The sequence below is a fragment of the Somniosus microcephalus genome, chromosome 8, assembly GCF_052327205.1.
Source record: "Somniosus microcephalus isolate GS21.2 chromosome 8, FLI_Smic_1.0, whole genome shotgun sequence".
Taxonomy (NCBI): Eukaryota; Metazoa; Chordata; class Chondrichthyes; order Squaliformes; family Somniosidae; genus Somniosus; species Somniosus microcephalus.
This window is the reverse complement of record NC_140994.1, coordinates 243,702,011-243,772,747: the sequence shown is the minus strand read 5'-3', so window position 1 is coordinate 243,772,747 and position 70,737 is coordinate 243,702,011. Positions and strand designations below refer to the sequence as shown.

At 50.2% G+C, this 70,737-nt stretch overlaps 1 protein-coding gene and 1 long non-coding RNA gene across 5 annotated transcripts; one reads left to right on the top strand and one right to left on the bottom strand.

Moving 5' to 3' along the window:
• Positions 1–17,175: 17,175 nt before the first annotated feature.
• Positions 17,176–69,881, bottom strand: LOC147114228 (E3 ubiquitin/ISG15 ligase TRIM25-like). Of its 4 annotated transcripts, XM_085995899.1 has the most exons (7): positions 68,211–69,881; positions 64,660–64,755; positions 47,083–47,313; positions 46,234–46,256; positions 35,491–35,624; positions 33,214–33,348; positions 17,176–19,230 (listed from the first exon to the last, which is right to left on the bottom strand). In XM_085995899.1, the coding sequence occupies exons 1-7, from the start codon at positions 68,886–68,888 to the stop codon at positions 18,713–18,715; spliced, it is 1,815 nt and encodes a 604-aa protein (XP_085852025.1). In that variant the 5' UTR covers positions 68,889–69,881; the 3' UTR covers positions 17,176–18,712. The 4 variants fall into 4 exon arrangements, with proteins under 4 accessions (XP_085852025.1, XP_085852023.1, XP_085852022.1 ...); XM_085995897.1 differs by lacking the exon at positions 33,214–33,348 and having other exon boundaries at positions 68,211–68,799; XM_085995896.1 differs by lacking the exons at positions 33,214–33,348; positions 68,211–69,881 and adding an exon at positions 67,604–67,958.
• Positions 36,157–51,051, top strand: LOC147114229 (uncharacterized). The gene is made up of 3 exons (XR_015079388.1): positions 36,157–36,358; positions 45,651–45,782; positions 46,178–51,051. It is a non-coding gene; the product is annotated as an uncharacterized LOC147114229 (long non-coding RNA).
• Positions 69,882–70,737: the final 856 nt, after the last annotated feature.

Sequence of the window (70,737 nt, the reverse complement as noted above, 5' to 3'; positions counted from 1 at the left end):
AAGTCACCCATGATAACTGCTGTGCCCTTATTGCACGCTTCTCTAATTTCCCATTTAATGCCATCCCCGACCTCCGCATTACTGTTTGGAGGTCTATATACCACTCCCACTAACGTTTTCTGCCCCTTGGTATTTCTCAGTTCTACCCATACAGATTCCACATCATCAGAGCTAATATCCTTCCTTTCAATTGTGTTAATCCCCTCTTTAACCAGCAATGCTACCCCACCTCCTTTTCCTTTCTGCCTATCTATCCTGAATATTGAATACCCCTGGATGTTGAGTTCCCAGCCTTGGCCACCCTGGAGCCATGTTTCCGTAATCCCAATCATATCATATTCGTCTACCTCTATTTGCACAGCTAATTCATCCACCTTATTACGAATGTTCCTCGCATTAAGACACAAAGCCTTCAGGCTTGTTTTTTTAACACTCTTAGATCTTTTAGAATTATTATTTACTGTGGCCATGTTTGATTTAAACCTTTGATTTATCTGCCTGTCACTTTTGCTTTTCTCCTTCCTGTCTTTTGCTTTTATCCTTGTTTCCCTTTCCTCTGTTTCCCCGCTCAGGTTCCCAAACCCCTGCCATTTTAGTTTAAACCCTCCCCCACAGCACTAGCAAACACTCCCCCTAGGACATCAGTCCCGGCCCTGCCCAGGTGCAAACCGTCCGGTTTGAACTGGTCCCACCTCCCCCAGAACCGGTTCCAATGTCCCAGGAATTTGAATCCCTCCCCCTGGCACCATTCCTCTTGCCACGTATTCATCTGAAATATCCTTCTATTTCTACTCTGACTAGCACGTGGCACTGGTAGCAATCCTGAGATTACTACCTTTGAGGTCCTGTTTTTTAATTTACCTCCTAACTCCCTATATTCAGCTTTTAGGACCTCATCCCATTTTTTACCTATATCGTTGGTACCTATTTGCACCAGTACAACTGGCTGTTCACCCTCCCCCTTCAGAATGCCCCGCAGCCACTCCGAGACATCCTTGACCCTTGCACCAGGGAGGCAACACACCAACCTGGAGTCTCGTTTGCGGCCGCAGAAATGCCTATCTATTCCCCTTACAATAGAATCCCCTATTACTATAGCTCTCCCCCTCTTTTTCCTCCCGTCCTGTGCAGCAGAACCACCCCTGGTGCCAGGAAGTTGGCTGCTGCTGCCTTCCCCTGGTAAGCCATCCCCCCCATCAGTATCCAAAGCGGTATATCTGTTTGAGAGAGGAATGGCCACAGGGGACCCCTGCACTACCTGTCTGTGCCTAGTACTCTGCCTGTTGGTCACCCATTCCCTTTCTGCCTGTGCCACCTTTATCTGAGGTGTGACCAACAGATTAAACTTGCTATTCACGACGTCCTCAGCATTGCGAATGGTCCAGTATGTATCCAATCACTGCTCCAGCACCGCAATGCGGTCTGCCAGTAGCTGCAGCTGGACACACTTCCTGCACATGTAGTTGTCAGGGTCACAGTATATGTCCCTGAGTTCTCACATAGCGCAGGAGGAGCATACCACGGCACCGGGCTGTCCTGACATGAATTACCCTTTAATTAATTGAAATTAAATGAAATCAAATCAATCCCACCAATTACACTACAGATAAATGATATATTTTAGGGCCCTGGTTCACCAACAGTCCCTGCTACACCACAGGGATCCTAGAAACTATAAACCACAGAGTTAGAGTTAAAAAGGAAAGAAATACTAACCAACCAATCACTTAGCTGCTTTCTGGTGACGTCACACTTCCATTACTTTTGACTTCTCTCCCTCTCTGAGATTGGAGATTAGTACGCTATGAGGCCTACCCGGTCTCTGGGGGCCTTTTAAAGCCTCGCCGCTCATGTATCCCACCGCCGCTGCTGCCGCTGACGCTGTGAGGCCTACCTGGTCGCTGGGGGCCTTTTAAAGCCTCGCCGCTCACGTTTCCCGCCGCCGCCGCTGCCGCTGACGCTGTGAGGCCTACCTGGTCTCTGGGGGCCTTTTAAAGCCTCACCGCTCGCGTTTCCCACCGCCGCCACTACTGCTGACGCTAACATCTCTCTCCCAACTCTCTTACAACTGCACTCATGAAATCCCAACTGTCCAGCCTCTGGCCCTCCATTCACCATAACATTTCTGCAACTACCGATCTGTTCAACCACACCCTCACCACTATCTTTGATGCCCTAGTCCCTACTAAAACAATTACCCTCTCTCATCCTGGCCATTCCCCCTGGTACGGCTCTCATCTCTGCTCCCTTTAGTCCAAGGGATGCAGACTCAAATGGATATGGCGGACAACTGGTTTAGCCATTCACCGCCAGATCTGGATGGACCACATGAAGCATTATCGGGTCCTGCTCTCGTCTGCCAAAATTACTCACTATTCCAGAATCATTCTGGATTGCAAAGATAAACCCTGGCTCCTATTCTCTACTGTTAACCGTCTTCTTAAAACCCCTCCCCTGTCTCCTCCACCATCACCTCCAATAACAAGTGCGAGGAGCTCATGGACTTCTCTGTCTCTAAGATTGGGACCAGCCGTTAAGCTGCCTCTGCCACTTCCCTCCCTTCCCCTAGCCCACTTGGCCAAACTTTCTTTAAGGTTCCCCCCTGCCCTAGCCCTGAACTCACATCTTTCTCCAGTTTCTCTTCGATCTCCCCTCATGAACTCTGTGCTCATCTTGTCCATGAGACCCACCTCCTGCTCCCTCGACCCTATTCCCACCAAACTGCTGGCCCCCATGTTAGCTGATATTGTTAACGGTTCGCTCTCCTCAGGTACTGTCCCACTCTCCCTCAAATCTGCCATCATCACCCCTGTCCTCAAAAAAACAAACCTTGATCCCTCCTTCCTTGCAAACTACCGCCCCATCTCCAAACTCCCTTTCCTCTCCAAAGCCCTTCAACGTGTTGTTGCCTCCCAAATCCGTGCCCATCTTTCCCGCAATTCCATGTTTGAATCCCTCCAATCAGGTTTCCGCCTTTCCACAGCACTGAAATGGCTCTCATCAAAGTCACAAATGACATCCTTTGTGACTGTGACAAAGGTAAACTATCCCTCCTCGTCCTTCTTGACTTCTCTGCAGCCTCTGATATGGTTGACCACTCCATCCTTCTCCAATTCCTCTCCACCGTCGCCCAGCTGGGTGGGACTGCACTCACCTGGTTCCATTCTTATCTATCTAATCATAACCAGAGAATCACCGGCAACGGATTCTCTTCCCGCTCCCACATCGTTACCTCTGGTGTCCCCCAAGGATCTATCCTTGGCCCCTCCTATTTCTCATCTACATGTTGCCCCTTGGCAACATCATCAGAAAACACAGCGTCAGTTTCCACATGTACGCTGACGACACCCAGCGCTACCTCACTAACACTTCTCTCGACCCCTCCACAGTGTCTAAATTGTCAGACTGCTTGTCCGACATACAATTCTAGATGAGCAAAATTTTCTCCAATTAAATATTGGGAAAAACAAAGCCATTGTTTTCGGTCCCCACCACAAACTCCGTTTCCTAGCCACTGACTCCATCCCTAACATCTGTCTGAGGCTGAACCACACTGTTTGCAACCTTGGTGTCATATTTGACCCTGAAATGAGCTTCTGACCACATATTTACAGCATAACAAAGAACGCTTATTTCCACCTCCGTAACATTGCCCGTCTCCATCCTTGCCTCAGCTTATCCGCTGCTGAAACCCTCATCCATGCCTTTGTTACCTCAAGACTTGACTATTCCAACGCACTCCTGGCTGGCCTCCCACATTCCACTCTACATAAACTTAAGGACATCCAAAACTCGGCTGCCCATGTCCTAACTCGCACCAAGCCCCGTTCGCCCATCAACCCTGTGCTCGCTGACTTACATTGGCTCCCGGTTAAGCAGCGCCTCGATTTCAAAATTCCCATCCTTGTTTTCAAATCCCTCCATTGCCTCATCGCTTCCTATCTCTGTAATCTCCTTCAGCCCCACAACCCCCGAGAAATCTGCGCTCCTCTAATTCTGGCCTTTTGAGCATCCCTGATTATAATCACGCAACCTTTGGTGGCCGTGCCTTCTGTTGTCTAGGCCCTAAGCTCTAGAATTCCTTGCCTAAACCTGTCCACCTCGCTACCTCTCTTTCCTCCTTTAAGACACTTCTTTAAACCTACCTCTTTGACCAAGCTTTTGGTCACCTGCCCTAATTTATCCTTATGTAGGTCGGTGTCAAATTTTTTTGTCTTAAAATACCTCTGTGCAGCGCCTTGGGACGTTCTACTACTTTAAAGGCGCTATATAAATACAAGTTGTTGTTGTTGTTCTTTTTGTGGTCAGGACATACCTGGGCAGTTTTCCATATTGTCGGATAGATGCCAGTGTTATAGTTGTACTGGAACAGCTTGGCTAGAGTCGCGGCTAATTCTGGAGCGCAAGTCTGCAGCACGATAGCAGGGATGTTGTTGGGGTCCATAGATTTTGCTGTATCCAGTGCGCTCAGCCATTTCTTGATGTCACGTGGAGTGAATCGAATTGGCTGAAGACTGTCTTCTGTGATAGTGGGGACCTCAGGAATAGGCCGACATGGATCATCCACTCGGCACTTCTGGCTGAAGATGGTTGCAAACGCTTCAGCCTTGTCTTTTTACACTCATGTGCTGGGCTCCACCATCATTGAGGATGTGGATATTCATGGAGCCTCCTCCTCCCGTTAGTTGCTTAACAGTCCACCACCATTCACGACTGGATGTGGCAGGACTGCAGAGCTTTGATCTGATCCATTGATTGTGGGAATGCTTAGCCCTGTCTATAGCATGCTGCTTCCGCGCTTTATCCTGCATGTAGTCCTATGTTGCAGCCTCCGCAGGTTGGCACCTCAATTTTAGGTATGCCGGTGCTGCTCCTGGCATGCTTTTCTACACTCCTCGTTGAGCCAGGGTTGGTCCCCTGGCTTGATGGTAATGTTAGAGTGAGGGATATGCCAGGCCATGAGGTTACAGATTGTGGTGGAATACCATTTTGCTTCTGCTGATAGCCCACAGCAACTCATGGATGCCCAGTTTCGAGCTGCTAGATCTGTTCTGAATCTATCATTTAGCATGGTGGAGGTTGTCCTCAGTGTGAAGATGGGACTTAGTCTTCGCAATGACTGTGCGGTGGTTACTGTTACCAGTACTATCCTGTACAGATGAACCTGCGCCAGGTAGATTGGTGAGGATGAGGTCAAGTAGGTTTTTCCCTTGTTATAGTTTTCACACCACCTGTCGCAGGCTCAGACTCGGTCAGCAGTGGTGCTACCAAGCCACTCTTGGACACTGAAGTCCCCCACCCAGAGTACATTCTGTGCCCTTGCTACGCTCAGTGCTTCTTCCAAGTGGTGTTCAACATGGAGGAGTATAGATTCATCAGCTGAGGGAGGGCGGTAGATGGTAATCAGCAGGAGGTTTCCTTGCCCATGCTTGGCCTGAAGCCATGAGACTTCATGGGGTCCGGAGTCAATGTTGAGGACTGTATATATTATATCCGTGTATAATTGAGACACGGACTGCAGGAGTTGGTTATAACAGGTCTTTACTGAATGGAGGCAACCTGGAACTACTATGCAAATGTTACTACACAGGCTTATATACAGGGGTGGTCACTATTGGTACTGCAGTATACAGGGGCTGCAGAATATAGTTCCTTCTGCAAAGTACATACACTACAATTCCTCCCCTTTTAGCTAAACAGTACATAACATTCGATTAACAATGAAATAACATATTTACAATTACAGTTGCTAGATACATTAGTTGAAGTTAAGCAATTATAAGTTCAGTCTTTGAGGAGGCTTCCTGATTCTGTCTGGATAACGCCTCTTTGGGGTATCAGGTTCTTCTGGCAAAGTTGAGTCGGGATCAATGTCGTTGTTTGGTTCGTCTGCTTCCAATATCACCGATTCAGAGGTAGATGCCATTGGTACTTCGGTTTCATCGCCAGGTGTATCAGATCGTGGTGTGGAGTTGACGTTTCCCAGTGACTCTAGAATCTGGTCAGCATGGCGTCTTACAATGCTCTCTCCAACGTCCACGGTATACATTAGAGGTCCTTGCCGTGTACAGATCGTTCCTGGCTGCCATTTCTCTGTGCGGTAGTCCCGGGCCAAAACTGGTTGACCTATCTTAAAACTCCTGGTCGGCCTTTCATTCATATTCTGAAACTGCCTGTTCTCTACATCTCTTCTGATGTTTGGCTTAACCAAATCCAAGCGGCATCGTAGTCTACGATTGAAGAACATCATGGCTGGAGTTTGGTTGGTAACCGCATGTGTCACATTCCGGTAGGCAAACAAGAAGTTATCCACCTTGTGCTGTAGGGGTATATCTTCATTACACATTGCCTTGATAGCCTTCTTGAATGTTTGAACGAACCTCTCGGCCAATCCATTAGTGGCTGGATGATATGGGGCGGATGTGTAATGCTTAACACCATTATTCTTTAAGAACCTCCAGAACTTTTCAGACACATACTGTGGTCCATTGTCGGAGCAAATCTGTTCAGGCAGCCCATTCCTGGCGAATATGGTTCGTAAGACTGTGATAGTTTTTTCTGTGGTGGTTGAGGACATTTTTATTACCTCTGGCCACCTTGAATGTGCATCCACCGCAATTAAAAACATCGAGTCCATAAATGGACCAGCAAAATCAATGTGCACCCTTTGCCATGGAGATGAGGGCCACTCCCATGGATGTGGAGGGGCTTGTGGTGGGGCGTTTTGGACCTTCTGGCATCCTGTACAGCTCTTGGTCATCTCTTCGATTTCTCTATCGATTCCCGGCCACCACACAAACGCTCTGGCTAAGTTCTTCATTTTTACCCCTCCCAGATGACCCTCATGAAGCTCATTGAGCACTCTATCCTTCAATTTGGGTGGAATTACTACTCTGGATCCACACATCAAGGTTCCTCTGCACACTGACAGCTGTTCTCTTCTCGGCGAGAATGCTGGCAGCAGTGGTTCGCCATGTGCTGGCCATCCCTTCACCGTTAAATCATAGACCCAGGAGAGTGTCGGGTCATTTCGTGTTTCCTTTTCTATGTTTGCATTCGTCACAGGGAGACATTCGACTACGGTCGAGTGGAATATCTCCACTGGATCCACTGCAAGTTCTTCTTCCACTGACGGCAATGGTAGGCGCGACAATCCATCAGCATTCCCATGCTGTTTAGTTCCTTTGTACTCGATGTCATATTGGTGTGCCCCTAGGAAAAGGGACCACCTCTGTAGCCGTTGTGCTGTCATTATCGGTACGCCCTTCTGAGGGTTGAAAATGGAGAGAAGAGGTTGATGATCAGTAAGTAGAGTAAATTTCTGACCGTGCAGGTAGTGATTGAACTTCTTCACCCCCCACACCAGGCTGAGGGCCTCTCTGTCAATCTGGGTGTAGTTACGCTCGGCTGAAGTTAACGAGCGTGACGCAAAAGCTATCGGCCTCTCTGAACCATCAAGGAATTTATGTGACAGTACCGCCCCAATGCCGCAGGGAGACGCATCACACGCCAGTCTTACCGGTACTAATGGGTTGAAGTGAGCCAATACTTCTCTTGAAGTGATTAGGTCCTTACTCTTCTGAAAGGCCCGCTTACATTCATCGCTCCATTTCCATGCTATTCCCGTTTGCAGCAGGGCGTTCAGTGGGTGCAGAATTGTGGACAAATTCGGCAAAAACTTATGGTAGTAATTCACCAATCCGAGGAATGACCTCAGTTGCGACACATTTTCAGGCGCTGGAGCATTAACTACCGCTTCAATTTTGTCAGGGGACTTATGTAACCCCTCTTCATCAATCACGTGGCCACAATACGATATCTGTTTCTTAAAAAACTCGCACTTGGGGCGATAGGCCCGTAGCCCATGTTCACGTAGTCTAGTGAGCACCTGCTCTAGGTTGGCAAGGTGTTCACTGTCATCTTCACCTGTCACTAGGATGTTGTTCAAGTAACACTGAGTCCCCGGAATTCCTTGCAGGACTTGTTCCATCGCTCTTTGCCATATCGCCGGAGCTGATGCTACTCCGAATACCAGTCGATTATACTGGTAAAGACCTTTGTGAGTGTTTATTGTGAGGTACTTCCTAGAGGATTCTTCAACCTCCATCTGCAAATATGCTTGTGCAAGGTCAATTTTTGTAAAACGCTTCCCTCCAGATAGTGAGGCAAAAATATCTTCTATTCTTGGAAGAGGATACTGTACTGTGTGAAGGACTGGGTTCACCGTCACCTTGAAGTCCCCACAGATGCGAACCTTCCTTGGCTCCTCAGACTTATTGTTTAACGTTTTCTTCATGACAGGAACGATGGGTGTCGCCCACTCGCTCCAGTCTACCTTAGATAACACGCCTGCATTCTCCAGATTCTCCAGCTCTGCCTCGACGGCTGGGCGAATTGCATATGGTACCAGTCTTGCTTTGAAAAACTTGGGAATTGCATTCTCTTCTATTTTTATCGAGGCGGTTACGCCTTTAAGATTTCCCAGTTCTTGTTGAAATACCTCTTTGGCGTTAGCTAAGATTGTTGACAGTCGTCCAGGAGTGACGTCGTCATCCTTTTTACCAGCCACCGTCAGTGCCTGAAAGGAGGGCCAGTCTAAACTTATCTTTCTGATCCATTCACGTCCCAATAACGGTGGTCCACCATCTTGCAGTATGTACAGATACAATTTCTGTATTTCCTTGCCGTTGTATTCGACAGGCACCCTTATTTTTCCTCTGGGGTATACTTTTTGCCCCGTATACGTCTTCAAGACAATGGATGTCTCTTTCAAGGGTATGTGTGAGAATAGCCACTCGTAGTCTCGTCGATTCATGACGGTTAGAGCTGATCCTGTATCCAATTCCATTTTGACTTGGGACCCTGCTATCGTGAGGGTGACCCAAATGGTTCGGTGATCCTCTTTTGCGATTACGTTGTGAAGTTTGAGGCAGCTTAGTCTCTTGTTCCCGGATTCACTATCGCTCATCTGGTCTTCGGAACTACTGTCCGTCATCTTTTGTACTTTCGTGTACGGTTCCTTCGTAGCCTTTTTGTTGTCGTTGGTCTTCTTCCCAGACCTGCAAACTCGTGCAATGGGTCCCATCTTTCCGCATTGCCTGCATATTTTGTCCTTGGACCAGCAGTCCTTCTGGTCATGGTTTGTTCTGCCGCAGCGATAACATTTTGCAAATCCCCGTGTCATTTCTTGGGTGCCGTATTCCTATGGCTTTTGCTGTATTTCTGCAGCTCCCCTTGCTGCTGCTTCGTATGATACTGCCACGCTGAAAGCCTTATCTAGCGTCAGCTCTTTCTCTGAGAGTAACCTCTTCTGGGTTCCTTCACTCAGGAGTCCACAGACAAATTTGTCCCGTAAGGTATCTGCCAGTCCTGCTCCAAACTGGCAGTGCTTTGATAGCTTGTGTAGTTCTGTAAGGTAATCAGCATTGCTCTCATCTTTATGCTGATTTCTCCTGTGGAATTTAAATCTTTCTGCTATCAGCAGCAGTGTAGGATTTAGGTGTTCCTGTAGGATATCAACAATTTCGTTAAAACTCTTCACCTTCGGTTTGGCTGGAGTAATCAGGTCCTGCAATGGGCCGTACGTTCTTGCGCCCATTATGTTTAGCAGTACCGATGCCTTTTTCTCATCGGCTACTTCGTTTGCCTCGCAATATACCTCGACACTTTCCACATACGTGGTCCAGTCTTCTATTGCATTATTGAAGGCAGTGATATTGCCAGTCTTCGGCATCTTGGAAATCTAAGATGGTGCCTCCCGTGCTTTGCCTTCTTCCCCGATTTAACAAAATGGCGCCTCCCGCGCTTTGCCTTCTTCCCCGCTGGATTAAGATGGCGCCTCCTGCGCTTTCTGTCTTCTCCGCTGTTGCTAGCGCTGTTGCTGGCATTTTATGCATTGATAGCAACGCCCTATGGTCTTCGCGCACTTCCCCCCGCGCTGCTGCTAACGCCGCTCTCCGCGGTTCCCGTGGCAAACTGCAGCTCCTCGCGGCTTTCTGCGCGTTTAATTTTTATTATTTCCCCGTCGTCGGAACAACCCTGCGGGACACTTGCCTCCCTCTTCTCGGGTCTGTACGCTTCCCGGCTTCATAGCACCGGCCGCGCCCTGTGTGCTCCACCCTCTCTCTCTCTCCTCTTCCCGACAACGCTGCTCGGCCCCGTTGCAAAGCCACCCGCTCGAGCGCTAGACCGCCGCAGTCCAGGAAGGATCAGTGTACTACCTGCCACCAGTCCGATTAGCTGAAACACCATCGACAGGATAACCAAGCCCCGCTCTCGACAGCCTCTCCTGCAAATCTTCAACTCCGCTGTCTCAGAGGCGGATGCCCACGGTCGACGTTCGTTTCTTCTGTTTCTTTCTTCCTTCTGGCCTCGACCTCTGATAACTTCGCTTCAGGGATGGATCCCCATGAGGTGGTGCAGACTGTAGGTAAGTTCGTATCTGCTCATCGCCAGTATTATGTCCGTGTATAATTGAGACACGGACTGCAGGAGTTAGTTATAACAGGTCTTTACTGAATGGAGGCAACCTGGAACTACTATGCAAATGTTACTACACAAGCTTATATACAGGGGTGGTCACTACTGGTACTGCAGTATACATGGGCTGCAGAATATAGTTCCTTCTGCAAAGTACATACACTACAGTATACCGCTGTGCCACCACTCCTGTTGGGTCTGACCTCCTGTGATGGAGGATGTTGGGACATTGGCTGAAAGTATGATACTGTGAGGATGACTATGTCAGGCTGTCTGTGCAGCAGCTCTCCCAATTTTTGCACAAGTCCCCGATGTTGGTGAGGAGGACTTTGCAGGGTCGACTTTGCCTTTGCTGTGTTGGTGCCGGGTGGTCTGTACAGTTTCATTGTTATTATTGTGTTTCGTAGCAGTTTGTTACAACTGAGTGGCTTGCTAGGCCATTTAAGAGTCAACCACATTGCTGTGAGTCTGGAGTCACATATAGGCCAGACCAGGTAAGGACGGCAGATTTCCTTCTTTAACGGACATTAGTGAACCACGTGGGTTTTTATAACAATCCAATAGTTCTATTGCTGATACTAGCTTTTTATTCCAGATTTTTTTAATTAACTGAATTTAAATTCCCAGCTGCTGTGGTGGGATTTGAACTAACGTTTCTGGATCATTAGATCCAGGCCTCTGGATTACTAGCCCAGTGACATTACCAGTATGCTACCATTCCCACAGGGAGACTGTAGTGGGAACTGGTCCAAGGCCCAGAGCAGCACAATCCAGGGAAAGGGGCAGAGCCACAGGTTAGTAGGAACCCCATTCAGGGCCAGACAGGGCCGGTTACTGATTGGGGGCCATATTAAAGTATAAATTCAGCCCCACCCTGGGCACTGTTCCTGTGGATATCAATGGTCCCCTGTTCTGTTCCTCTCACAGTGAACGGGCAGCAACAAATCAACAAACTCAGCGACAGATTGTAAAGGGCAGATTATTCATCAATTTACAGCTCCGCTCCCTCACACATTACTGCCAGTAATAACCTTTCACCCCAGCGTGCCTTGCCCTACCCATGAGCCCTGTCTATCCAGACTGGGGTGGCACTGAGTAAAGATCTACAAATTGAATAGTGTGGGGAAACATGCTCGGGGGGGTGGGGCAGGGCGACTACCCACTGCGGTTCACAGCCGTGCAGGCAGCAGGTAAAATCTGCCCATGCTGTTCATTGGCTGCAGGCCTGAAGGTGGGGCCGAGTATTGGGAGTCCAGGACACTATTTAAAGGCAGCCAGCACCTCTTAAATGGGAGGTGCACTGTGGCTGCAATTGCTGTTCTACAAGTACCTGAGAAAGAAATGGCTGAAGCAGGGAGAGAGAGGGCCCCAAGGTTCTCTGATGCTGCACTGGAGGCCTTGGTGCAAGCAGTGAACATGAAGAGGGCCATCCTCCCCGCCCCCCAGCTCCCCACGACTGGCAGGATGCCATCCAGGCAGCTGATGAGGCAGTGGGAGGAGAAGGGACATCCTTTAACCCCTGGGGGCAGGAAGCCCCCCTGGTACCTGAGGCAGAGGCAGTGGGAGGAGATTGCTCACAAAGTCAATGCTAGGTGTATTGTTCCCAGAACGTGGAAGGAGTTCAATGATTTGACTAGAATCATCAAGGTAAGAGCACTGAAGTACTTTCTCATCACAGCTGCACCACTCACAGACCATGAATGACAACACTCACAGCACTCACTACACTCCCCTCCCCCACTACCCTGCACGGTGCTGCAATCACTGCACCACAGTTCACTCAACATCCTTCTCCTCATCCTCACACGCTCAGCACGATTACAAACTTCACTTACCCACAACTCACATCTCACACACACACGGTCAGCTTTTCCACCATGACAGCCACATTCTCCAAACACCTCACAAGACTCTCACTGACACACTTCCCTCTTTATTGCAGGAGAACTATTAGTCGAACGTCTGTTGTGGGGAGGTTATTACAAACTGTTATTAGGGACAGAGTGACTGTCGGATTTTTTAATTTACTCTCTGAGTACTGAGTGCAGTTTAAACAGAGTTCTGCTAGTTGGGTGAGTCAGGGATTCTTAACTGTTTGCTAAAATCAAACTTTTGTTTGTTTTACTTTTACTGTTACTGTTTAAAATCTACATTTCCCAGCTTTAAGCAGGGTTATAAAGGGATATACAAGGCCTACAATTCAGAGGAGCTGAAGGCAGTTAATTAGGGGAACTAGATTAAACTGGTTCTCCTGTAGCAGGGCAGGGCCCAGCAAGCTCCTTGGTTTCAAGGCCTATAAAAGCAGGCTTTGAAGTGTGATTTTGCACTGTGTGCGGTTTGAACAGAGTGCTGCAAGTTGGGTGAGTCAGGGAGTTAGGTGAGGAGTGGAAGGAGGAGCTCCCTTGCTTCGCCTTTGTTTTTCCTAACTTTTCACCCTGTAGGAATTGGTTCTTACTCTACACCAATGAAAGAGTCTGAGAGCGGGACCAGTCAAACAACAACAACTGCGAAACCGCTAAAGTGACGTCACAACCAAGGAAGGAGCTGATTGGTAGGTAGGACCTGGTGAGTATTTCTACAGCCCAGTCGTTAAATGCAAAGTAATGTCTCTAGTTTAGAGCAAGTAATGTTTAAAGGGAAGTGACGTCCCTCGTGTAATTAATATTATTTAATTTAAAGGGAGTAAATTAAGGGTAGGACATGGCAGGGCAGCTCGGCTGCGTGGAGTGCTCCTCCTGTGCTGTGTGAGAAGTCAGGGACACTTTTGGTGTCCAGGGCGAACACATACAGGAAGTGTCTCCAGCTGCAGCTACTCAAAACCCGCGTTTCAGAGCTGGTGCTGCGGCTAGAGTCACTGTGGAGCATCCGCAAAGCTGAGGTCTTCATGGATAGCATGTTTAATGAGGTGGTCACACTGCAGGTAAAGACTGCTCAAGCAGAAAGGGAAGGGGTGACCGCCAGACAGAGTAAAAGAACTAGGAAGGTAGTGCAGGAGTCCCCTGGATCCATCTCCCTTTTGTGGTAGATTTTCCATTTTGGATACTGCTGGGGGAGATGGTTTCTCAGGGGAATGCAGCAAGAGCCAAGTCTGTGGCACTACGAGTGGCTCAGCTGCACAGGAGGGGAGGAAAGAGTGGGAGAGCTATAGTGATAGGGGATTCTATCGTAAGGGGAACAGATAGACGTTTCCATGGCCGCAGACATAACTCCAGGATGGTATATTGCCTCCCTGGTGCCAGGGTCAAAGATGTCCCTGAACGGCTGCAGGGCATTCTGAAGGGGGAGGGCGAACAGTCAGAGGTCATGGTTCACATTGGTACCAACGACATGGTTAGAAAGAGGGATGAGGTCCTGCAACAAGAATTTAGGGAGCTAGGTAGCAGATTAAAAAGCAGGACCTCAAAGGTTGTAAACTCTGGATTACTCCCGGTGCCACGTGCTATTGAGTATAGGAATAGGAGGATAGAGCAGATGAATGCATAGCTAAAGCGTTGGTGCAGGAGGGAGGGCTTTAGTTTCCTGAATCACTGGGTCTGCTTCTGGGAAAGGTGGGACCTGTGCAAGTCGGACAGGTAGCACCTGAACTAGAATGGTACCAACATCCTGGCGGGGAGGTTTGCTAGTACTTTTGGGGGGGGGGTTAAACTAACTTGGCAGGGGGATGGGATACGGAGTGGAGCTATAGTAGAGGGTGATGCACAGCCAAATATAGAGGAAAAAACAAGTCAGCCTGGAAGGCAGAGCAAATATGTAATGGCACAAGGGAGTATGGCAAGGCTGGATGGCATTTATTTTAATGCAAGGCGTCTTGCGAATAAGGCAGATGAATTGAAGGTGTTGATGAACACATGGGAGTATGATATTGTTGCTATCACAGGGACATGGTTGAGGGAGGGGCAGGACTGGCAGCTCAATATTCCGAGGTATAGAATCTTCAGCCGAGACAGAGGGGGGTGTAAAAGAGGAGGGGTTGTCGCAATATTAATCAAGGAGTCAATTACAGCTGTAAGGAGGGATGGTATCTTAGCAGGTTCCTCTAATGAGGACATATGGGTAGAACCTAAAAACAAAAAGGGGGCAAGCACATTGCTGGGAGTGTACTATAGGCCGCCAAACAGTCAGGGGTAGATAGAGGAGCAGATATGTAGGCAAATCTCAAAGAAGTGCAGAAATAATAGGGTAGTAATAGTAGGGGATTTCAACTTCCCCAATATTAACTGGGATAATCAGAGTGTGAAAGGCTTAGAGGGTGCAGAATTCTTAAAGTGCATCCAGGCGAGCTTTTTGAGCCAGCATGTAGAAAGTCCTACAAGGGAGGAGGCAGTACTGGACCTAATTCTAGGGAATGTAGCCGGGCAAGTGGTAGAAGAGTCAGTAGGAGAGCATTTTGGTGACAGTGATCTTAATTCGGTGAGATTTAAGGTAGTCATGGAAAAGGACAAAGAAGGACCGGAAATAAAGGTTCTAAATTGGGGGAAGGCCATTTTAATATGATAAGGCAGGATCTGGCCAAAGTGGACTGGGATCAGCTACTTGTAAGAAAATCCACACCAGAGCAGTGGGAGTCTTTCAGAAAGGAAATAGAGAGAGTACAACGCAAACATGGTCTCGCAAAGGTCAAGGGTGGGTCCAACAAACCCAGGGAACCTAGATGTCAAGGGATATACAAGAATGGATTTGGAAAAAAAGGGAGGCTTTTTGCAGATACAAAGGACTAAAAAGAGTGGAAGCCCTAGAGGAGTATAGAACGTCCAGGGGGGTACTTAAAAAATAAATTAGGAGAGCGAAGAGGGGAATGAAAAAACACTGGTGGGCAAAATAAGGGAAAATCCCAAGATATTTTATAAGTATGCTAAGAGCAAGAGGATAACCAGGGAAAGAGTAGGGCCCATTAGGGACCAAAGTGGCAATCTGTGTGTAGAGTCGGAAGATGTAGGTGAAGTTTTAAATGAATATTTTGCATCTGTGGTCACTATGGAGAAGGACGATGTAGGTATAGAAATCAGGTTAGGGGATTGTGATATACTTGAACAAATTAGTATTGAGAGGGAGGATGTACTAGCAGTTATAGTGGGCTTAATAGTGGATAAATCCCCAGCCCCTGACGAGATGTATCCCAAGCTGCTGTGTTAGGCAAGGGAGGAGATTGCAGGGGCTCTGACACAAATTTTCAGAACCTCTCTGGCCACAGGGGAGGTACCAGAGGACTGGAGGACAGCTAACGTAGTACCATCATTCAAGAAGTGTAGTAGGTATAAACCAGGGAATTACAGGCCAGTGAGCCTATCATCAGTGGTCGGGAATTATTGGAAAAAATTCTGAGGGACAGATTTTGTCTCCACTTGGAGAGGCAAGGATTAATCAAGGATAGTCAGCATGGCTTTGTCAGCGGGAGATCAAGTCTAACCATTTTGATTGAATTTTTTGAGGGGTGACTCGGTGCATGGATGAGGGTAGTGCAGTTGATGTAGTCTACATGGACTTCAGTAAGGCTTTTGACAAAGTCCCACATGGGAGACTGGTCAAGAAGGTAAGAGCCCATGGGATCCAGGGCAATTCGGCACATTGGATCCAAAATTGGCTTAGTGGCAGGAGGCAGAGAGTGATGGTCGAAGGTTGTTTTGGTGACTGGAAGCCTGTGTCCAGTGGTTTACCGCAGAGATCGGTGTTGGGTCCTTTGCTGTTTGTCGTGTACATTAATCATTTAGATACGAATGTAGGAGGTATGATCAGTAAGTTCGCAGATGACACAAAATTGGTGGAGTGGTAAATAACGAGGAGGGAAGCCTCAGGCTACAGGATGTTACAGACGAGTTGGTCAGATGGGCAGAACAGTGGCAAATGGAATTTAACCCGGAAAAGTGTGAGGTGATGCATTTTGGGAGGACTAACAAGGCAAGGGAATACACAATGAATGGTAGGATCCTAGGAAGGACAGAGGATCAGAGGGACCTTGGTGTACATGTACATAGATCCCTGAAGGCAGCAGGACAGGTAGATAAGGTGGTTAAAAAGGCATATGGGATACTTGCCTTCATTAGCCGAGGCATAGAATATAAGAGCAGGGAGGTTATGATGGAGCTGTACAAAACGCTAGTTAGGCCACAGCTGGAATACTGTGTGCAGTTCTGGTCGCCACACGATAGGAGGGATGTGATTGCATTGGAGAGGGTGCAGAGGAGATTCACCAGGATGTTACCTGGGCTGGAGCGCTTCAGCTATGAAGAGAGACTGGACAAGCTGGGATTGTTTTCCTTAGAGCAGAGAAGGCTGAGGGGGGGACCTGATTGAGGTGTACAAAATTATGAGGGGCATAGATAGGGTAGATAGAAAGGAACTTTTCCCCTTAGTAGAGGAGTCAATAACCAGGGGGCAGAGTTTCACGGTAAGGGGCAGCAGGTTTATAGGGGATTTGAAGAAAAACTTTTTCACCCAGACGGTGGTTGGAATCTAGAACTCACTGCCTGAAAGGGTGGTAGAGGTAGGAACCCTCACAACATTCAAGAAGCATTTAGATGAGCACATGAAATGTCACAGCATACAATGCTACGGACCAAGTGCTGGAAAATTGGTTTAGAATAGACAGGGCTTGATGGCCGGCGCGGACACGATGGGCCGAAGGGCCTCATTCTGTGCTGTATGACTCTATGACTCTTTACTGTTTAATCAGTGGTAAGATCAACAAGGCTTTAAACATTTCTAACGAATTGCTTTTATTAACGTTAAAATACAAGTAGTTTTACAGATAGAGATTCATACAAGCTTTAAGTCAGTAGTAGAACTCAACTCAGAATGGTCAATTCTTCTGCTTCGGGAGACTGAGAGGTTAATTCTCCATCGCCATCCTGTGAGGTGATCTTCTGGTCTGTCTCATGGACTGTCTCCTTCCATCTTACTAAAATGGCTGGTTTATACCCTTCTTGCTGGTAAAATCACACAGTTGGTACTTTTCCACTCTCTCTCTTTCCCACGGTTTAAAACAAGTTGATACGACAGCATCTGATGTTTACAGCAGTTTCTCACAGCCCATCAAGGCCACGCGGCTGTCTGACCTTTAACCTTCTGGACAGTCTGCTGAATAAAACTTTCCCAATGTGGCCAACCTTCCCAGCATACCCCTCAACAGGCAGCTTAACAATTCCTTGGTTGAATTCATACTGTTAAACAAACTCAGCTCCTTTAACAGGAAATTAATAACTGGGATTTAGAATTCCAAGATCCATCAGTCCTCCCTCAGTGAGTGTGAGAGATCAAACAACTCCCTTTAAATCATTCATGGAATCTGAATTGTGCTCACCACAATCGGGCCCCGCCCACAGCATCACCAGGGGGAGGGGCCTGAGAACCCAGCCCACAGCATCACCAGGGGGAGGGGCCTGGGAGAGCCCCACCCACAGCATCACCAGGGGGAGGGGCCTGAAATGGCCCCACCCACAGCATCACCGGGGGGAGGGGCCTGAGAGAGCCCCGCCCAGCACATCACCAGGGGCGGGGCCTGAGAGAGCCCTGCCCACAGCATCACCAGGGGGAGGCGTCTGAGAGAGGCCTGCACACAGCCTCACCAGGGGGAGGGGTCTGGGAGAATCCCACCCACAGCATCACCAGGGGGAGGGGCCTGAGAGCCCCACCCACAGGATCAAAAGGGGAGGGGCCTGAGAACCCAGCCCAGAGAATCACCAGGGGGGGGGGCCTGGGAGAGCCCCACCCACAGCATCACCAGGAGGCAGGGCCTGAGAGAGCCCCGCCCACAGCATCACCAGGGGGCAGACAAGGAAGTGACATCATCAGTGCCCCCAGCCGAGAAGTGACATCTTCAATGTGCCAAAACAGGAAGTGACAGCATCATTGACCCCCCAGGCAGGAAGAAACATCACAAACCCGTTTATGAGGACCCGCCCAAAACCGGAAGTGACATCACCCGATTCCCGGAGCCGGAAGTGATGTCGCCCAGTCTCAGTTATGGGGCTTAATTTACCAGGGGGAGGGGTCTGAGAGAGCCCCGCCCACAGCATCACCAGCGGAGGGGCCTGATAGAGAGCCCCGCCCACAGCATCACCAGGGTGCAGACCAGAAAGTGACATCATCATTGACCCCAGCCAGGAAATGACATCATCATTGACCCCAGCCAGTAAGTGACATCACAAACCTGTTTCAGAGGCCCCACCCCAAACCGGAAGTGACATCACCCGATTCCCGGAGCCGGAAGGATGTCGCCGAGTCTCCGATATCGGGATTAATTTAACAGTTTCAGGGATTTGTTCACACAATAAAATGCTGGAAACACGGGTTCAGTGAATGTGGTTTGAAATGTGTGTAAATGTGTCAGTGAGTCAGTGACCTGGTGAAATGACACAGTCCCAGCCTCGCAGTCCAACTGAACTCGGATCCTGATCCCAGACCCGAACCGTCTGAGGTCAGTGAACTGGGAATTGTGACAGGCCCTGAGAGAACCAGAATAATATAAACCCCAGGATTTACTGCTGTTCCCAATGAGAGAGTTTCCCCCCGCCCTCTCGATGCTCCCACACACAATCCCGATTCTCCAGCCATTCCCATCAGTCTCCACATCCCAGGAATGGGATCCTGAGGAGATGCTCTGGGAGCAGAGGACTTGGGGCCACTCTTTAAACCTCTCTGGGTGAGGTGGGTAGGGCTGTTTCTGTTCAGTCCGTGTCACTGATCTCAGATCATCAGACAGAACCAAGTCCCAGTTTGCTGTCTTTGGATCCAGGCTCATCGGTGAGCTTTGCCCTAGAGAGGAGAGAAGAGATTGGTCAGACAGGGTTATTCCACTCAGATCAATGATTGACAGGTGCTGGGTAGGAGTGTCAGTATTTCCCAGACAGTGTCAGCCCCATATTACCGGTTAGAATGGATTCTTCCCATGTTAAATCAATGGCCTTCAATCAGAATCCCTGTTCACTAGCAGTGTGTGGGCCCCAGTGCTGTACACTCAGGGCAAACACTGCAGTGAGACACACAGTAGCAGTCAGTTTAACCACACAAGCCCCTGGCACTGTGCACACGTTCTCCCAGACACAATGGAGGAGATTCACCGGCACACAACACATCCAACAGCCTCACAGTTACAGCCCCACAATCTCAGTACTGGCTGTACTGGGAACGCACAGCTCACAGGAGTGTGCCCGGGGCTCACTCCCTCCTGTTACTGTTTATCCTGACTACAGGAATGTTCCTGGGCTCCCTCCCTAATGTTACTGTTCATCCAGAATAAAGGAGTGTGCTCTGGGCTCTCTCCCTCCTGTTACTGTCCCATCCTGAATATAGGAGTGTGCCCTGGGCTCTCTCCCTCCTGTTACTGTTCATCCTGAATACAGGAGTGTGCTCTGGGCTCTCTCCCTCCTGTTACTGTCCCATCCTGAATACAGGAGTGTGCTCTGGGCTCTCTCCCTCCTGTTACTGTCCCATTCTGAATACAGGAGTGTGCTCTGGGCTCTCTCCCTCCTGTTACTGTCCCATTCTGAATACAGGAGTGTGCCCTGGGCTCTCTCCCTCCTGTTACTGTCCCATTCTGAATACAGGAGTGTGCTCTGGGCTCTCTCCTTCCTGTTACTGTTCATCCTGAATACAGGAGTGTGCTCTGGGCTCTCTCCCTCCTGTTACTGTCCCATTCTGAATACAGGAGTGTGCTCTGGGCTCTCTCCTTCCTGTTACTGTTCATCCTGAATACAGGAGTGTGCTCTGGGCTCTCTCCTTCCTGTTACTGTTCATCCTGAATACAGGAGTGTGCCCTGGGCTCTCTCCCTACTGTTACTGTTCATCCTGAATACAGGAGTGTGCTCTGGGCTCTCTCCCTCCTGTTACTGTCCCATTCTGAATACAGGAGTGTGCTCTGGGCTCTCTCCTTCCTGTTACTGTTCATCCTGAATACAGGAGTGTGCTCTGGGCTCTCTCCTTCCTGTTACTGTTCATCCTGAATACAGGAGTGTGCCCTGGGCTCTCTCCCTCCTGTTACTGTCCCATCCTGAATACAGGAGTGTGCCCTGGGCTCTCTCCCTCCTGTTACTGTTCATCCAGAATACAGGAGTGTGCTCTGGGCTCTCTCCCTCCTGTTACTGTCCCATTCTGAATACAGGAGTGTGCTCTGGGCTCTCTCCCTCCTGTTACTGTTCATCCTGAATACAGGAGTGTGCTCTGGGCTCTCTCCCTCCTGTTACTGTCCCATCCTGAATACAGGAGTGTGCCCGGGGCTCTCTCCCTCCTGTTACTGTTCATCCTGAATATAGGAGTGTGCTCTGGGCTCTCTCCCTCCTGTTACTGTTCATCCTGAATACAGGAGTGTGCCCTGGGCTCTCTCCCTCCTGTTACTGTCCCATCCTGAATACAGGAGTGTGCCCTGGGCTCTCCCTCCTGTTACTGTTCATCCTGAATACAGGAGTGTGCCCTGGGCTCTCTCCCTCCTGTTACTGTCCCATCCTGAATACAGGAGTGTGCCCTGGGCTCTCTCCCTCCTGTTACTGTCCCATCCTGAATACAGGAGTGTGCCCGGGGCTCTCTCCCTCCTGTTACTGTTCATCCTGAATATAGGAGTGTGCCCTGGACTCTCTCCCTCCTGTTACTGTCCCATCCTGAATACAGGAGTGTGCTCTGGGCTCTCTCCCTCCTGTTACTGTCCCATCCTGAATACAGGAGTGTGCTCTGGGCTCTCTCCCTCCTGTTACTGTTCATCCTGAATACAGGAGTGTGCCCTGGGCTCTCTCCCTCCTGTTACTGTCCCATCCTGAATACAGGAGTGTGCCCTGGGCTCTCTCCCTCCTGTTACTGTTCATCCTGAATACAGGAGTGTGCCCTGGGCTCTCTCCCTCCTGTTACTGTTCATCCTGAATACAGGAGTGTGCCCTGGGCTCTCTCCCTCCTGTTACTGTTCATCCTGAATACAGGAGTGTGCTCTGGGCTCTCTCCCTCCTGTTACTGTCCCATCCTCTATACAGGAGTGTGCTCTGGGCTCTCTCCCTCCTGTTACTGTTCATCCTGAATACAGGAGTGTGCCCTGGGCTCTCTCCCTCCTGTTACTGTTCATCCTGAATACAGGAGTGTGCTCTGGGCTCTCTCCCTCCTGTTACTGTTCATCCTGAATACAGGAGTGTGCTCTGGGCTCTCTCCCTCCTGTTACTGTTCATCCTGAATACAGGAGTGTGCCCTGGGCTCTCTCCCTCCTGTTACTGTTCATCCAGAATACAGGAGTGTGCTCTGGGCTCTCTCCCTCCTGTTACTGTTCATCCTGAATACAGGAGTGTGCCCTGGGCTCTCTCCCTCCTGTTACTGTTCATCCAGAATACAGGAGTGTGCTCTGGGCTCTCTCCCTCCTGTTACTGTTCATCCAGAATACAGGAGTGTGCTCTGGGCTCTCTCCCTCCTGTTACTGTTCATCCTGAATACAGGAGTGTGCCCTGGGCTCTCTCCCTCCTGTTACTGTTCATCCAGAATACAGGAGTGTGCTCTGGGCTCTCTCCCTCCTGTTACTGTTCATCCTGAATACAGGAGTGTGCCCTGGGCTCTCTCCCTCCTGTTACTGTTCATCCAGAATACAGGAGTGTGCCCGGGCTCTCTCCCTCCTGTTACTGTTCATTCTGAATACAGGAGTGTGCCCTGGGCCCTCTCCCTCCTGTTACTGTTCATCCTGAATACAGGAGTGTGCCCTGGGCTCTCTCCCTCCTGTTACTGTTCATTCTGAATACAGGAGTGTGCCCTGGGCCCTCTCCCTCCTGTTACTGTTCATCCTGAATACAGGAGTGTGCCCTGGGCTCTCTCCCTCCTGTTACTGTTCATCCTGAATACAGGAGTGTGCCCTGGGCTCTCTCCCTCCTGTTACTGTTCATCCTGAATACAGGAGTGTGCCCTGGGCTCTCTCCCTCCTGTTACTGTTCATCCTGAATACAGGAGTGTGCCCTGGGCTCTCTCCCTCCTGTTACTGTTCATCCTGAATACAGGAGTGTGCCCTGGGCTCTCTCCCTCCTGTTACTGTTCATCCTGAATACAGGAGTGTGCTCTGGGCTCTCTCCCTCCTGTTACTGTCCCATCCTGAATACAGGAGTGTGCCCGGGGCTCTCTCCCTCCTGTTACTGTTCATCCTGAATACAGGAGTGTGCTCTGGGCTCTCTCCCTCCTGTTACTGTTCATCCTGAATACAGGAGTGTGCCCGGGGCTCTCTCCCTCCTGTTACTGTTCATCCTGAATACAGGAGTGTGCTCTGGGCTCTCTCCCTCCTGTTACTGTTCATCCTGAATACAGGAGTGTGCTCTGGGCTCTCTCCCTCCTGTTACTGTTCATCCTGAATACAGGAGTGTGCTCTGGGCTCTCTCCCTCCTGTTACTGTTCATCCTGAATACAGGAGTGTGCTCTGGGCTCTCTCCCTCCTGTTACTGTCCCATCCTGAATACAGGAGTGTGCCCTGGGCTCTCTCCCTCCTGTTACTGTTCATCCTGAATACAGGAGTGTGCTCTGGGCTCTCTCCCTCCTGTTACTGTTCATCCTGAATACAGGAGTGTGCCCTGGGCTCTCTCCCTCCTGTTACTGTTCATCCTGAATACAGGAGTGTGCCCTGGGCTCTCTCCCTCCTGTTACTGTTCATCCTGAATACAGGAGTGTGCCCTGGGCTCTCTCCCTCCTGTTACTGTTCATTCTGAATACAGGAGTGTGCTCTGGGCTCTCTCCCTCCTGTTACTGTTCATCCTGAATACAGGAGTGTGCCCTGGGCTCTCTCCCTCCTGTTACTGTTCATTCTGAATACAGGAGTGTGCTCTGGGCTCTCTCCCTCCTGTTACTGTTCATCCTGAATACAGGAGTGTGCCCTGGGCTCTCTCCCTCCTGTTACTGTTCATCCTGAATACAGGAGTGTGCCCTGGGCTCTCTCCCTCCTGTTACTGTCCCATCCTGAATACAGGAGTGTGCCCGGGGCTCTCTCCCTCCTGTTACTGTTCATCCTGAATACAGGAGTGTGCTCTGGGCTCTCTCCCTCCTGTTACTGTTCATCCTGAATACAGGAGTGTGCTCTGGGCTCTCTCCCTCCTGTTACTGTTCATTCTGAATACAGGAGTGTGCCCGGGGCTCTCTCCCTCCTGTTACTGTCCCATCCTGAATACAGGAGTGTGCTCTGGGCTCTCTCCCTCCTGTTACTGTTCATCCTGAATACAGGAGTGTGCCCGGGGCTCTCTCCCTCCTGTTACTGTTCATTCCTGAATACAGGAGTGTGCTCTGGGCTCTCTCCCTCCTGTTACTGTTCATCCTGAATACAGGAGTGTGCCCTGGGCTCTCTCCCTCCTGTTACTGTTCATTCTGAATACAGGAGTGTGCCCGGGGCTCTCTCCCTCCTGTTACTGTTCATCCTGAATACAGGAGTGTGCTCTGGGCTCTCTCCCTCCTGTTACTGTTCATCCTGAATACAGGAGTGTGCTCTGGGCTCTCTCCCTCCTGTTACTGTTCATCCTGAATACAGGAGTGTGCTCTGGGCTCTCTCCCTCCTGTTACTGTTCATCCTGAATATAGGAGTGTGCCCTGGGCTCTCTCCCTCCTGTTACTGTTCATTCTGAATACAGGAGTGTGCCCGGGGCTCTCTCCCTCCTGTTACTGTTCATCCTGAATACAGGAGTGTGCTCTGGGCTCTCTCCCTCCTGTTACTGTTCATCCTGAATACAGGAGTGTGCTCTGGGCTCTCTCCCTCCTGTTACTGTTCATCCTGAATATAGGAGTGTGCCCTGGGCTCTCTCCCTCCTGTTACTGTTCATCCTGAATACAGGAGTGTGCCCTGGGCTCTCTCCCTCCTGTTACTGTTCATCCTGAATACAGGAGTGTGCCCTGGGCTCTCTCCCTCCTGTTACTGTCCCATCCTGAATACAGGAGTGTGCCCTGGGCTCTCTCCCTCCTGTTACTGTTCATCCTGAATACAGGAGTGTGCCCGGGGCTCTCTCCCTCCTGTTACTGTTCATCCTGAATACAGGAGTGTGCCCGGGGCTCTCTCCCTCCTGTTACTGTTCATCCAGAATACAGGAGTGTGCCCTGGGCTCTCTCCCTCCTGTTACTGTTCATCCTGAATACAGGAGTGTGCCCGGGGCTCTCTCCCTCCTGTTACTGTTCATCCTGAATACAGGAGTGTGCTCTGGGCTCTCTCCCTCCTGTTACTGTTCATCCTGAATACAGGAGTGTGCTCTGGGCTCTCTCCCTCCTGTTACTGTTCATCCTGAATACAGGAGTGTGCCCTGGGCTCTCTCCCTCCTGTTACTGTTCATCCTGAATACAGGAGTGTGCCCTGGGCTCTCTCCCTCCTGTTACTGTCCCATCCTGAATACAGGAGTGTGCCCTGGGCTCTCTCCCTCCTGTTACTGTTCATCCTGAATACAGGAGTGTGCTCTGGGCTCTCTCCCTCCTGTTACTGTCCCATCCTGAATACAGGACTGTGCCCTGGGCTCTCTCCCTCCTGTTACTGTCATCCTGAATACAGGAGTGTGCTCTGGGCTCTCTCCCTCCTGTTACTGTTCATCCTGAATACAGGAGTGTGCTCTGGGCTCTCTCCCTCCTGTTACTGTCCCATCCTGAATACAGGAGTGTGCTCTGGGCTCTCTCCCTCCTGTTACTGTCCCATTCTGAATACAGGAGTGTGCTCTGGGCTCTCTCCCTCCTGTTACTGTCCCATTCTGAATACAGGAGTGTGCCTGGGCTCTCTCCCTCCTGTTACTGTCCCATTCTGAATACAGGAGTGTGCTCTGGGCTCTCTCCTTCCTGTTACTGTTCATCCTGAATACAGGAGTGTGCTCTGGGCTCTCTCCCTCCTGTTACTGTCCCATTCTGAATACAGGAGTGTGCTCTGGGCTCTCTCCTTCCTGTTACTGTTCATCCTGAATACAGGAGTGTGCTCTGGGCTCTCTCCTTCTGTTACTGTTCATCCTGAATACAGGAGTGTGCCTGGGCTCTCTCCCTACTGTTACTGTTCATCCTGAATACAGGAGTGTGCTCTGGGCTCTCTCCCTCCTGTTACTGTCCCATTCTGAATACAGGAGTGTGCTCTGGGCTCTCTCCTTCCTGTTACTGTTCATCCTGAATACAGGAGTGTGCTCTGGGCTCTCTCCTTCCTGTTACTGTTCATCCTGAATACAGGAGTGTGCCCTGGGCTCTCTCCCTCCTGTTACTGTCCCATCCTGAATACAGGAGTGTGCCCTGGGCTCTCTCCCTCCTGTTACTGTTCATCCAGAATACAGGAGTGTGCTCTGGGCTCTCTCCCTCCTGTTACTGTCCCCATTCTGAATACAGGAGTGTGCTCTGGGCTCTCTCCCTCCTGTTACTGTTCATCCTGAATACAGGAGTGTGCTCTGGGCTCTCTCCCTCCTGTTACTGTCCCATCCTGAATACAGGAGTGTGCCCGGGGCTCTCTCCCTCCTGTTACTGTTCATCCTGAATATAGGAGTGTGCTCTGGGCTCTCTCCCTCCTGTTACTGTTCATCCTGAATACAGGAGTGTGCCCTGGGCTCTCTCCCTCCTGTTACTGTCCCATCCTGAATACAGGAGTGTGCCCTGGGCTCTCCCTCCTGTTACTGTTCATCCTGAATACAGGAGTGTGCCCGGGGCTCTCTCCCTCCTGTTACTGTTCATCCTGAATATAGGAGTGTGCCCTGGACTCTCTCCCTCCTGTTACTGTCCCATCCTGAATACAGGAGTGTGCTCTGGGCTCTCTCCCTCCTGTTACTGTCCCATCCTGAATACAGGAGTGTGCTCTGGGCTCTCTCCCTCCTGTTACTGTTCATCCTGAATACAGGAGTGTGCCCTGGGCTCTCTCCCTCCTGTTACTGTCCCATCCTGAATACAGGAGTGTGCCCTGGGCTCTCTCCCTCCTGTTACTGTTCATCCTGAATACAGGAGTGTGCCCTGGGCTCTCTCCCTCCTGTTACTGTTCATCCTGAATACAGGAGTGTGCCCTGGGCTCTCTCCCTCCTGTTACTGTTCATCCTGAATACAGGAGTGTGCCCTGGGCTCTCTCCCTCCTGTTACTGTCCCATCCTGAATACAGGAGTGTGCTCTGGGCTCTCTCCCTCCTGTTACTGTCCCATCCTGAATACAGGAGTGTGCCCTGGGCTCTCTCCCTCCTGTTACTGTTCATCCTGAATACAGGAGTGTGCTCTGGGCTCTCTCCCTCCTGTTACTGTCCCATCTCTATACAGGAGTGTGCTCTGGGCTCTCTCCCTCCTGTTACTGTTCATCCTGAATACAGGAGTGTGCCCTGGGCTCTCTCCCTCCTGTTACTGTTCATCCTGAATACAGGAGTGTGCCCTGGGCTCTCTCCCTCCTGTTACTGTTCATCCTGAATACAGGAGTGTGCCCTGGGCTCTCTCCCTCCTGTTACTGTTCATCCTGAATACAGGAGTGTGCTCTGGGCTCTCTCCCTCCTGTTACTGTCCCATCCTCTATACAGGAGTGTGCTCTGGGCTCTCTCCCTCCTGTTACTGTTCATCCTGAATACAGGAGTGTGCCCTGGGCTCTCTCCCTCCTGTTACTGTTCATCCTGAATACAGGAGTGTGCCCGGGGCTCTCTCCCTCCTGTTACTGTTCATCCTGAATACAGGAGTGTGCTCTGGGCTCTCTCCCTCCTGTTACTGTTCATCCTGAATACAGGAGTGTGCCCTGGGCTCTCTCCCTCCTGTTACTGTTCATCCAGAATACAGGAGTGTGCTCTGGGCTCTCTCCCTCCTGTTACTGTTCATCCTGAATACAGGAGTGTGCCCTGGGCTCTCTCCCTCCTGTTACTGTTCATCCAGAATACAGGAGTGTGCTCTGGGCTCTCTCCCTCCTGTTACTGTTCATCCAGAATACAGGAGTGTGCTCTGGGCTCTCTCCCTCCTGTTACTGTTCATCCTGAATACAGGAGTGTGCCCTGGGCTCTCTCCCTCCTGTTACTGTTCATCCAGAATACAGGAGTGTGCTCTGGGCTCTCTCCCTCCTGTTACTGTTCATCCTGAATACAGGAGTGTGCCCTGGGCTCTCTCCCTCCTGTTACTGTTCATTCCAGAATACAGGAGTGTGCCCGGGGCTCTCTCCCTCCTGTTACTGTTCATTCTGAATACAGGAGTGTGCCCTGGGCCCTCTCCCTCCTGTTACTGTTCATCCTGAATACAGGAGTGTGCCCTGGGCTCTCTCCCTCCTGTTACTGTTCATTCTGAATACAGGAGTGTGCCCTGGGCCCTCTCCCTCCTGTTACTGTTCATCCTGAATACAGGAGTGTGCCCTGGGCTCTCTCCCTCCTGTTACTGTTCATCCTGAATACAGGAGTGTGCCCTGGGCTCTCTCCCTCCTGTTACTGTTCATCCTGAATACAGGAGTGTGCCCTGGGCTCTCTCCCTCCTGTTACTGTTCATCCTGAATACAGGAGTGTGCCCTGGGCTCTCTCCCTCCTGTTACTGTTCATCCTGAATACAGGAGTGTGCCCTGGGCTCTCTCCCTCCTGTTGCTGTTCATCCTGAATACAGGAGTGTGCTCTGGGCTCTCTCCCTCCTGTTACTGTCCCATCCTGAATACAGGAGTGTGCCCGGGGCTCTCTCCCTCCTGTTACTGTTCATCCTGAATACAGGAGTGTGCTCTGGGCTCTCTCCCTCCTGTTACTGTTCATCCTGAATACAGGAGTGTGCCCGGGGCTCTCTCCCTCCTGTTACTGTTCATCCTGAATACAGGAGTGTGCTCTGGGCTCTCTCCCTCCTGTTACTGTTCATCCTGAATACAGGAGTGTGCTCTGGGCTCTCTCCCTCCTGTTACTGTTCATCCTGAATACAGGAGTGTGCTCTGGGCTCTCTCCTCCTGTTACTGTTCATCCTGAATACAGGAGTGTGCTCTGGGCTCTCTCCCTCCTGTTACTGTCCCATCCTGAATACAGGAGTGTGCCCTGGGCTCTCTCCCTCCTGTTACTGTTCATCCTGAATACAGGAGTGTGCTCTGGGCTCTCTCCCTCCTGTTACTGTTCATCCTGAATACAGGAGTGTGCCCTGGGCTCTCTCCCTCCTGTTACTGTTCATCCTGAATACAGGAGTGTGCCCTGGGGCTCTCTCCCTCCTGTTACTGTTCATCCTGAATACAGGAGTGTGCCCTGGGCTCTCTCCCTCCTGTTACTGTTCATTCTGAATACAGGAGTGTGCTCTGGGCTCTCTCCCTCCTGTTACTGTTCATCCTGAATACAGGAGTGTGCCCTGGGCTCTCTCCCTCCTGTTACTGTTCATTCTGAATACAGGAGTGTGCTCTGGGCTCTCTCCCTCCTGTTACTGTTCATCCTGAATACAGGAGTGTGCCCTGGGCTCTCTCCTCCTGTTACTGTTCATACCTGAATACAGGAGTGTGCCCTGGGCTCTCTCCCTCCTGTTACTGTCCCATCCTGAATACAGGAGTGTGCCCGGGGCTCTCTCCCTCCTGTTTACTGTTCATCCTGAATACAGGAGTGTGCTCTGGGCTCTCTCCCTCCTGTTACTGTTCATCCTGAATACAGGAGTGTGCTCTGGGCTCTCTCCCTCCTGTTACTGTTCATTCTGAATACAGGAGTGTGCCCGGGGCTCTCTCCCTCCTGTTACTGTCCCATCCTGAATACAGGAGTGTGCTCTGGGCTCTCTCCCTCCTGTTACTGTTCATCCTGAATACAGGAGTGTGCCCGGGGCTCTCTCCCTCCTGTTACTGTTCATTCTGAATACAGGAGTGTGCTCTGGCTCTCTCCCTCCTGTTACTGTTCATCCTGAATACAGGAGTGTGCCCTGGGCTCTCTCCCTCCTGTTACTGTTCATTCTGAATACAGGAGTGTGCCCGGGGCTCTCTCCCTCCTGTTACTGTTCATCCTGAATACAGGAGTGTGCTCTGGGCTCTCTCCCTCCTGTTACTGTTCATCCTGAATACAGGAGTGTGCTCTGGGCTCTCTCCCTCCTGTTACTGTTCATCCTGAATACAGGAGTGTGCTCTGGGCTCTCTCACTCCTGTTACTGTTCATCCTGAATATAGGAGTGTGCCCTGGGCTCTCTCCCTCCTGTTACTGTTCATTCTGAATACAGGAGTGTGCCCGGGGCTCTCTCCCTCCTGTTACTGTTCATCCTGAATACAGGAGTGTGCTCTGGGCTCTCTCCCTCCTGTTACTGTTCATCCTGAATACAGGAGTGTGCTCTGGGCTCTCTCCCTCCTGTTACTGTTCATCCTGAATATAGGAGTGTGCCCTGGGCTCTCTCCCTCCTGTTACTGTTCATCCTGAATACAGGAGTGTGCCCTGGGCTCTCTCCCTCCTGTTACTGTTCATCCTGAATACAGGAGTGTGCCCTGGGCTCTCTCCCTCCTGTTACTGTCCCATCCTGAATACAGGAGTGTGCCCTGGGCTCTCTCCCTCCTGTTACTGTTCATCCTGAATACAGGAGTGTGCCCGGGGCTCTCTCCCCTCCTGTTACTGTTCATCCTGAATACAGGAGTGTGCCGGGGCTCTCTCCTCCTGTTACTGTTCATCCAGAATACAGGAGTGTGCCCTGGGCTCTCTCCCTCCTGTTACTGTTCATCCTGAATACAGGAGTGTGCCCGGGGCTCTCTCCCTCCTGTTACTGTTCATCCTGAATACAGAGTGTGCTCTGGGCTCTCTCCCTCCTGTTACTGTTCATCCTGAATACAGGAGTGTGCCCTGGGCTCTCTCCCTCCTGTTACTGTCCCATCCTGAATACAGGAGTGTGCCTGGGCTCTCTCCCTCCTGTTACTGTTCATCCTGAATACAGGAGTGTGCTCTGGGCTCTCTCCCTCCTGTTACTGTCCCATCCTGAATACAGGACTGTGCCCTGGGCTCTCTCCTCCTGTTACTGTCCCATCCTGAATACAGGAGTGTGCTCTGGGCTCTCTCCCTCCTGTTACTGTCCCATCCTGAATACAGGAGTGTGCCCTGGGCTCTCTCCCTCCTGTTACTGTCCCATCCTGAATACAGGAGTGTGCCCTGGGCTCTCTCCCTCCTGTTACTGTCCCATCCTGAATACAGGAGTGTGCCCTGGGCTCTCTCCTCCTGTTACTGTTCATCCTGATACAGGAGTGTGCTCTGGGCTCTCTCCCTCCTGTTCCTGTCCCATCCTGAATACAGGAGTGTGCCCTGGGCTCTCTCCCTCCTGTTACTGTCCCATCCAGAATACAGGAGTGTGCCCTGGGCTCTCTCCCTCCTGTTACTGTTCATCCTGAATACAGGAGTGTGCCCTGGGCTCTCTCCCTCCTGTTACTGTTCATCCTGAATACAGGAGTGTGCTCTGGGCTCTCTCCCTCCTGTTAATGTCCCATCCTGAATACAGGAGTGTGCCCTGGGCTCTCTCCCTCCTGTTACTGTCCCATCCTGAATACAGGAGTGTGCTCTGGGCTCTCTCCCTCCTGTTACTGTTCATCCTGAATACAGGAGTGTGCTCTGGGCTCTCTCCCTCCTGTTAATGTCCCATCCTGAATACAGGAGTGTGCCCTGGGCTCTCTCCCTCCTGTTACTGTTCATCCTGAATACAGGAGTGTGCTCTGGGCTCTCTCCCTCCTGTTACTGTTCATCCAGAATACAGGAGTGTGCCCTGGGCTCTCTCCCTCCTGTTACTGTTCATCCTGAATACAGGAGTGTGCCCGGGGCCCTCTCCCTCCTGTTACTGTTCATCCTGAATACAGGAGTGTGCCCTGGGCCCTCTCCCTCCTGTTACTGTTCATCCTGAATACAGGAGTGTGCCCTGGGCCCTCTCCCTCCTGTTACTGTTCATCCTGAATACAGGAGTGTGCCCTGGGCCCTCTCCCTCCTGTTACTGTTCATCCTGAATACAGGAGTGTGCCCTGGGCCCTCTCCCTCCTGTTACTGTTCATCCTGAATACAGGAGTGTGCCCTGGGCCCTCTCCCTCCTGTTACTGTTCATCCTGAATACAGGAGTGTGCCCTGGGCTCTCTCCCTCCTGTTACTGTCCCATCCTGAATACAGGAGTGTGCCCTGGGCTCTCTCCCTCCTGTTACTGTTCATCCTGAATACAGGAGTGTGCCCTGGGCCCTCTCCCTCCTGTTACTGTTCATCCTGAATACAGAGTGTGCTCTGGGCTCTCTCCCTCCTGTTACTGTTCATCCTGAATACAGGAGTGTGCCCTGGGCTCTCTCCTGTTACTGTCCCATCCTCTATACAGGAGTGTGCCCTGGGCTCTCTCCCTCCTGTTACTGTGTTATCCTGAATACAGGAGTGTGCCCTGGGCTCTCTCCCTCCTGTCACTGTTCATCCTGAATACAGGAGTGTGCCCTGGGCTCTCTCCCTCCTGTTACTGTCCCATCCTCTATACAGGAGTGTGCCCTGGGCTCTCTCCCTCCTGTTACTGTTCATCCTGAATACAGGAGTGTGCCCTGGGCTCTCTCCCTCCTGTTACTGTTCATCCTGAATACAGGAGTGTGCCCTGGGCTCTCTCCCTCCTGTTACTGTTCATCCTGAATACAGGAGTGTGCCCTGGGCTCTCTCCCTCCTGTTACTGTCCCATCCTCTATACAGGAGTGTGCCCGGGGCTCTCTCCCTCCTGTTACTGTTCATCCTGAATACAGGAGTGTGCCCTGGGCTCTCTCCCTCCTGTTACTGTCCCATCCTCTATACAGGAGTGTGCTCTGGGCTCTCTCCCTCCTGTTACTGTTCATCCTGAATACAGGAGTGGTGCCCTGGGCTCTCTCCCTCCTGTTACTGTTCATCCTGAATACAGGAGTGTGCTCTGGGCTCTCTCCCTCCTGTTACTGTTCATCCTGAATACAGGAGTGTGCCCTGGGCTCTCTCCCTCCTGTTACTGTCCATCCTGAATACAGGAGTGTGCTCTGAGCTCTCTCCCTCCTGTTACTGTCCCATCCTGAATACAGGAGTGTGCCCTGGGCTCTCCTCCCTCCTGTTACTGTCCATCCTGAATACAGGAGTGTGCTCTGGGCTCTCTCCCTCCTGTTACTGTCCCATCCTGAATACAGGAGTGTGCTCTGGGCTCTCTCCCTACTGTTACTGTCCCATCCTGAATACAGGAGTGTGCCCTGGGCTCTCTCCTCCTGTTAATGTCCCATCCTGAATACAGGAGTGTGCCCTGGGCTCTCTCCCTCCTGTTAATGTCCCATCCCTGAATACAGGAGTGTGCCCTGGGCTCTCTCCCTCCTGTTACTGTCCCATCCTGAGATACAGGAGTGTGCCCTGGGCTCTCTCCCTCCTGTTAATGTCCCATCCTGAATACAGGAGTGTGCCCTGGGCTCTCTCCCTCCTGTTAATGTCCCATCCTGAATACAGAGTGTGCCCGGGGCTCTCTCCCTCCTGTTACTGTTCATCCTGAATACAGGAGTGTGCCCTGGGCTCTCTCCCTCCTGTTACTGTCCCATCCTCTATACAGGAGTGTGCCCGGGGCTCTCTCCCTCCTGTTAGTGTCTTATCCTGAACACAGGTGTGTTGCTCTGGGCTCTCTCCCTCCTGTTACTGTTCATCCTGAATTCAGCTTTATTAAAGCCTCCACCATTTTACACACAGCAGTGAGGATTCAGTTGTGAATTGAGATGAATCTGAGGACCCTTCTGTACATTAAACTGTTGCTCCCTGTTCACTCTGAATTCACCAACACCCCCTCGGCCCCAGGTTCTGAGACTCTGTGAGGAGGGAACAGGTACAGGAACTCGACCCTCAAATCCCTCACACTGAACCCTGACTGACGAAACAACACAGAAAGACAAAGGGTTAAATAGAAATTTAAAACTGTCAGTGATCCCCGTTTCAGATTCTAAACACACATTGGGATACTCCCTCTCTCCCCCTGATCCCAGTCGACTGTTTGATGGCGCTCTGTGGGACAGGGGCTGCCCCAGAGGAGCTGTGTGGGGGAGGAGTTACGTTCGATGGGCCCCTGTATTCGGTGGAAGCTGGCACTGTAAACAAAGCAGACGGTGATTGGGAATTGTGACACAGCGAGGTCCCGACTCCTTCATATTACTCGATGGGGGGGTTATATATTCCACACTTAGATATTCCGACATTACAACTGTGACTACACCTCAAAAATAGAACTTCATTGGCTGTAAAGCACTTTGGGACCTCCTGAGGTTGTGAAAGGTGCTATATAAATGCAAGACTTCCTTTTTTTTACTTTACTCTTCAATAATACTGACGGCCCTGTGATGAACGGTGCCCCTTTAAGAGACACTCTGATTAAACATAAGAACATAAGAATTTGGAGCAGGACTAGCCCCTACGGGCCTTCGAGCCTGCTCCGCCATTCAATAAGATCATTGCTGAACTTCGATCTCAACTCTACTTTCCCGCCCGGTCCCCAGACCCCTTGATTCCCCTGGAGTCCAAAAATCTATCGATCTCAGCCTTGAATATACTCAACGACTCAGCATCCACAGCCATTTGGGGTCGAGAATTCCAAAGATTCACAACACTGAGTGTCGAAATTCCTCCTCATCTCAGACTTAAATCCTGAGATTATGCCCCCTAGTTCTAGACTCTCCAGCCAGGGGAAACAACCTCTCCTATATGTTTCAATGAGATCCCCTTTCATTCCTCTAAACTCCAGAGAGAATAGGCCCAATCTACTCAATCCCTCCTCTCATCCCAGGGATCAATCGAGTGAACATTCGTTGCACCTCCTCTAAGGCATGTATGTCCTTTCTCAGATAAGGACAACAAAACTGTGCACAGTACTCCCGGTGTGGTCTCACCAAAGCCCTATACAATTGTAGGAAGACTTCCTGACTCTTGTACTTCAACCCACTTGTAATAAAGGCCAACATGCCATTTGCCTTCCTAATTGCTTGCTGTATCTGCATGCTAACTTTCTGTTTTCCCAGTACGAGGACACCTAAATCTCTCTGATCACCAACATTTAATTGTTTCTCACCTTTTAAAAATTATTCTGTTTTTCTATTCTTCCTACCAAAGTGAATAACCTCACATTTCCTCACATTATACTCCATCTGCCACCTTATTGCCCACTCATTTAACCTGTCTCTATCCCTTTGCAGGCACTTTGTGTCCTCCTCACAGCTTACTTTCCCACCTAGCTTTGTATCATCAGCAAACTTGGATACATTGCACTCGGTCCCTTCATCCAAGTCGTTAAAATAGATTGTAAATAGCTGAGGCCCAAGCAATGATCCTTGTGGCACCCCACTAGTTATAACATGCCAACTGGAAAATGACCCGTTTATCCCTACTCTCTGTTTTCTGTCCTTTAACCAATCGTCTATCCATCCTAATAAATTGCCCCCAACCCCATGAGCCCTTATCTTGTGTAGTAAACTTCTATGTGGCAACTTATCGAATGCCTTTTGGATATCCAAATATACTACATCCACTGGTTCCTTTATCTACCCAGCTAGTTGCATCCTCATAAAACACTAATACATTTGTTAACCATGATTTCCCTTTCATAAAACCATGTTGACTCTGCCTAATCATACTATGACTTTCTAAGTGCCCCATTATCACTTCCTTAATAATAGATACCAGCATTTTCCTGATGACTGATGTCAGACTAACTGGCCTGTATTTCCCTGTTTTCTCTCTCCCTCCTTTCTTGAATAGCGGGGTTACATTTGCTACCTTCCAATCTGCTGGGACCGTTCTAGAATCTAGGGAATTTTGGACGATCACAACCAATGCATCCACTATCTCTGCAGCCACCTCTTTTAGAACCCTAGGATGTCGGCCATCAGGTCCAGGGGATTTGTCGGATTTTAGTCCCATTAGTTTCTCAAGTACTTTTTGTTCACTGATATTAATGACTTTAAGCTCCTCACTCTTATCAGTCTCTTGGTTCCTCACTATTTTGGGTATGCTTGGCAGAGTATAACCCGCCCCTACCTGGCCCATGGGGGGTGAAGCTCTGGCCCATTACAGTGAGGAATGTTTAAAGCAGGTGTTACTGGGGGCTGAGGATTAATCTCAGGCTCCTGATCCACAGACACAGGGAGCTGATATTAAAGTTCGGGATATTCACTGTCTGAACACAACTAACCCGACCTGCTCCCAGTCCCTTATATTGGAGAAAAGCTGCATGTTCTTACTGATGATTCCCAATATGTCGGAGTGGTACTTTTCCCATCCATTCAGCCTCTTCTGGATAAGTTGAGATATATTGGACAGGTTGAGGGTGAGCGCTGGAACATCTGGGTCTGTGATTCTCTGAGTCTCAGTCACTCTAGAATGAAAGAGGAATGTTTTTATCAGTGGGGACATTTCGATCGGAAACCCAAAGGGGAACGAGTGATCAGTGCAACAACCTGCAGCCCTTCTAATGCTCGTACTGACACCCTGCAGCAACCCATCCTGAAAATGGCAGAATCCCGGGATTGTCAGTCTCCCTGCATTCACACTGATCTCCACACGTGCAGTGGGATCCTGCTTTGCTGCCACTTCAGCTCAGTTTGTGATTTTCAAAGCTGTCTGTGTTCAGTCCAGTGTCTCTGTCCTGGAGCCTCATCTTTCCATTATTAATAATTATTATTATCCCGAGAGACTCCAGTCCATGCTCCCCCTCGCTGCAGGAACACACTCACTACAATCACGTGAAGTGAGGAGAAGAGAAGGAACAGCCTCCCAGGGACCTGGGATCGGTGGGATTCCTTCACAGACGTCTTGATTTTAATCCCCTCACACCCCGATGGGCGGGAGAGGATCTGGGTTTAAAACATCCGGATCGAGTAACCCGACCCCAGCCCGACCCCGTTCCCAGCTATTTCAATTTAAACAAACACAAACCAGGCCATCGACGAGGCTCCTGCGAAAGGCAGGCGGGGCCTCATTAACATTCGAAAGTCACGGCCTGATGACATAATCAGGGTGGTGAATGAAATGTGAGTGTGGGTCAGGGGGAGGCCGGCGCTGTCGGCTGCCCCACAGCAGATCCGAGACGGGAGGAGCCGACTGGCCAAGGTTAAGTGCGAAAGATCAGATCATTTTAGCACTCCTTGTGGGCCAGGAGGAGCAGGAGACCCCCAGGCCTCACAAGGAAGCATTGGGCCTGCCCCAGCCCCAATCTTTCAGTCTTCGTCCCCAGCCCCCCACGCCCCCCTCCCAGTGGGCCCCCGGTCCCTCTCCTCTCCCCACCCCCCCCCAGGCCTTCTCCCAATGGGCCCCCGGAGACTCCCCTCTCCCCCCCCTCCCTCCACTCCCCCCCATCCCTCCACTCCCCCCCCCTCCCCCCCTCCCCTCTCCCCCCCCTCCCCCTCTCCCCTCCCCTCTCCCCTCCCCTCTCCCCCCCTCCCCTCCCCCTCTCCCCCTCCCCTCCTCCCCCCCTCCCCTTCCTCCCCTCCCCTCCCCCCTCCCCTCCCCCCCTCCTCCCCCCTCCCCTCCCCCCCTCCTCCCCCCTCCCCTCTCCTCCCCTCCCCCCCTCCTCCCCCTCCTCCTCCCCCCTCTCCTCCCCTCCCCCTCCCCTCTCCCAATTCACAATTCACAATTCAAATCGCTTTATTGGCATGATAAGTTACATCTTATGTTGCCAAAGCATCAAAATACATTTATGGTTTAGCACATAAACGCAGTTCTATTCATACAGTGTATAAACAGGTATATCCCTGAGTGTATAAATATACATTCGCATTGTTTATATATATTCTTTTCTTAGTTTACTGGTTGTCCCTCTGTTCATGGCAAGCTGTAACATTGTGTGCCGCCAGTGTTATACAGCTTCTCTCCTCTCCCAGTAGGAATGGGAGTTTTTGGTTGTCATTCAGATTTCTGAAATCAGGGCATATTTGTGAGAATTTTTGGTAGAAATTCTCCCTGATGCCCTGATATTTTCCACAAGCTGTGAGGAAGTGCATCTCTGTCTCCACCACTCCCTGACTGCAGTGAGAGCATATCCTGTCCTCTCTTGGCAGCCTGGTCTGCCTGTGTCTGCCTTTTTCGATCGCTAGGCTATGTTCGCTAAGTCTGTACCTTGTCAAGGTTCTTCTCAGTTTGTTATCCTTTACCATGGTCAGGTAATCAGCTATGTTGTATTGTCTGTTTAGGGCCAAGTAGCAATTGAGTTTGCTTTGGGTTTTTGTTGTTTCTGCCCAATATGTCAGATATTTTTCCTTTTGCTTAGCGACGATTGTGTTGGGTCGAATTCTTTGTGTTACCCTGTCACTGTCCTGGGGCTGGTTATTGTTAGTATTGTTAGTAGTTACTTCACTGAGTCCCAGGACTAGTTGACTGAGGGTATTCTTCTTTATGGTCAGCTCTTGGCATTTCAGGGCGTCGTAGTGATAGCATTGGGGATTGCTCATTTGTAGGTGATTCCAAAATTTGGTGGCTCTTTTTTGGATAGTGATTATTAATGGATATTGGCCTAGTTCCGCCCTGCATGCATTGTTTACTGTTTTCCTTTGAGTCCGGAGGATACTTTTACAGAATTCTGCATGTAGGATCTCAATTGGGTGTTTGTCCCATTTTGCAAATTCTTGTTGAGTTAGCGGTCCCCATACCTCACTGCCATAGAGTGCAATTGGTTCAATTACTGATTTGAAAATTTTGAGCCAAATGCTAATTGGGATTTCTATTTGGATTGATTTTTTGATGGCATAGAAAGCCCTTCTTGCTTTCTCTTTCAGTTCATTCACAGCCAGTTTGAAGTTTCCCGTAGAACTGATTTTTAAGCCCAAGTATGTGTAGTTAGTGGTTTGTTCAATTTTGGTTGTTCCTACTGTGAAATTTATTTTGGGTCCCTGATGTTTGGATCTTTGCTGGAACACAAGGACTTTGGTTTTTTGGGGATTTATTGTCAGGGCCCAAGTCTGGCAGTACGACTCCAGCAGGTCCAGGTTTTGCTGTAGCCCCTCTTTAGTAGGTGACAGCAGAACCAGGTCGTCTGCATAGAGGAGGAATTTAACCTTGGATTCATATAGGGTGAGGCCGGGTGCTGTAGATTGTTCAAGTAGTTTTGCCAATCCATTTATGTAAGTATTAAAGAGTGTCGGTGAGATTGGCGAGCCCTGCGTCACCCCCCGCCCCTGTGGGAAGTATTTTGTTTGTTTGTCTCCAATTTTAACTGCACATTTGTTGTTTGTATACATTGATTTAATTACATCATATGTTTTCCCTCCTACCCCACTTTCGATAAGTTTCAGGAATAAACCGTCATGCCAGATGGAGTCGAAAGCCTTCTGGAAATCTACAAAGCATGCGTAGATTTTGCTTTTGTTATGGTGAACGTGTTTGTCAATTAGGGTCTGTAGGGTGAAGATATGATCGGATGTTCTATAGTTTGGCAGGAATCCAATTTGGCTTTTACTCAAGACATTGTGCTCCTCAAGGAAGTTTATAAGTCTTTTGTTTATGATGCTACAGAATACCTTCCCCAGGTTACTGTTTACACAGATGCCTCGATAGTTGTTTGGGTCGATTTTGTCCCCACTTTTGTATATGGGCGTTATGAGTCCTTTGTTCCAGATATCAGGGAAATAACCGACACTCAGAACCAAGTTGAAGAGTTTTAGGATAGCCAGTTTCATTTTGTTGTCTGTGTGTTTAATCATCTCGTTTAGTATGCCGTCTGTCCCGCAGGCTTTTCCTGGTCGCAGGTCCTTGAGTTTTTCAAGAAGTTCTTTTTCTGTTATTATGGCGTCCAGCAGGTTTTGGTTATCTTTTATGGCCATTTCTAGCTTTTCCAGTTTTTTGCATATTTGGTGTTGCTCTGGTCTTAGTGTGTTTTTCTGGTATAATTTTTCAAAGTGGTTTACCCATGTGTCCCCATTTTGAATGGCCAAATCGTCGTGTTGTTTTTTGTGTAGTGTTTTCAAGTTTTCCCAGAAACAATTGGAATCAATGGATTCCTCCATGGAGCTGAGTGTATTCTTAATATATTGCTCTTTTTTGGTTCTGAGTGTGTTTCTGTATTGTGTTAGTGTCTGACAATAAGTAAGGCGTAGTTCCTCGTTTTCTGGATGTCTGTGTTTTTGGTTTGATATTTTTCTAAGTTTTTTCCTCATGTTATGGCAATCTCGGTCAAACCATTTTTCATAGTTTTTTGTTTTGGGTTTGTTCTTGCGAGCTTTCAAGTTTGCATTTGTTGCCAAATTATCAAAAATATTGTTTAGTTTACTAACTGCCCGGTTTACGCCTTCTTTATTGTGAGTGTATATGTTATCCAGAAAGGTGTCTAAGAGAGCTTGAGTTGATGCATTGCTAATTGTTTTCTGGTATTTTTCCGTGTCGTTTTTGGCCCATCTGTACGATTTTTTGGTGTTGTACAGTTTACTGGGTTGTGTTTCTATGTTGTTTGTTTCTGTCTTTTTGAGGAACATAGTAATTTGACTGTGATCTGACAGTGTTGTTTGTGGTTTGACTGTGAATGCTCTGAAAGAGGATGGGTCTAAGTCTGTAATCATATAGTCTACTGTGCTGCAGCCAAGAGGTGAGCAATAGGTCGATCTTCCTAGGAGGTCTCCTATGAACCTACCATTGACAATGTACAGACCCAGGTTTCGACAGAGCTGTAGTAGCTGTTTTCCGTTGGTATTTGACTGCTTGTCGCAGTTATGCCTGTATGGAAGGGAAGGGATGTCAAAGTGGTTATTCCCGAAAACGTAATTGTTTCCCTGATTATTGGTGAAGTCTGGTTCTTCACCCGTTCTTGAATTGAGGTCCCCACAGATCAACACGTTCCCCTGGGCCTGGTATTGGATAATTTCCCCCTCCATGTTGGAGAAGGTGTCCTCTTTAAAGTACGGGGAATCGATTGGAGGGATATAAAGTGCGCAAATGTAAACATCTTGGGTGTTTGAGATAATCTCCCTCTCAAGTTTGAGCCACATATGGTTTTCGCCCTTTTTTATAAATTTGATGTAATTCTTAAGTTCTGTTTTAAACCAGATCAGTATGCCTCCGGAGTCTCTGCCTTGGGTTACACTTGGTAATTTATTGGAGGGGACCACCAGCTCAGTGTACCCTTGGGGACAGCCAGTGTGTCCTTTTCCTTTATACCAAGTTTCCTGTAAAATGATAATATCTAGGTCTTTAGTTTCATCTATGAACTCTGGGGTCCTACTTTTCACTTCTCGCACTGAAGAGCGTAGACCTTGGATATTCCAGGTCGAAATATATAAGGATTTCATGTTAAGTTTGATCTTTTACTATGATAGGTTAAAGAGTGGTACGTGTTTGTCGTGTCTAAGTGTGGGAAAAAAAAGATCACATCAGTTGTCTACAAAAGTTAATACAATTTGGTTACAGTTCTTTCTATTAATTAGTCCTTGATCCATAAGGCGGAAGTAGATGCTGCTGCACATCTGCTTATTGTCTCTTAATGGATTGTTTCTGTCTGAGGTATTGCGTACGTCCTGTGCATCTCTCCCTCTGTCTGGCTGGGAGCAGTCCTATTCCCCTGTGGGACAGGAGTGGTGCAGGTCTGATATTGTTGTTTTGCATGGGGATCCTCTCTGGTCTCGGTTGGTGTGTTGGTGGTCCTTGTAGTGTTCCTGATATGTACCCCGCTGATCTCTGGTGGTCGGGGGGGGGTCCTCTTGGAGTCTGGGTATGGACCCGGTTAAAAGCGACGTCCTTCAGGGCTTTAGCAAAGATCGATATTCTTTGCCTTTGGATGTGGACGTGGTCGTAAAGACATTCCTCATCGAGGGTGGGGTGTTGGGCCAGGTGTACGTTGTGGTTTGATTCGCAGTCTCTTGCTATGCTGGCATTTATCTCATGAATTGTGTTGTTGTTGAAGTCTGTTCTCGGCAATATTGTGGAAACAATGATTCTAGTGTTTGGAAATGTACTGCTTGCTTTCCTAATCATTGCTCTGAGCGATGTTGCTACTTCTTTCTGTTGGGTCTTTAGGTCATTTGTGCCCGTGTGTATTATTATGTGTTGGGGGGAGCCTAATCTGGCTTTGGTCAGCCATCCCATGGCTCTGTTTGTTGTTGGGCATCAGATCTTTTCTACTTTACTTCTAGGGAATAGCTTTTTCTCCCATAGAAATTTCCCATTTGAGTCTATGAGTATTACGACGTCAGCCTTGTTTGTGTTTACTGTCTGGTGGCTTTCGCTTGGACTCATAGTGTGTGTGCTGGGCTGGGGTGTCTGGTGTGTGCGTACCTCTTGTGAGCGGCCCGCTTGTGGTTCCACGGTGGTGGGGGAAGATTGCGAATCAGTATGCTGGTCGGTCTGTGTGGCACCCCTTGTATTGTGTGTCTGTTGCTTTTGTTCCGTGTGGGAGTGCAGCCGTTCCGTCCGGCTCTGTCTTGTCTTATCTCTAGCCTCTGGTTGCTGGTCTAATGGTGTTCTCTCTCCTCTATGGCTCTCTTCTTTTTCCTGCAGCTCTTTCACCTGATTCCTAAGTAGATTCACCTGGTTCTCAAGTAGCTTCAGCTCTCTCTTGTGTCTCTCCCTCTCCTGATTTTGATCGTCATTCATTTTGAGGAAGTCCTCTCTAAGTTTAACCATCTCTATCTCTAATTGATTAAATTTATCTTTTGGTTGTATCTGGCTGTGTGATCCCGGGGTATGTGTCTGGTCGGCCCTGGAAGGCTCACTCACTTCCTGGCTAGGCTGGTTGGCCCTGGAGGGCTCACTCACTTCCTGGCTATGCTGCTCTTCTCTTGGTGAGCTGGGAATGGTAGGGGGACTATGTGTGGCTTCCTCCCTGGTAGTTATGCTGGGGTTTGTCAGTTGTATCGTGTGGCTGTGGTTCCCCGGGGTTAGTGTCTGGTTTGAACTGTGTGGCTCGTTCACCTCCTGACCAGGCAGATTTTCTCCTGGTAAGTTGTCAATGTTGGGGGGAGTGCGGGCCTCTCTGGGGCTGTTCCTTCCCCCCTCAGTTAATTTTTTCAGTGTCCTGAAGGCCGTTGCAAATTTGTCGAGGTTGCCTTGCACTAATATTGTTCCGGTATTGTACGCGTTGACCGTCGTAGTTGAACTGTCTCCTGGTGTGTTAATTTTCATTATGGACCCATTTGCGGTATTTTCTAGCTTAACATTGGTATAGTGTGATTTTATTGCTGTGATCCAAGCCACTGGCTGATCTGAGTAGAAAATGAGGTTACTTTTTGTCCCATTGTTGTAACAGTCAGCAAAAAGTGTTTCTGGTTTTTCTCTCATCTGCTCATGCTTGATCGCTTTTATAGCTTTTTTTGCGGTGTTGGGGGGAATCTGGAAGCGGGGCTGTTGTGGATCTTCTGATTCGCTCATTTTTGGTAAAGTATTGTTGATCTTAGAATAAGCTTTTCTGGGGCCCCGGGTTTGGTGTTTCCCTCTCCCTGTTCGCGAACTTTCCCGGTCCCCCTCTCCGACCCCGTGGTCCCTGGGCCTCGGCTTCTGGGTTCACCCTTCTCAGGTCTGGGTCTGTGAGCCGCTGTTTCCCCGGTGCCTTCGGGCTGTTCCCCTCCCCCTCAGAGGTCTCTGTGCCTCTGTCTCGGCCTGGCTCCTCGGGCCTTTCCCTGGCTTCAGTCTCCCTCCCTGGGCCCTGTACTCACAGTCTTGGTTTGCTTCTGGAAGCCTTCTGGTTGCTCCCTTCTCCTCAGAGGTCTCTGGGCCTGGCTCCTCGGGCCTTTCCCGGGCTTTCTAGCCCAGCCGCCGCTCGGGCTGTGCCTCGTTCGCCGTTCGGGTGCTGGACTGCGGTCGTCGCTCGGGTGCTGGACTGCGGCCGTCGCTCGGGTGCTGGACTGCGGTCGTCGCTCGGGTGCTGGACTGCGGCCGCCGATCGGGCTGTGTCTCGTTCGCCGCTCGGGCTCCCCGAGTCACCTCGTTCCGGCTGCCGCTGCGTCTCCGTGCGGCCTCCCCGATTCGCCTCGTTTCCCGAAGCGGCCTCCCCGAGTCTCCTCGCTCCGGCTGCCGCTGCGTCTCCGTGCGGCCTTCGCGCCTCGGTTCCCGAGGCGGCCCAGTCACCTCGCTTCTGCTGCTGCTGTGGCCCCGTGCGGCCGCTGTTCTTTGGTTTGTATATTTTTTTTTCCCTTATTTCTTTCTTTTCTTTGGCTTTTTTTTTTCTAATTTCCTCTGGTTTTTTTTCCTTTGGCGGTCTCTTTGGTGGTCTTTTCCTTCCTTACTTAATCTAGACTAAACTAAACTTAAACTTAACTAAACAAACTAAACTAACTTAACTAGAACTAAATTTAACTTAAAACCTTTTAAAACTTGAAATGAACCTTTTTTTCCCCCACTTTAAACACTAAAAATTCAGCAGCCCATCTTCAGCGTGTGTATTCACTCTGTCTGGCTGTCTGGCTCCCCCCCCTCCCTTCCCCTCCCCTACCCTCCCTTCCCTCCCCCCCCCTCTCCCTCCCCTCTCCCCCCCTCTCCCTCCCCTCTCCCCCTCCCCCTCCCTCCCTCCCCCCCTCCTCTCCCCCCCCTCTCCCTCCCCCCCCTCTCCCCCCCCTCCCTCCCCTCTCCCCTCCCCCCCCTCTCCCTCCCCCCCCTCTCCCCCCCCTCCCTCCCCTCTCCCCTCCCCCCCCCTCTCCCCCCCCTCCCTCCCCTCTCCCCTCCCTCCCCTCTCCCCCCCCCTCCCCTCTCCCCACCACCCCTCTCCCCACCACCCCACCCCCCCCACCACCCCTCCCCTCTCCCCCACCCCCCCTCCACCCCTCCCCTCTCCCCCCCACCCCCCCCTCCACCCCTCCCCTCTCCCCCCCACCCCCCCTCCACCCCTCCCCTCTCCCCCCACCCCCCTCCCCCCTCTCCCCCACCCCCCCTCCCCCCTCTCCCCACCCCCCCTCTCTCCCTCCCCCCCTCTCTCCCTCCCCCCCTCTCTCCCTCCCCCCCTCTCTCCCTCCTCCCTCTCCCCTCTCCCTCCCAATGGGCCCCCGGAGCCTCTCCTCTCCCCCCCTCCTCTCTCCCTCCCCCCCTCTCTCCCTCCTCCCCTCTCTCCCCCCCCCTCTCCCCTCTCCCTCCCAATGGGCCCCCGGAGCCTCTCCTCTCCCCCCCTCCCCCTCCCTTCCCCCCTCCCCTCCCTTCCCCCCCTCCCCCTCCCTTCCCCTCCCTTCCCCCCCCACCCTTCCCCTCCCACCCTTCCCCTCCCTTCCCCCCCACCCTTCCCCTCCCTTCCCCCCCACCCTTCCCCTCCTTCCCCCCCACCCTTCCCCTCCCTTCCCCCCCCACCCTTCCCCTCCCTTCCCCTCCCTTCCCCCCCCCACCCTTCCCCTCCCTTCCCCCCCCCACCCTTCCCCTCCCTTCCCCCCCCACCCTTCCCCTCCCTTCCCCCCCCACCCTTCCCCCCCCACCCTTCCCCCCCCCACCCTTCCCCTCCCTTCCCCCCCACCCTTCCCCCCCACCCTTCCCCCCCACCCTTCCCCTCCCTTCCCCCCCCACCCTTCCCCTCCCTTCCCCCCCCACCCTTCCCCTCCCTTCCCCCCCCACCCTTCCCCTCCCTTCCCCCCCCACCCTTCCCCTCCCTCCCCCCCCCACCCTTCCCCTCCCTCCCCCCCCCACCCTTCCCCTCCCTCCCCCCCCCCACCCTTCCCCTCCCTCCCGCCCCCCACCCTCCCCCCCACCCTTCCCCTCCTCCCCCCCCCACCCTTCCCCTCCCTCCCCCCCCCACCCTTCCCCTCCCTCCCCCCCCCCACCCTTCCCCTCCCTCACCCCCCCCACCCTTCCCCTCCCTCCCCCCCCACCCTTCCCCTCCCTCCCCCCCCCCACCCTTCCCCTCCCTCCCCCCCCCCACCCTTCCCCTCCCTCCCCCCCTCCCTTCCCCCCCCCCACCCTTCCCCTCCCTCCCCCCCCTCCCTTCCCCCCCCCACCCTTCCCCTCCCTCCCCCCCCTCCCTCCCCCCCCTCCCTCCCCGGAGCTTCTGCTTCCCTCTCTCTGAGTGACAGGGAACGCCCGCACGGGCCCCCGGCTGCAGCCTCCTGCCGCTTGTTTTTCTCCTGTCCGCCGGCCAGGCCGTCAATCAATAGGGCCTCCATGTCCACGGCATTCCCACGTTAATGACCTCCCCCGCACCCTCCCCACCTCCCCGTTAATATCAGGGTCATAGTGTCCAGTGACACTGACATTCCTGGGAAATCTCAGCACCCACTCATTTCTCTGTTAGTGGATAGAATGAGCCAATCACAACACATTTTACTGTCACTCTGACACTAGGACCCGCCCCTCTCCTCATTCTCCATGGGCTGGTTGACAGAACAAGCCAATCACACAGCACTTACTGACCCAATGGAATAAAGCTGTCACTGACACACATGGAGCCTTTAGGAAGCCTCGGTTAGATACTGGTCACTGCAGCTTTAACTCTCTCTCACTTCCTGTCTAACAGGTTCCTGAGAAGCTCAACACACCGATGGAACAGCTCATGTCACTCAACAACAACAACAACAACGTGCTTTCATATCGTGCCTCTAATGTAGTAAAACATCCCAAGGCACTTTACAGGAGCTTGGTCAAAGAGGTAGGTTTTAAGGAGCATCTTAAAGGTTCAGCCTCAGACAGTGAGCAGGGAGGGGGGATGGAATTGGTGGCCAGGGAACGGAGGTTGTGGCGGGGACTAAAAGACAATGGCTTCAATCTTCCCAATGTTTCATTGGAGGACATTTTGGCTCATCGGAGACTGGATCTCGGACAGGCAGCGTAACCAGACAGATGCAGTGGAGGGGTGGAGAGAGGTGGTGGTGAGGTAGAGCTGGGAGTCCTCAGTGGACATGTAGAATCTCCCATTTCCCACAGGCTGCCTGAGCCAATAACCCCTCAACCCCCAGTTACACATCACTCAATATTCCCACCATTTGAAAGCTCCTTATCTGGGAAGGTTTCCAAGCCGTGATTCTACCTTCACTCTTCTCCCAGATACAGCTGAAGGTTCCCTATCAGCAGCAGCGACTGTATGACTGAGAGGAACTTACCTGGAAAGGAGCTGCTTCGAGTTCTGTGAATAAAGAGAGGAGATCAAATCAGTCAATGAACAAACCAACACCCAATGGAACCAAACCGTGAATTTGGGATTGAGAGTAAAGAGTTCAGTGTGGGACAGTAGGTGGGGCCAGTCACAGGAATGGGGAATAATCCCACATTTCACTGCACTCCATCCTGGGGCAGCACCAACACTCCGAGGGCAGGGCGGAGGGGCACCAACACTCCGAGGGCAGGGCTGGGGGGGCACCAACACTCCGAGGGCAGGGCTGAGGGGCACCAACACTCCGAGGGCAGGGCTGAGGGGCACCAACACTCCGAGGGCAGGGCTGAGGGGCACCAACACTCCGAGGGCAGGGCGGAGGGGGCACCAACACTCCGAGGGCAGGGCGGAGGGGCACCAACACTCCGAGGGCAGGGCTGAGGGGCACCAACACTCCGCGGGCAGGGCTGAGGGGCACCAACACTCCGAGGGCAGGGCAGAGGGGGCACCAACACTCCGAGGGCAGGGCTGAGGGGCACCAACACTCCGAGGGCAGGGCTGAGGGGCACCAACACTCCGAGGGCAGGGCTGAGGGGCACCAACACTCCGAGGGCAGGGCTGAGGGGCACCAACACTCCGAGGGCAGGGCTGAGGGGCACCAACACTCCGAGGGCAGGGCGGAGGGGGCACCAACACTCCGAGGGCAGGGCTGAGGGGCACCAACACTCCGAGGGCAGGGCGGAGGGGGCAGCACCAATGCTGGGTCCCACCAACAATCTTCAAACAATTCAGCCCTCACACCAGCCTCACACAAACGCCCCATTCCCCAGCCATGGCCCTGTTTATATTGAAGATGTACCTGAATAAAGGAGAGAGGGTCCCTCTGTACGAGACTCTGGGTTTCTCCCTCTATTAATGAAATCTGTTCCATCCTCTTGTTTAATGCTTCAGAACAGCTTCTAATCTGTGAGAGAGCTCGGAGCCCCTCCTCATCGATCAGTTTCAGTGCGTATTCTTCATCTTCTTCCAGCTGTCTCCTCCATTCAGAGAAGCTCTTCGATAGCTTTCCTTTCAGCTCATTGATTCGTGTCTGAAACCCAAACCAACTCTCATTACAAACGTCCCTTCCACACAGCTGTTACCCTGAGCACACGGCACTCTCCAGGGACGGGACAGTTTGTTTAGATCACAACTCGATCACCCGTTAAAGATAGACAAGCAGTGGAGGGTGTCTACTGGGAGAGAAAACAGAGTTTAACCAGAGTTGCCGTGAGCCTTCTTAAAAAAAAACCTGCAAAGGAGTTAACCCTTTCCACTGACAGCTGTTTAAGTTCACCAAGCAGCAACTTTAGTGTTGCTGAATGAAATTTAAAGATATTGGACATTATTAAATTTAAGTTTCTTAAATTTAAGTTAATATTTCCCCACAGTGAATGAAGGAAAATTATGATTTGATAAATTAACCCCTTGGGTTCTTAAGCAGAGCCACAATGGATTCTCTGCTTTCTTTTGTTATATGGAAGTCACCTTGTAAACTAATTGTAGCACTTCTGTCTCTAATGATAAAACTCTGTGTAAACCACCTAGCCTGGGAATCACTGGTTTCTGAAATTGGAGTTAAGATAAATTGATAGAAATGAAATTTAACATTGACAAAACCGGTCAGTTCAACAGCACTGCTTTTTGGATTTTGGGATAATTTTGAAATGGCAAAATGGACCCAGGCACTATATATTGGGTTACTTTCGGGAAAATAAAAGATCCTCTAAATTAATGATAAATAAAAAGTGTTAATAACTTGGACCAAGTGAGAACGTGTGATCTATGCTTTCTATCTTAAATATTGTACTGGACAGTAAAGTTCCTCCAGGGCTGATGAATGAGATATGAATGGTAATTAATGGGATGTGTACAATGGAGAGAGGAAGTGATTGAGGGTGTAAGATAGAAGCAGGAAAATTACACCACCAAATGAGAATGTTCCTAGCTTTCTATTGAAAGGCAGAAAAGTGTAAAGAGTAGTAAACTGATAGCTTTCTCTTGGAGACATTAGTGTCCCTGCATTGACACATACTCCACCGAGAAACTATATAATGAATGAAACAATCAGAAGAGTTAAACACACTGGTACCTGTTAGAGGAATTGAAATTGAAGTTTAAGTAAAGAGATACATGGAATTTGGATTGGACGGCTGAGGGCGTCTTTGGGCTTGTGTGTTCCCAATTTCCAGAGGTAAGGGCTAGACACAAACAGGATTGTGGGAGGGTCGATATGACACCCTTCATGATCAAGAGGGAAACCCACAAACCACATAAACAATATCCTACTTAATACTGGATGGTTAAGAGCAGTATCAGATAGCCGAAGAGCAGCATGGGAAGCCGTACTTATCCCAAAGGATAAGTCCGTACAGATTGTTAAAGACGGTGGATTAAACCCTGTGGGCGGCATATTAACGGAAGGAGAAGAACATCAGTGTGAACTAGTGGTAGAGGATGAGGAAAGTTGTGGGGTAAAAGATAGCCCACTTGAAGGGGAATGTGAAGTAATGCTTGTCGATGGTTCTGGGAAATTTAGAAGTGGTACACCCCATACGGGATGGGCAGTCGTGAGGAAGGATGGTCGGTTGGTCCGACAAGGGGCTCTGGAAGGAGGGGACTCCGCCCAGGTAGCGGAACTGGTAGCTCTTATCGAAGCATTACAGGCTTGTCAAACGAAACGAGTGAATATTTACACCGATAGTCAGTACGCGTTTGGCATAGTCCATGATTATATGGCCTCATGGGATCAAAGTGGGTTTATAACATCCTCAGGGGGGTCACATTAAACATGAAGTGCTAGTAAAGGCATTGGTGGAGGCTGCAGGGCTCCCACTGGAGGGAGCAGTAGTCAAGGTAAAAGCACATCAGAATGGGGGCGATTGGATACAGAAAGGATACGAATGAGCTGATATGGCGGCTAAAGGGGCCGCAGGAAATATGCCCCCTTCTCCGGCCCCGGTGGTAGCTTGCGCCATCGGACCAGAGGAAATAAATATGGTGCAACTGCCCGAAGATGTGACTGAGGTATGGGAGAGTCACAGGACAAAGGAAGATGTGACTGGGGTATGGGAGAGTCACAGGGCAAAGGAAGATGTGACTGGTGTATGGGAGAGTCACAGGGCAAAGGAAGATGTGACTGGGGTATGGGAGAGTCACGGGGCAAAGGAAGATGTGACTGGGGTATGGGAGAGTCACAGGGCAAAGGAAGATGTGACTGGTGTATGGGAGAGTCACGGGGCAAAGGAAGATGTGACTGAGGTATGGGAGAGTCACGGGGCAAAGGAAGATGTGACTGGGGTATGGGAGAATCACGGGGCAATGTGTAAGATTCGCAATTTTCAGCAAAAATCACGCAAGAAAACTGGATAAAATAAGACTGTTTATTGACCAAAGTAAGCTTGCACAAAAAAACCTTTAATAAAAGGGCATACAAAATGGCCGCCAGGCCCCGTGATCAGTTTCTGAACCATTTTATTTCTGTTACTGCAAGCCAGACAGGCTTGTGGATTGAAGACAGTAAGCCCGCGAAAGCCAGTATCTGGGAACCGAAACTCAGAGAAACAGCATACATATTCAATGGATTCTAAGTACAGGATGGGGCCCATCAAGATATGGGCGGACAATGCAAAAACACTTATACCCATTTATTGTACAAAGGAAAAAAACGTTTAGCAGCCATCAAGGAAAATCTCCAGACCGATCAATGTGCGAACCGAGCCGCAGTGACAATGCAAAGGGCATTAAAAGACATTATCGGCCAGGAAGGCCAGTTTAAGTTATCACCGGCTCCGTTACAAGACAAAGCGCCCCTGCAGAGATTTCTGCCCGCCAAAATTAATACAAAGACAGGACTATGATTTGGCGGGAGATAAGACTGTTCCAAAAGAGTATAACTATGGATTGAAAGTCCATATACGTTACTTCGACTTCTTCGAACTACTTCGGCTTCGACTGGAACAACTTCAAACTTGACTTCACGGCTGCTTCTTCTTGGACGACTTCAGACTTTTCTTCAAGGACTTCGCCTACAAGGAACGAACGAAGGACGGACGGTGCCAGGATCGGCGCCTCTTCCACTTCGGCAGATGCAGAATTGATGAAAACGTTTTCGTCTTTTTAAAGACGGACGGTTTCGGTAAAAAGACAACGTGGTCGGTGTTCAGCCAAACAAGGCTCGGCCATGACGAGAAGACAACGAGGGTGGCCCGGGTACTGGGGTCGGGAGATCATCGACGACCCAGGCCGACGGAGAAGAAACCCTCTGGAGAACCGACCAGGCCGGAGACAAAAAGACAGTCCGGGCCTGACACTTCCGTGTCTCAACATCCCATCTGGTTGTTGGTCTGCTCCATGAACCAAAATCGACAACAGCTTGTAGCTGATCTTCAACCTTGACGAGCGCTCATCGAGGCTGTGTCTACCCCATCGCCTCGAGAGAGAGAGAGAGAGAGAGAGAGAGAGAGAATATCGACTGCGCCAGAAGTTTCCAAATCCACGTGACGACGGAAAGCGGTGCCAAAAAGGCTGCGAACCCCCTTTCTCGCGATTTCGAGAGTGGTGAGCATGATCCCAGGTTCCCCAGGTCGAAACTTAGTTTAGGTATAGGGGAGGGAGTTAAGGGAAATCGTAATGTGTTTCCCCTTTTTCGATGTGCCGTGTGTTCCCCATTTCCATAGAGTCAAGTTCTGAAATTTGTGCATGATTGTAGTTACTTTAATCTGTGCCTATGACATGTATTTTGTAATGCTTCAAACTGTTTAAAAATAAAAGCATCCATTTCGTGCTATTCAGCCTGGTCTATTGAGTCCTTTCTCTGCACTACTGTTCTCTGCATCTAAGTCCAAGGTCTAGAACCGTAGGGGGAGTGGGTCGAACCACTCAAGGGTAATTCTTGCACGAAGCCTGGCAGGAGGCCAGAACGGGCAAGAGAGCAGGAAAAAAAACCCTACAAATGGAAGATGAGACTGGGGTTTGGGAGAGTCATGGGGCAAAGGAAGATGTGACTGGGGTATGGGAGAGTCATGGGGCAAAGGAAGATGGGTATGGGAGAGTCACGGGAAAAAGGAAGATGCGACTGGGGTATGGGAGAGTCATGGGGCAAAGGAAGATGTGACAGGGGTATGGAAGTTAGAAGGGGCAGACCAGGTGGTAGCCCCCGAGTGTATCAGGCAGAATTTACTGGAAATCTATCATCATGGGGATATACATCAGGGACGTGGCAAAGCACTGCCAGAGGTGCCTGATCTGTGCGCAGTATATCCCAGGAAAGGGGATAAAGGTTCTTATGGGAAATCACCCGAGACCGAAGGGACCATGGGAAAACCTACAAATCCATTTCACCGGTCCCCTTCCAAAGAGTAGGGGAAAGACCTACTGCCTGGTGATAATGGATCACTTCACTCGCTGGGTAAATGCCTTCCCAACACGAAATTGCACCGCCGTTACGGCCACAAGAATTTTGGCAAAGGAGGTGATACCCCGGTGGGCGGGTCCCCCTACAAATAGATACAGACCAGGGGACCCACTTTACTGGTAGGATCATGAAGACGGCATGTCAGTTACTGGTGGTAAAGCAGAGGTTCCACATACCTTACCACCCTCAGAGTTCCGGAATACTCACAATGGCGGCCTGGTGGACGGCCGTGTTGGCGATCACCCTCCTGACAATTACAGTAGCGTGGGAGGCGCCCACCGTGCACATCGATAAAAGTACTTGATTACATCCAGAACAATACATGCAACTGTCACAGCGGGGGGAAAGGGGAATGGATAAAGAAACCCAATATAGGGATCACGGACCGGGTCACTGCACGTACCCATACGACCAAGGTATGGAAAATAAATCCCAAATGTAAAATGGGACAAGGATACTGGGACACTATCTGTGGCAGCAACCATGAACTGTCCACCCCCGGTCAACCAGTCCGATTGGAACCGCCTCCCTGCCCATCACAAAGGGAAAGTTCAGTGTCCGGCGCCCTGGGCGGTTGGTCCTACGGCACCACGTAAGCAGACTCCTTCAACTCGTTCTGGATCCCTGTTATCGGACCCAGAAGTGACAATTATACACAACTACAAATTAGCGTGAATACTGATGGAGATATAACAGTCACCGGCATATATGATGACGCCAGACTGTGACGTTGGTTGTACTCCTGCTCGCTGCACAAAGGATAGCGCGGAAAAATGAGGGGTGCGGTCATCAGTACCGTCAACATTATAGCAAGGTGGACTAAATTTCCCCCATTCATTTGGGAACCAGGACTTGTGGGACAATATTGCCAAGAATTGTGTAGCGATGTTCTTAAGCGGTTGGGATGTACTGATATAAGATGCATTGATTTAACAACATGTGGATATCAAAAGCCGTCGCAATGTCCCACCACGGTGCCATCTCCAATGGATGGCATGATCAGTGTTGGGGGTCCAAAGGCACTGTTACATGATGTAACTATGGTCACTTTAGAAGTAACCTATAACCTGAGCAGTATAGTGCCAGCGTTAGAGGCCAATGGTGGTGATCACCCAGCATCAATTACTTGGGCTAAGCATAAATTGCAGCGATTATTAGTGATTATAAGGACCACATAGCCCCCAAAGTAGAGGCCCCCAAGGGGCGGCAGAGACGGAAAATATTAGGGGAAGTGGGGGGCTTGTTTGGAAGTGCCAACTTGGTCCTAAATTCATGGCAAATCACGGGCCTGGGTAGCTATGCCTCCTGGGTGGCGCAGGAAGCGCCAAGGGTCTGCGGTTCACAGCTCAGGGAATGGAGTATGCGCTTACGGCAGTAGAAGTGCAGGGAATCTGGTTACAGAGAGGTATAGAGGTCCTAGGGAAAGCCGTAATGAAGGCGAGTGATTTACAGTCCAAGGGGCGAGCATGTGATATGCTGGCTTGGGACTTGATTGACAGTGTTGAAGCAGACATTGAAGACATCAGGATTGGGACGGTGCCCCGGCAGGCGCAGAAGGAAGTCAGCAGTCTTAATCTGATTAACTGGGAGGAAGATAGACAGGAACTCCTGGTAAACCGACCAGCAGGCAGGGTGGCCTGCAGATGCATTTAGATTTCTAATGCTGATGCCACAGGGGCACAAGAATGGGACATATAAATGGGGATGTAAAGTAGAGTCTCTGGGAGTGGTCAGAAGTGAATTGGCGTACCAGGTGGGTACCCGCGGATACGTAGCACCTGGCAAGAATGGCAACCTCCTTATGACCACGGATGAGTGCTGTACTGTGTAGATTTCAACAAACCCAGTACAATAGCAAAATGCTGGAAGCCTGTTTGGCCCAGTGGTAGGGGCGAGGTGCAGTTGGACCTAGAAGCACAGACAAATCTGTGAGTTTCAATTTAACTTTGGAAAATACACTTACCTTGGACAATGAGCGTCTCGATAGGTGATTTAACGGTGAATAGATGATTTAACTTTGGACATTGAGACTTCGTGTTTTAATGGGTTTCGATGGATCTTCAATGGATAAGACAACGATGCCAATTTTGCCGGAATAATGGACTTCCTGGCCTCAATGAAAAACATTTTAACCTTGAGCAAAACACATCAGCAGTAAGACTAAATCACATCAAATATGTACCACAGGGAGGGGGAGACAAGATAAGGAGTTGTCTTCCATCCCCCAGCCCTGTACGTGTCCTGTGGTTTGGATTACTGGGTGTGGATTGTTGGGGGAAGGCCCAGACGGGGGAAGGCCCAGACTCGAAAAGGCGGGACGGAAGAACTGTAAGAAGGAACCACACACAGCTCCCTCTCTCTTTCGCTTAGAAGCTCTCGGAAGTCTCTCTCTTTCGCTCAGAAGCTCTCTCAGAAGCTCTCTCTCTCGGAAGCTCGCTCTGACTACAGCGACTGCCAAGTGTAAGAAGGAAGGGAAGACGGTCATCTCCAGCTCCCAGCCTGCAATCGACGTCGGACACAACTAGCCGGACGGGTGATTTTAAATATCAGTTGACTCTACAAGGGGTTTGTGCTGTGTAGGCAGCTGCAGCCAGATAAAGGAGGACGGGGACATGTCATCTCTGATCCAGGCCTACAGTCCACAACGGGAACGACTGTCCGGATGGGTGATTGTAAGTTTCAGCCAAATCTGAACAGGTTTTTGTCTGTGTTTTGTTGGTTTTAATAAACTAACAGTTTTGGGTTGAACCTAATCCTTTATGTCATCTACGATTTTGTTCCTGTAAAACCCAGAGTCAAGGTACCCTTGTAAGGACGAGGAAACCAAACACCTTCCATATCTTGGCGACTGTGGCAAGGACTCTTGAGGTGTGGAGCAAAATAAGGCACAAAGTAAGGGCAACAAACTCTTGGGAGGCTAAGGTAGTCTCAGGGATGCTAAAGTAGTCTCAGGGAGGCTAAGGTGGTCTCAGGGAGGCTAAGGTGGTCTCAGGGAGGCTAAGGTGGTCTCAGGGAGGCTAAGGTAGCCAGAGTAAACATTTCTGAGCCAGGGGCAAATGAAATGATGTACTCTCCGCAGGAGAAAGCGGCAGAGTGGGCGGTTAGAAGTAGCCGTAGGAAGTCTGTGGGGCTAAGGTAGCCTCGTATATATGTAGCAAGTTAGACATTTCTGAGCCATGGGCACGAGAAATGTTACACTCTGAGGATCCGCAGGAGAAAGCGGCAGAGTGGACGGTTAGTGTTAACCATAAAAGAACGAGAGAGAAGGCGATTTGGCTACTGTGTCTACAGAAGCAAACCTCAATTCTCAGGGAAAAGGTGAAACAGTTGGAAGATGAGAAAAGGGAACTAGAAACCAAGGCAAGCGATAAGGACGCCGTCATAGAGCGACTGACGAAAGATTTAAGTGAAGAAAGGCAGGAGAGAAAGGTTAAGGAGGAGAGGGTGCAGAACAATTTTGAATACTTACAGTGTCAGGTGTCAGAGGGTAAGAGGCTGTGTCAGACTCACTGCGAACAAAGTGCAAGGAATCTAGAGAGGCGAAGAGGCGGAGGAACGATTGAAAGGTATCAGGGTAGCGAATAGAGTAGCCCAAACTCCGGGTTATGAGGGGGCAGATCACAGGCCTTGTAATGAAAAGATCTGTAAGTTGACCTTAAAACTATCCAGGGCCAGAGGGATGGTTCATCTCATGTCGCCTGGAGAGGTTGTGGAAGACTGGGATATGGAGAGTAAAGAATCAGATGATGGGCCCCCGTACAGCGAGCATCGGCCGGCTCCCGAAGCACCGGGACCACCGAGACCAATGTGTCCCCTACGACAGCAGAAGTTCGGTCCGCCACCAGTGGGTGGTGGCCCGGTGCCGTTGCAGAACGATTATGTGCTCCCATTTACACCGCTTCAGCTACAGGGAATGCTGACGAGTGTGGCTAAATTAAAGCAGGGAGGAGACGCCTCCGTTCATTTCGCCAATGTAGAGCAGGTAGGGGCATTAATAACTGCAACAAGCAGGAGATGAGGAAGTTGATGCTGTTCTCCCTAGAAGGGAAGCGATATCAGAGTTTGTCGGCAGCCACCAAGGGGGAGGAACCATGCACGGCTTAAAAGATGAGATCTTGGTAGCACTGGGGCTCAGCCAAGGTAGTCCGTTCTTGCAGGTGGAGCAGACGAGGCAGCAGGCAGGCGAGTTACCAGATACTTTTGTAGATAGATTGTGGCCGACTTACGTGAGGGCCACTGGAGGAGATCTAGTGCGCGTAGAATTAAGAGGGGCTCCCAGGAATCATTGGCTGAGGACCGTAGTGTCCAACAGTTTGCCGTGAATCAGCGCAAAGGCTGAGTCATGGTTGGACCCAGAGGGCCTCCACAATACGGAGATGGGTGTGCTGAGGAAGCTGACTCTAGCTTTCAAGTCAGGACAAGGGAGGAAGAGGAGAAACACAGGGGGAAGGTGCAGGAAGTGAAAGGGAATGTGAGGAGTAAAAGGGAATGGAGACAGGAGGGAAGTAATGCGGGTCGATCCCAGGCGTGTTGTAACTGTGGGAAGTTGGGACACTGGAGTAAGGAGTGTAAGCTCCCGAAAGGGGGGAAACCAGGGCACGAGGGTCCCAAGGTAGAGACAAACCGAGGGAAGGTAGAAGACGACCCAATAAAAATCTTAGTGGCCGCATTACAGCAGGTTATGGGCAAGGATAAAGGGAAACTGGATGCTGCTGTGGGTGACAGAGGACCCAGCGCATCTGCACCCTCACTGTGACGGGGCCGCGCCCAGCCCGAGTACCTGTGTCTGCTCATCTACAATGAGTGGGGTGTGGAAATATGATTTTGCCCTTACTAGTGCATGATGGGATACTTGACATCTAATGTATTTTTGTATCATTGCCGCTGGACTAAAGTCGAGTCAGCAGCAATTAACGTAATCTTCTGACCTATTGCAAAAGTTAATCACAAACTGCTAGAACAATACATTGCAGAACTATTGGGTAACCGCACCACGTTTTGTACGCTTGCAAACTGAGAGGTGATAATGACATCTGATCAAAGAGTGAAAAGTTCTGTTAAAAGTTAATCTCGTTCTGCATGAATACTGAAATAGCTTTGTACAGAGTTGACTTGCTAACTTTTATACATGATCATATGGAACTTGTGTTCTTCACTGTATAAATATGATAATCAGACATGAGTAAGCAAATCATTTTTGGTAACAAGATTCAGACAGAACCTCCTGACAGAATGTAATTAACTAACCTTGTCTGAAGATATTTCTGTCCTGCTGACCTTTTGATTGTCCTTGTGCCAAACTCTTAATTTGTTTTAACTCTTAATTCATTTTAAAATGATACAATCCCATTACAGGTGATTTATGGAGCACGGGCTTGTTTGAGTGTATCAATATGCTGCATTCACAGATGTTCTCTGGAGTTGTGAGCCGAGCCATTGACTGGGCTCTCGCTCCCCTTGTGCAAGTCAAAATAAAGCTTTGCTTATCTGACAGTATTTACGTGTTTCAGAGTCTTACTCGGAGTCGAGATTTTGACGGGGCAGACCATGTGTAGATGTGAAAGTGGAGACCGTTAGGGGAAGGTATTTGGTAGATACAGGCGCCTCTTGCACGGTGGTCCACTCACCGAATCCGACCACTTCCCCATGGTCGAGCGGGGTCCCATTTACACTAGCAGGTTTCACAGGTAATGAACAGGCTGGGGCGGTGTCGAAACCCTAAACAATAGAATTAACAACAGAATTAGGACCCAATGTAACAATATGGGAAGGGAATCAGTAGGCTGATGTACCTTCCAAAATGGGGGTAGGGGAAGGGATACCTTGGGACCCGTACCGATCTGGACAGATCATGGCTGTAAAAGGGAAAAGAGAGACCCAAGGAGGTACAATTGCCACCCGATTTGAAACAGGCTCAGCTGCAAGATGCAGCCCTTAAAATGGTAATTAAGGATAAGGAATGTGGGAAGCCTGTAGAGGGACCTTTGGAGCAGCAGACGTAGCAGTGAAACAGGGGATGTAAGTCAAGGGCAATAGGTGGGTCGTGCCCGTGCAGTACAGGGAAGAATTGTTGCAGCTAGCTCATGGGGGTCCGGGGGCCGGACATACAGGGCCAGAAACGACTTGGAATAAAGTGGAGGCTGTGGGATGGTGGCCCCAGCTCAGGGAAGATGTAAGGGATTATTGCGAGAACTGTTTAGTGTGCGCGGCGAATAATCCAGACCCCCACCGAAGGAACGTTCCGTTGGGACACACAAGGAGGGTAGAGGGACCATGGCAGTCTATACAGGTAGATTGCATTGGGCCACTGCCCACCACAAGTAGGGGCAATAAATATTGTCTGGTATTAGTGGATACTTTCTCGAAATGGGTGGAAGCTTTTCCTTGTAGGGCAGCGACAGCGTTAAACACGGCGAAGATTCTAGTGAAGGAAGTGTTTTCCCGGTGGGGACTGCCCCTGATAGTAGAGTCAGATCAGGGAAGTCATTTCACCGGACTAGTAATGCAGGACACCCTGAAGCTGCTGGGAATACAGGGAAAATGGCATGTGATGCATAACCCCCAATCATCGGGTATAGTAGAGAGGATGGACCGGACCTTAAAAGAGAGGCTTAGGAAAGAGATAGGAGAGGTCCCGAAGAGATGGGATGAGGTCCTACCCCTGGTCCTAATGAACATCAGAGCCAGTCTCTGTAAAAGTACGGGACACTCCCCGCATGAGTTAATGACAGGGGGGTCGCTGAGAACCCCGACTCATGTGTTGGTCCTGGTCCTGACCCAAACACAGGTTCAGCAGGTCACACGGGACAGGTTTGTTAGAGATCTGTACCATACTCTAAGGGGGCTGCATTGGGAGGCAGCTAACAATATGGGAAGGCAGCACCAACAGAATAAAATGCTGTTGGAACCACGAGTGGAAGGTAGGGGACCAGGTAATGGTCAGGAATTATGCCAGAATAGGGGCATTCGAGCCATTATTTAAAGGACCCTATAACATCGTGGATAAGGCAAGTCCTATGGTCGATGCGATCCAGCTGCCGAGGCGAGTAAAATGGTTTCACATTAACCAGTGCAAGCTGTACGACTCCGGAGAGAGAAGCACAAAACGGGCCAAGGCCCAAGGAACCGTAATGAGTTTGATCAATGTGAGCCTTTCTCCCGTGCTGTGGGATGGTGAGGATGACTCAGAGGGCGGAGCGGTGAGACGAAGTAGTCGGGTGCCGAGACCCAGGGTGCTCTGGACACCTCCTCCTGCTCCACCCCCGGGCCTCAAGAATCCCAAACATCAGGACAAGAAAAAACAAAAGTAGTGATTGAACCAAAGTGTAAATATGTGTATCAGTTAAGTGTGACCTGTGAAGGGGAGACCCCTCACAGAGCAGTGTTATTCTTTTGTTTTGTTTTTATAGAAACAAATCGAATCAAGGACGCGAGATGAGGTGGACGCTGCGGCTGAGCGTGTAGATGATCCTGCTTAAAGCAGGGTGGGGAGATCAGGGAGACACCGAGACATTCTTTACATACGGGTGTATGGGAGGAACTGGCCCCACCGTAACTCAGCGGGGGCAACACGGGGTGATAATGGTACAGTTACATACTCCCACATTGGGAATTGGCCGGGTTGGCTAAGGTCGAACTCGGCCAAGTATTCAAGGCGAACCGGGGACAAGATTTGGGAAGTGTCAGTGTCCTGCCCAAAGGTAAACATCAGACTAAGAGGGTACGGGTGAAAGAGGGTAGACGGGTTTGTCTGGAATGTAAGGGAGCACCCCCATGGGATGGTGGTGGTGGTTGCGGACAAAGGTAAAAATAATGCATCCACGGAATGGGAAAAGTTGGATAATAATTCAAACAGACGGACCATGGGAACTAAGGAAGGGGTAAAATTGTGTTGGGATAAAAGGTGGAAGAAGGAGCAAGGAGTGTATGTGCTCATGGTCGGGTCGGGGCACAACTGCAAAGGGGGGGTTGCCATTACTTTCAAATGGCAGTGGCAGGACTCCGGATCAGGAGTGAATTGGACTCAGAGTTTTGACTCTTGCGTGACCCCGGATCCTCCAAAAGCAGTCAATGCGACCGAACTGGTCGCGAGCAAAAAGAAGCCTCTACCGAAAGCCCCAGAGACTCAGGGTACAGAGGTCAAATGTCCCGTAACAGCACCCGGGCCGAAAACTGGGCTGGTGTTGATCCCAACAGGAAAAATAATGGCCCAGAAATTCGGGTCTCCACGGGTGAGTACGCACGGGGTAATCGCCCGTAAGCCCAATGGAAGTGCCGGTTTCATGCATGCACTGCGCATGCGCGGGAAACCGGCACTTCCGTTCCCCTGAAAGAAGGGGTTCAGAAGTCGAACGCGTGCGCAGGAGAGGCAGCGCGTGCGCTTAGAACTTACGTTTTTTTTGCAGGTTTTCCCGGGAGGGTAAGTTTCCAGAAGTTAGACATGTAAAAAGCAGTCGCAAGGCCTGCTTTTTACAAGGTAAGTGGTGAATTAATTAAAATTAAAACATTTTTTCCACAGGTTTATTATTTTTAAATACTTTAAAGAAAGGTAAGTTTATTTTTAGCACCATTAGAAAATGTAATTAATTTTTTCAAAATTTAAATTACTGTACTGTTTAAAATAGTTATTTCATGTAATTTATAGTTTATTTTAAAAATGTGATTTATTAAATATTTATTTGAAGATTTAGTGATGTTTTGGGGCTTACAGTATTTATAGGTTTGACAGGTCTTCCTGTCAAACTTATGAATGAAGCATTCCCTGCTACCATTGGCTCTCCATGGCCCACGCGATCCCAGGGGATGAATCAAACTAACTGCGCCCCTGGGATACGCAAGCACTGTGCGCCGGCAGTTGGAGGAGGCCCAGGATCAGAATCCCACGCGGGCCCACAGCTCAATGGCCGGCGCGGTAGGAAAGTGCAGGTCAGGGGCTTGCACCCGCGGGAAGCCCCTGACCTGAATTTCTGGGCCGATGTATCATACCGTATATTATGAAGTAGCGTCGGTTATTCTTAATTTAACGGAGTTACAGTTGCCCCAGTGGTGCCCGCCAAAAGTTGTATGAAAAGTTGTTAAAAGGAATGTTCAGACAATTCTACTAGAGGAATTATGGGGACGAAAGTCGGGTGGGAGCATACATACCGGGAAATAACAGCCACACGGGCTGGGGGAGATGAAAAAGGGGACTGATTAATGATGTGGCCACGGTGTTTAATACAGGGACGTCACTGGTCAACAGTATGGACAACGTGCAGTTGCAATTACAAGTAAATACACTAAGGGACCAGCTGAGGAAAATACTGGGGGGTCGGGTAATGACATTGAGGGTCACAAATTGCAGGAAGACCAGGTGATGACGATTCATCTAAAGGAAATGGTAGCTGAGCTGGAGACTCATGCTCAGACCATCAATGTATTAATAAAGGAGGGCCGAAATGCGTCGGATCGGGCTGCCCAAAATGATGTGTGTGTCATGTACGGGGCCTGGTTGTTAAACGAGGGGCGCAGTAATTTAAAGGATAATCCCCATCTCAGACCACAAACACATCAGTATCACAGTTAATGGTACTTCACTGAACCTCCAAGAATACATATCACGTTTTGGATACGATATCCTGCCGTTACCCGAACATTTGGTTAAGCTATTAAAGAAACTAGAGTTGTCCCAAAAACATTATTACGCGTTACAGCAAAAGAATGAGAAAGAAAGGGAGGAAATCGAAGAGATGATTAACCCTCCGTGGTGGGATGTGGGACTCAACATTGAGATCCCTCCTTGGATTCGAATCGCATCGCATGTGTTGGTAATTGTACAATTGTGTATTATGTTGTATCTATTAATCTTGTCATGTAAATTAAAAAGGAAGACAAGAAGGGGGAAACTTAAAAGATTGAAATGGGAGGTTCAGAGTGTTTGAACCGAATGTATGTATATATGTAATAAAAGTGAAATGTAAAGGTTTGGTTGAGACCGGCAATGCACCCAAAGGCAAAGAAGAAGTAGAATTCGTCAAGAGTAATGTCTCTAGCTTAAAAAGAGACATTAAAGGGAGGAATGTAGATTTCAAAAAACCCAGTACAATAGCAAAATGCTGGAAGCCTGTTTGGCCCAGTGGTAGGGGCGAGGTGCAGTTGGACCTAGAAGCACAGACACACCTGTGAGTTTCAATTTAACTTTGGAAAAGACATTTACTTTGGACAATGAGCGTCTCGATAGGTGATTTAACGGTGAATAGGTGATTTAACTTTGGACATTGAGACTTCGTGTTTTAATGGGTTTCGATGGATCTTCAATGGATAAGACAACTATGCCAATTTCACTGGAACAAAGGACTTCCTGGCCTCAATGAAAAACATTTTAACCTTGGGCAAAACACATCAGCAGTAAGACTAAATCACATCAAATATGTACCACAGGGAGGGGGAGACAAGATAAGGAATTGTCTTCCATCCCCCAGCCCTGTGTGTCCTGTGGTTTGGATTACTGGGTGTGGATTGGAATACAAGAGTTGGGGGAAGGCCCAGACTCGAAAAGGCGGGACGGAAGAACTGTAAGAAGGAACCACACACAGCTCTCTCTCTCTTTCGCTCAGAAGCTCTCTCGGAAGCTCTCTCTCGGAAGCTAGCTCTGACTACAGCAAATGCCAGGTGTAAGAAGGAAGGGAAGACGGTCATCTCCAGCTCCCAGCCTGCAATCGACGTCGGCCACGACCAGCCGGCTGGGTGGTTGTAAATATCAGTTGACTCTACAAGGGGTTTGCGCTGTGTAGGCAGCTGCAGTCAGATAATGGAGGACGGGGACAGGTCATCTCCGATCCAGGCCTACAATACACAACGGTAACGACTGGCCGGATGGGTGATTGTAAGTTTCAGCCAAATCGCAACAGGATTTTGTCTGTGTTTTGTTACTTTTAATAAACTAACAGTTTTGGGTTGAACCTAAACCTTTGTGTCATCTACGATTTTGTTCCTGTAAAACCCAGAGTCAAAGAATCCTTGTAAGGATGAGGAAACGAAACACCTTACAAATGAGTCAGAGCACTACATCATGTGTACCTGTAACACCCTGAAACCGATAGAGGAGGGCTCAGCAGTGGTGGTGATGGTAGAGCCTCTGGAAGGTGCCTTTAGGGTGATTCAGGCATCTCCAACTCAGTGGTGTTCTCTGAGCGATGAGAAGAACTACCTCTACGGAGGATTGGTTTGTGCAAATAATCATACGTTTTGCCTTCAAGTTTCAGACTCACCTTGGGTGATTTCCATCTCCCAGGCAGAACCCTCGCCGGCCTGGTCTTCAGCTCATGGTGGGATGACGAGTTGAGTCTGGTTGATCCACCGCCACCCTAGCGGCCCTTGCTGGTGTAACAGTCCATGAATGCCACAATGGAATACATTGCACGAAGTAAACAGGCCCTCACGGGGAAGAATGGAAGTGGACTTGGCCAAAAGAACGGCTGGAAGGCTGGAGGTAGGACATTTAGGACTGAGATGAGGAGAAATGTCTTCACTCAGAGGGTGGTGAACCTGTGGAATTCTCTACCACAGAAGGCTGTGGAGGCCAAGTCACTGAATATATTTAAGAAGGAGATAGACAGATTTCTAGACACAAAATGCATCAAGGCTCACAGCGCCAGAGACCCGGGTTCGAATCCGGCCTCGGGCGACTGTCTGTGTGGAGTTTGCACATTCTCCCCGTGTTTGCGTGGGTTTCCTCCGGGTGCTCCGGTTTCCTCCCACAGTCCAAAGACGTGCGGGTTAGGTTGATTGACTATGATAAATTGACCCTTAGTGTTAGGGGGATTAAATACGTGGGGTTACGGGGATAGGGTGGGATATGTGTTGGTGTAGGGGTTACGGGGATCGGGTGGGATATGTGTCGGTGCAGGCTCGATGGGCCGAAATGGCCTCGATCTGCACTGTGGGGTTTCTGTGATTCTGTGATTATGGGGAGAGAGCGGGAATATGGTACTGAGATAGAGGATCAGCCATAATCATATTGAATGGCGGAGCAGGCTTGGAGGACCAAATGGCCTACTCCTGCTCCTATGTAGGCTTTGCAGTTATGGAAGATTTCAGGATTGTTATATGGCGCTTGCAAAGCCACGTGGGTGCAGTCGATGGCGCCCTGCACCATGGGGAAGCCCCTATCCTTGCAAAGCCACATGCGCCCTCGTCCTTCTTCTCTCTGCTCAGTGAGAGGACAACGTAGTCCCTTCTCCTGGTGTAGAGAGCCTCAGTGACCTCCCGGATTCAGAGATGGACGGTGAGCAGTGAGATGTTATCTCTGTCTCCTGCTGCAGACTGGAAGGATCTGCTGGCAAAGAAATTGAGGGCCACGGTGACCTTGACTGTCACTGGGAGAGCCGTGTTCACCCTGCTCTCAGGCTGCAGGTCTGGCAGAGTTCTGTGACCACCTCCTTGGTGAAGTGTAGCCTCCTAATACACAGCTCCTCACTTAAATGGACATAAGAGGAGTGCTCTGGGAAGACCCTAGGTGGGTAAGGCCTCCTGTGGAGAACCCTCATTGCCCTCTTCCTCCTCCCTCTGCGCACATCTTCTTCGCTTCCTCCATTCCCTCTCCCAAAGGTGCTTGACTGCGAGGCCCCCGTGACTGAGCAGAAGCCTTTAAATAACAATAGCAGCATTTTCCACTTGCAGCAACTTCAGAGTCACATATAGGCTAGATCAGGTAAGGACGACAGATTTCCTTCCCTAAAAGGACATTAGTGAACCAGATGGTTTTTTTTAATTAATGGAATTTAAATTCCCCAGCTGTCATGGTAGGATTTGAACTCACTTCTCTGGATCATTAGTCCAGGTCTTTGGATTACTAGCCCAGTGACATTACCACTACGCTACCATTCCTGATTGTGAGTCAGCCCAACAGAACCAGCCTGGTTTGGAAGGCCTGTTTCTGATGTGCTCATTGACTCAGTGGGGAGAGAAACCCTTTCGAAATCCAGTTCCACTTTTCCCTACCTTTATTTCAGCTTCTGATCTCCCCAAGTCTCGCTCTTTGCTGGAACAATTCTGCTGGACTCGCCGAAGCTTCTCGATTTCTCTCTCCAATTCTTCCTGTAAAGTTCATTGGAAAGTGTTTAAATTAACAACCTGCATTTATATCGCAATTTTAACGTAGTAAAACATCCCAAGGTGCTTCACAGGAGCGAAATCTGACAAAAATTGACACTGAGCCAAAGGAGGAGACATTAGGACAGGTGAGAAAATGCTGGGTTAAAGAGGGAGGTTTAGAGGAACGTCTTAAAGGAGGAGAGGGAGAGGCGAAGAGGGTTGGGGAGGAAATTCCAGAGCTCAAGGCCTAGACTGATGAAGGCGGGGCTGCCAATGGTGGGGCAAAGGAAGTTGGGGATGTAGAAGAGGCCAGAATTGGAGGAACATCGAGTTTTCGGAGTGGGATTGGCTGGAGGAGATTACGGAGATGGGGGCGGGTGAGGCCACGGAGGGATTTGAACACAAGGGTGAACATTTTGAAATCAGGGTGTTGCCGGACCAGGAGCTAATGCAGGTCAGTGAGCACAGGGCTGATGGGAGAACGGGACTTGGTGCGAGCTAGGATACGGGCAGCAGAGTTTCAGATGAGCTTTTGTTTATGGAGGGTGCAAGGTAGGAGGCCGGTCAGAGAGCTTTGGAACAGTCAAGTCTGGAGGTAACAAAAACCTGAATGAGGATGTCAGTAGCTGATGGGCTGAGGCGGGGCGGAGACGGGCGATATTACAGAGGTGGAAGTAGGAGGTCCTCGTGATGCTGAGGATCAGGGGTCGGAAGCTAAGCTCAGGGTCAAATCGGCCACCGAGATTGCGATAAGTCTGGTTCAGGCTGAGACAGTGGCCAGGGAGGGGGATGGAATCGATGGCTAGAGAACAGAGTTTGTGGCCGGGACCGAAGACAATTGCTTCGATCTTCCCAATATTTAGTTGGAGGAATTTCTGCTCATCCAGTACTGGATGTCGGAGAAGCAGCGTGACAAATCAAAGATAGTGGAGGGGTCGATAAAGGTGGTGGTGAGGTAGAGCTGGGAGTCGTCAGTGTACATGTGGAACCTGACGTTGTGACTTTTAGATGATGTCGCCGAGGGGCAGCATGTAGATGAGAAATAGGAGGGGGTCAAGGATAGATCCATGGGGGACTCCAGAGGTAACGGTGCGGGAGCGGGAGGAGAAGCCATTGTAGGAGATTCTGTGGCTATGACTGGATAGGTAAGAGTGGAACCAGGTGAGGGCAGTCCCACCCAGCTGGACAACAGAGGACAGGCGTTAGAGGAGGGTGGTGTGACACCGTGTCAAAGGCTGCAGACAGGTCGAGAAGGATGAGGAGGGATAGTGCACCAGGGTCATCGTCACACAGGAGGTCATTTGGGACTTTTTAGTCGGGCTGTTAAAATACTGTGGCAGAGGCAGAAACCTGATTGGAGAGGTTCAAACATGGAGTTGCTGGAAAGAGAGGCACAGATTTGGGAGGTGACAACATGTACAAATACTTTGGAGAGGAAAGGGAGGTTATGATGGGGCGGTAGTTTGCAAGGACCAAGCGGTCAAGGTGAGTTTCTTTGAGGAGTGGGGCGATGACGACAGATTTGAAAGGGAGCATTAGAGTACCTGAGGAGAGAGAGCCATTTACACTATCAGTGAGCATGGGGGCCAGGAAGGGAGGTTGGGTGGTCTGTAGTTTAGTGGGAAGAGGTTCAAGAGAGCAGAAGGAGGGTCTCATGGACAAGATGAGCACGGAATGGGCATGAGGGGAGAGAGGAGAGAAATTAGAGAGAGATGGGAGTTCAGGGCTAGAGCAGGGGCAACCTTGGGGATGGTTTGGTTTGGTGGGCTGGTGGAAAGGAGGGAAGCGGCAGAGGGAGCTGAACGATGGCCTCAATCTTGCTGAGAAAGAAGTCCCTGAGCTTGCGTCACTTGTTGTTGGAGGTGAGGGAGGTGGGGCAGAGGAGAGGGGTTTCAGGAGACTGTTGGTGGTGGAGACAAGAAGCGGGGAAGGTGCCTCCTTCCGGTTTAACGGCGGCGGGTTGGGTCTGGGCCGAGTAACCCGCTCAGGAGAGGCGGGCCGGTAATTATAATATTTAAATCAGGCTCCGTGCCTCAGATTTTGGCAGCGATTGGATTTAACGGCTGCGGGCCGTGTATCCCGGGGCTCGGGAATCCCCACAGCTGAAGGGAGGCGGGAGCTGCCACATCCAGCAGGCACTGCGTGTGGGCCTGGAGGAGGAGGAGAGCTTCCCCCGAACCCCCAAACAAACCTGCCGCAAACTGTCCCCACCCGTGATCTTCAGACCCCCCCCTCACCATCGCAACCCCCAAAATCTCACTCCCGCAAACTGTCCCCCACCCGTGATCCTCAGACCCCCCCTCACCATCGCCCCCCAAAATCTCACTCCCGCAAACTGTCCCCCACCCGTGATCTTCAGACCCCCCCTCACCATCGCAACCCCCAAAATCTCACTCCCGCAAACTGTCCCCCACCCGTGATCTTCAGACCCCCCCTCACCATCGCAACCCCCAAAATCTCACTCCCTGACCATCTCTCTCTCTCTCCCCCGCCCACAATCTCTCCCCTGTGCTCCGAGCCCACCCCACAAGCCCTGATCTTTGATTCCCTGTCCCCAGCGTTCCCCGGGCTCCTGCCTTGTCCCGCAGGATTTCCCGCCCGGCAGTGCTCAGCCTCTCCGTGTGGCTCCGCTGCCGGGAGGGAAACAGAGTCAAACAATTCTAATGAGGTTCTGCTGTTAAATTCGGCCGGACCTCCGTGTTCCCGGAATTTCCTTGTTTCCCTGCTCCCTCCCTGCCTTCCCGTGAATCTCGGGGGCCTCAGTGTCTGGGCCCTGAGCAGAAATATTGTCTTCTGTGTCTTTCAGTAAAGAGGCTCCTGCCCTGTATAAACTGAGTGAGCTCACACACACCGGCTTCTTCTCACAGTGACACACCGTGTGCTGCATTTTCACACCGACTCAGCTCCTCCATTTCCAGCAATCAGCCGCGGGGAAAGGGAGACAGACTCAGACACACCAGCATTTCTCAAACAACAATTCCCTCTTGTGAGGAAGTTTATCCACCCAGCCCCTGAGTCTCCCCCTGTGGGTGTCCCTCACTCCCCCACTGGTGATGGTCCTCTCCCTGCTGCTCAGAGGGCAGAATCCCCCAGCGTTACACAGGGCCACAACATGCTCTGCTCTCCAGCCCTATGCCATGGAGTGCCAGTTCTCACAGGTGCCCACACAGTGAATTACTGAGCTCTACAGTGCCCTCCCCAGGAGGGGCTGAGTGTGGGTGAGGGGCAGTCACCCGGGGCCACTCTCACACCCCTCCCAGTGCCCACCCTGCTCAGACAAACTAAGAGAAAGGGGAGGGAGCAAATCTGACTGAAAATTAAAAAAATCACCCAGACCCAGGACAGCAAGAAAACACTGGGCTACATCAGCACTGTCTGCAATCAGTTCCAAGTAATGTTGGTCATTAACAGGAAAACTCTCCCTCACTGTATTTAATATCAGGAACTGTGTCACTCACCTTAATTGCAGCTTGTGCCTGATCCATGCTCAGCAGATTGTGGGATTTATGTTTCCCTGTTATGCTACAGGAAACACACACACACTCTGCATCATCTTTACAGTAGTACTCTAGAATCTTCTTATGGTCAACACACTGTCTGTCTGTGAGGTCAGTCACAGGCTCGATTAGGGTGTGTCCACTGAAGGCCTTGTTCCGTAAATGTGGTTTTAAATGGAGGGAGCAAAGAGATATTTCACATTTCAGACACGTCTTCACAGCTGAGGTTGGACAATCATCACAGAAATCACACATGACACGGGCTGAATCAGCAGCAGGCTGTGAGCGGTTGTATTTTTCCACTATATTACACAGCGTGAAGTTTCTCTCCAGACTGGGCCTGGGGTTGAATTTCCGGCGACACTGAGGACACTCAACCCCTCCTGGGCCTGCTGTCTGGGCCCAAACTCCCTCAATACATTTCAAACAGAAACTGTGTTGACACGGTAATCCCACAGGATCCTGGTACACGTGGAGACACACAGCACAGGTTAATTCAGCCTCTAAAGCTCCGGGCTCCATTGTTACAGCACCTGAAGAGTTTTCACACAGCACCGGAGAGAGTGAGGAACCAGAGCAGGAAATGAAATTCTTATAAACACTCGGTGCAGGGAGTGACAATGTTCGTTTCACTTTCATGACTCACTTTGGCTGAAGATTAACTCTTTCAGGCCTGCAGCAGCAGTTCAGAACCAAAATCAGAAAAACAAGATAGCAATTTTACAATATAGAGCCAGAATACAGCAAGCTGGGCCCAGGAAACACAGACCCAAAACTAATCAGCTCAGACCAGACCCAAAATAGTTCAACAAACAAATTAAAACTGATATAAAGAGGAAAAATAACCTTTACAAACCCTGCCGAGAGGAAGAGGCAGGAGCTCTCTGGGTGGAATAGAAAAATATACAGAAAAAGTTAGAGGTTCATCAGAGGGGCAAAGAGAGATGGGAAAAAGCAAAGCAGCAGAGGCTACAAGTCTCAGTAAACTCAACACGAAACATGTCCAATCAACGCAGAGCTGCAACAACAAAGACAAAATAATTTTGGACTAAAAATCCTGAACAGGAGAATCCAGTCACAGGAACTCATGATAAAACTCTACAGACTCTGGTCAGTCACACCTCGAGGACTGTGTCCAATGCTGGTCAGTCCCACCTCGAGTGTAGCGGGGACTGTTGTTAAACCAGTTAACTGTAGTGTAATTAGTGGGATTGATTGATTTAATTGAAATTCAATTAAGTAAAGGGTAAGTCATGGCAGGAGAGCCCGGCCCTGTTGTATGCTCCTCCTGCAGTATGTGGGAACTCAGGGACACTGGAGTTGCGATTGGATGCATACTGGAGCGTTCACGATGCTCAGGACATCGTGAATATCACATTTATGGAGTTGGACACACCGCAGGTAGAGGTTGAACAGGAAGAAAGGGAATGGGTGACCAACAGGCAGAGTACTAGGCGCAGGCAGGTAGTGCAGGGGTCCCCTGTGGACATCCCCCTCTCCAACAGATACACCACTTTGAGTACTGTTGGGGGGGATGGCTTATCAGAGGAAGGCAGCAGCAGCCAACTTCCTGTCACCAGGGGTGGCTCTGTGGCACAGAATGGGAGGAAAAAGAGGGGTAGAGCTATAGTAATAGGGGATTCAATTGTAAGGGGAATAGATAGGCGTTTCTGCGGCTGCAAACGAGACTCCAGGATGGTGTGCTGCCTCCCTGGTGCAAGGGTCAAGGATGTCTCCGAGCGGCTGCAGAACATCTTGGAAGGGGAGGGTGAACAGCCAGTTGTCGTGGTGCATATAGGCACCAACGATATAGGTAAAAAGCGGGATGAGGTCCTGAAAGCGGAATATAGGGAGTTAGGAGATAAATTAAAAAACAGGACCTCAAAGGTAGTAATCTCAGGATTGCTACCAGTGCCACATGCTAGTCAGAGTAGAAATAGAAGGATACTTCAGATGTATCTGTGGCTAGAGGAATGGTGCCAGGGGGAGGGATTCGAGTTCCTGGGACATTGGAACCGGTTCTGGGGGAGGTGGGACCAGTTCAAACCGGACGGTTTGCACCTGGGCAGGGCTGGAACCGATGTCCTAGGGGGAGTGTTTGCTAGTGCATGGGGGAGGGTTTAAACTAAAATGGCAGGGGGTTGGGAACCTGAGCAGGGAGACAGAGGAAAGGGAAACAAGGATAAAAGCAAAAGATAGGAAGGAGAAAAACAAAAGTGGCAGTCAGAGAAATCAATGGTTTAAATCAAACATGGCCACAGTAAATAATAATTCTAATAGGTCTAAGAGCATTAAAAAAACAAGCCTGAAGGCTTTGTGTCTTAATGCGAGAAGCATTTGTAATAAGGTGGATGAATTGGCTGCGCAAATAGAGGTAAACGAATATGATTTGGTTGGGATTACAGAAACGTGGTTCAAGGATGGCCAAGACTGGGAACTCAACATCCAGGGGTATTCGATATTCAGGAAAGATAGGCAAAAAGGAAAG

Bases quoted from the DNA above. Each gene is read 5' to 3' on its own strand.
- LOC147114228 (XM_085995899.1), bottom strand. From the start codon at position 68,888: ATGAAAGTGAAACGAACATTGTCACTCCCTGCACCGAGTGTTTATAAG. The intron at 47,314-64,659 runs GTAGGGAAAAGT...TTTGGGTTTCAG, and splicing joins GATCAGAAGCTGAAATAAAG to ACACGAATCAATGAGCTGAA. The intron at 46,257-47,082 runs GTACATCTTCAA...CTTTATTCACAG, and splicing joins ACCCTCTCTCCTTTATTCAG to AACTCGAAGCAGCTCCTTTC.